At 38.1% G+C, this 60,948-nt stretch overlaps 2 protein-coding genes across 9 annotated transcripts in view; both read right to left on the bottom strand.

Moving 5' to 3' along the window:
- Window positions 1-937: 937 nt before the first annotated feature.
- On the bottom strand, window positions 938-52,558 carry ARID4A (AT-rich interaction domain 4A). Of its 8 annotated transcripts, XM_080617532.1 has the most exons (25): window positions 52,421-52,558; window positions 51,484-51,555; window positions 51,212-51,330; window positions 50,117-50,227; window positions 47,595-47,660; window positions 46,555-46,645; window positions 35,683-35,762; window positions 35,483-35,577; window positions 34,745-34,877; window positions 32,741-32,820; window positions 30,506-30,582; window positions 28,467-28,636; window positions 19,746-19,818; window positions 17,188-17,282; window positions 16,928-17,025; window positions 15,229-15,457; window positions 12,889-13,139; window positions 10,865-11,062; window positions 9,596-9,695; window positions 9,234-9,435; window positions 6,827-7,954; window positions 6,534-6,638; window positions 4,749-4,964; window positions 3,246-3,392; window positions 939-2,758 (listed from the first exon to the last, which is right to left on the bottom strand). In XM_080617532.1, exons 6-25 carry the CDS (start codon window positions 46,634-46,636, stop codon window positions 2,655-2,657), a joined length of 3,663 nt encoding a protein of 1,220 aa, XP_080473658.1. In that variant the 5' UTR covers window positions 46,637-46,645; window positions 47,595-47,660; window positions 50,117-50,227; window positions 51,212-51,330; window positions 51,484-51,555; window positions 52,421-52,558; the 3' UTR covers window positions 939-2,654. The 8 variants fall into 8 exon arrangements, with proteins under 8 accessions (XP_080473655.1, XP_080473656.1, XP_080473659.1 ...); XM_080617529.1 differs by lacking the exon at window positions 51,212-51,330 and having other exon boundaries at window positions 938-2,758; window positions 9,303-9,435; XM_080617530.1 differs by lacking the exon at window positions 51,212-51,330 and having other exon boundaries at window positions 938-2,758; window positions 9,303-9,435; window positions 9,611-9,695.
- A 2,264-nt stretch (window positions 52,559-54,822) lies between these two features.
- Window positions 54,823-60,948, bottom strand: part of PSMA3 (proteasome 20S subunit alpha 3) — a 21,973-nt gene continuing 15,847 nt past the window's right edge. The window contains exon 12 of the mRNA XM_080617536.1: window positions 54,823-58,508. The gene's annotated coding sequence lies outside the window, so the exon portion shown is untranslated. The remainder of the gene's footprint in view (window positions 58,509-60,948) is intronic.

Raw genomic sequence — 60,948 nt, 5'->3', positions numbered from 1 at the left:
CCTTATATCCAATCTAAACTTCCCCATAATTACTGTGTCCTCAATAGCATTAACTTCCATTCAAGGCACTGGAAGACACTTTGGAATTTATGTCAGCAAAGCAGAAATAAGGGGATTACAGTAAAGTTATAAATAAAAGACCTGATTAGGGTTTCCTGTTGATTTCTCTTTCTGTACAGAATAGTTAATCTTCCTTTCTCTATGGTACTTTTACATGTCATAAGAAACTACTTTAAACATCTGCTGAATAATCTGGCTAACTGATACACTTCTTGCCAGAAGGATAAAACAAGGAAATCAGTAACATGGTAGAGGCTTTGCCAGTGGCTTGGCAGAAAGTCCACCTTTCCTTGCATGTTTAGTGTTCTGCCAGAATAATAACGTTAGATGTTACTGGGGTGGGGTGTAGGAGGTGTGGGTGTCTGTCTGTCCATCTGTCTGTGAGTAAGCAGGTGGAAAGAGGAGTGAGGAAGCAAGTTCTCTATGTATAACCATACCATCAGCCTTCCATGCAGTAGTTTAAACATTCCTGAGAGGCACGGAGAAGCAGTCAGCATACACATCTGTGCCAAAGTACAGATGGTCAAGAGCTCATCCACTACCTGTGCATGCTGAACAAGTGGATGTGCCTCTAAGATCTCACTCAGTTTGCAGACAGAGGTTAGATACCTGCATAAGATATAATTAATCCTGTTATTTCACTGAATTTAAAATTGACTTCTGCAATTGTTAAACGTGGAGGATAATCTGAGAAAATGTGACCCATGTTATTTCCTTTCAAATGTGTATTGCTTTTTATTCATAGCTATTATAAGATTAACATTAAAAGTTACCTCTGAAAAAAAGTCTTTACAACAGTTTATGAAGATTAATTTTCCTATTTAGGTAAGTCCAGACATTTACAAGAACAATCACTTAAATAAAAATAGAATATAAAGCCTATGTTTAAAACATGGCCTTTATTAATGCTGTCTAGCGAGCTCCATATTTATCTTACATAGAAATAGTTCTGCTTTGCTTAAGAAAAGACAGAAAAAGTGCATTTACAAGAGTACTTTTTCTTTAATTTTCTGTGAAAATGGAAGAAATTGGAATCACAAGTTGACAAATGTTGTAAAATGAAATTTCAAGAAACATCAATTTTAGTAATGCTACGCCATCACTAGTGTTTCGTTCTGACCTCCTGCCATGTGAACCAGAATATCCCGATATACAGTCTAGAGCATCTATGTTATTACTCTACAGCATATTTAACACAGAAAAAGGGGTTAAGAACCCCTTTTAATGTACAAACATGAATAAAAAAATTGATAAAAAAATCACTTTTATACATAATGTATATGCAAACTGTTTTAAATACATGAGTTTGGAAGAGTTATTTACAAACTTTCTGTCCGTGGGACAATCCACAGACAAAGCATACACAGTTGCTTTACTTTATTGTTGCATCTCAACTTTGGGAGATGCAAATCCATTCGGCAGTACAGCAAACATAAGAACTTGTGACAAAGTATCTTAAGGGCAACCCAATAAATTTTGTTCCTCAAAACAATGTAAGTACTAGGACTGCCAAAGTTTCCAAATAAAGCCATAGTTTTACCCAGATGCCTGCAGACAAGATCTATGTTGTGGAGGCTACATCGACAGACCCATTTGAAATACAGGCATGGCTACTGGATAAAACATCCTTAAAAGCCGTAACTGATACGTGTGTTCTACTGAAAGAGTGAAGTAACCTAGATTTTTTTTTCCAATTTTATTAATATTTTAAAAAATACATAAAAATACAACATCCAATGTCTGAATAAATATATTTAACAAGTTGCAAGATACCTTATTTTACACAAAAATTTCAGCTTTAGAAATCTTGTTAAATAACTTCACTGTTGTTATATATTTCATTTTTCGTCTTTTTGTAACAAAATAAAAACTCTGAAATTACATAGAAAAAAGACAAAATATTTTTGTCAAGGGATAAGATAGTCCACTGAAAACCTATTCACAATTCCACTGTAAACATTAATAAACATTAAAATATTTGCATAATTGTGTGCTCAAAAATCCTATAAAAAGTGGAAGACTTATTACAACTGTAGTTTTCAGTCAACTACACTTCCTTTCACAATTTATTTTGTCCCATTTACACCTTTAAAACTGGGCACATTTCTGAACACGTACTTTGGCAGTTCTGTATAGCAAGTGCTTCCACAAAAAGGAACTACTCACCAAGAGTGAACGTACAGCTTGGCGAAAGTGCAGCAGTTACTCAGTTCTTTTTGATAATACTCTGATGTCTGCTTGGTGCACTTGCTTTTCTAAGAGCTCCCTAGAACACCTGAATGCTTCATTGGACATAACTTTTCAACTTTGATAAGTGCCCTTTCTCTGCATTAATAAAAACAAAACAAAACCAAACACAATGACAAGCATGTCACATTGTGCCTACAAACCTTCAGTTACCAATGAGCTTAATTTCTCTGAACAGTAAATTAAACAAAAGAAGAGGGTAGGAGGGGAGAACAGGTACAGTCCCAGCAGTGGAAGTGTGTACAGAATATACTTGGCAATGTCAAAGCAGTTGAGTGCTTTCTGTGGTTGTATTTCAGGATTTATGTCCATGGCAGCAAGATGCTGGCAAGGCAGAGAAACGTGCATCACCTGCATTCTACAGCAAGCACGTTCTGTGGAGGAGAAGATGATGATGGACTCATTCCAGTGTCTGACGAAGCAGATGACATGGATGCTCCTGTATGTGACACTGAATATACAGAACAACAGATCAGTATCAAGGTTATCAAAGTACAGATCAGAATGAAGGTTTCTTTGCTTATCAGGTTGTTTAAGAGATCTCAAAGTAGTAGCATGATCACAGGAAACTGATACAGATTTTTTTTGTCAAGTGCTTTCACTGATAAATTCACGTAAACTGGATGAGTAACCGTACCCTTGCTGCATCACCAGCCAATTGAAAAGATGAATCAGATGAGTCATTACAGTGACTGAAAACTCAGACCTAGCTTGCACTAGGAAATCCAAGTTTCTAATACACTGTTATAAAATAATCAGGGAATGCTCATTAGGTTCAAGTTCTGAAGAGCCATAAATATTTTCTAAACATACATACAAACAGATGATAACTTTTTTTCCCCAAGAGATACTCCCAATTAAACTCAAGTTGTTTTGAGTTACGTATTTTCAAGAAAATTAACTTCTCATGGGAATCATAAAGCAAATCTGAAAGTTACCTTCTCTGTCCTTCTTTTTTAATCGTTTTCTTCTCCTGTCTATGGTTGCTACTTCTGACTTCAAGGACATGTAGTATTTCCGTATTTCCTGTAGTTTTTCTTGTAAGAAGGAGATCCTTTCAGTGCTGCTCATATTGTCTAGTTCATCTTAAAAGTGGGAAGAACAAACAGGTTCATCAAGGTGATTTTACACAAATTAATACAATCGTGATAGCAGACCTTATAACAGCCTTCCAGTGCTTAAAGGGACTGACAACAAACCAGGAAAGGGACTTTTTGTGAGCAAGCAGTGATAGGATGAGGGGGAATGGCTTTAAACTGAGAAAGGGGAGATACAGATTAGATGTAAGGAAGAAGTTCTTTACCATGACAGTGGTGAGATAATGGAACTGGTTGCCCAGGGAAGCTGTGGCTGCCCCATTCCTAGCAGTGTTCAAGGCCAGGTTGGACAGGGCTTTAAGCAATCGGGTCTAGTGAAAGGTGTCCCTGCCTTTGGCAGGGGGGCTGGATCTAGATGGTCTTTAAGGGCCCTTCCAACCCAAACTATTCTAGGATTCTATGATGAATATTAAGGAGCTACAAAATGCAGCTTAAAATCTAACATACTTCCATAACCAGGCCATAAAAGTCCTGTACCTAATTTGGAGCCCCACATTTTAATTTCAGAACAAATTTTCTTATAAATTCCCTCTAATCAAGTCACAGTATCACAGTATGCTAGAGATTGTAAGGGACCTCAAAAGATCATCTAGTCCAATGCCCCTGCCGGAGCAGGAATACCTAGATAAGGTTACACAGGAATGTGTCCAGGCAGGTTTTGAATGTCTCCAGAGAAGGAGACTCCACAACCCCCCTGGGCAGCCTGTTCCAGTGTTCCGTCACCCTCACTGAGAAGAAGTTTCTTCTCAAGTTTAAGTGGAACCTCTTGTGTTCCAGTTTATACTCATTACCCCTTGTCCTATCATTGTTTGCCATTGAGAAGAGCCTGGCTCCATCCTCGTGACACTCCCCCTTTATATATTTATATACACTAATAAGGTCACCCCTCAGTCTCCTCTTCTCCAAACTATAGAGACCCAGCTCCCTCAGCCTTTCCTCATAAGGGAGATGCTCCACTCCCTTAATCATCTTAGTTGCCCTGCGCTGGACTCTCTCCAGCAGGTCCCTGTCCTTCTTGAACTGAGGGGCCCAGAACTGGACTGAATATTCCAGATGCGGTCTCACCAGGTCAGAGTAGAGGGGAAGGAGGACCTCTCTCGACCTACTGACCACCCCCCTTCTAATACACCCCAGGATGCCATTGGCCTTCTTGGCCACAAGGGCACAGTGCTGGGCTCATGGTCATCCTGCCATCCACTAGGACCCCCAGGTCCCTCTCCCCTACACTGCTCTCTAACAGGTCATTCCCCAACCTATACTGGAACCTGGGGTTGTTCCTGCCCAGATGCAGGACTCTATACTTTCCCTTGTTATATTTCATCAAGTCACTTAAAGAATTCTTACTGAGCTGAAAACTCCATTTGTATACTCTAGATGAAGCATTCTGGTGGTGGTGTTTTTCTCTGTGTTTATCCTTCTCTCCATCTTTGATGTGAGGCGAAATGACTCTTGCAGGTGATCGGGAAATCTTCTGTGGTTTGGATGCACTTATGTGTTTTACAGGAGTACATTTACTTGAACTGTCCAGTACAGAAAGGTCTTCACTGTCACTACTTTGTCCTGCAGTAAGAGAAATGTACTTGGATTTAAAAGAACCCTTACGAACAACTTACCATTTTAGAACTGTAGTTATAGTCAGAAAAAATGAGTAAGAAAAACACTGCTCCTTCTGGCTTAGGAGATCCCAGAATGCACAAAAGGAAAAATCATATGAGATTGAATGTATAACCTTTTAAGACACAAAAGGCACTGAACTATCAAGTGTACCAATCCTTAATGCAGGAGCAGGTAAGGGCTGACCAGGCCTTTAGTTAAAGAGCAATAGTCTAAATTTTTACAGAAGTAAAGCAGCAGCTTATTAAAATAAGAATATTAGAGCACTGATAAACTATGTTTAAGCCACATATTTTGGTGTTATAATACTAGAATCCCCTTTCAAAGATCAAAACTGTATTAATATAAGTAGGTAGCCCATGACTATATATGTCTACCAAATTGCTTTGCACATCTAAAGGAACAGTTCTGAAACATGACTAAAAGCATAAATGCTTTAATATGTAACAGAAAATTTTAAGCTAATGTATGCAAATGTTTTGGACTGCCACAGTAATTTCAAAGTTTTACACAGGCATCTCAAATATATCTGAATATTGTATGTCAGAATTCAGATTTCAGTCTGATATTTAAAAATTGTAACAATACTGCCACAGGGCCTAAATATATTGACTCACTCAATACAATCATCACCAGAAATGTGTTACAGAAATGGAAAAATCAAAATTTCTATAGTAAATTAAAAAAGAAGCCACATAATTGAGATAAACACACACAAGATTGTTTTTGCTGAAAAGTTATTCTTTAGCATCAAGCATTTTTTCTGTACTTCATAGATGCATTTTTTTCCCCATGAGAAACACCTACTGTAATACTTTGAAGGAGATGTTCCTACTCAGAACAAGATCCCCTCTCACAAATTCATAACCAACCCAATTATTGCAGCCTTTCAGTACTTAAAAGGTGCCTATAAGAAATATATAGAGATACCTTTTAGAGGGCCTCATGTGACAGGACATGGGGTAATGGTTTTAAACTAGAACAGATGAGATTCAGGCTGGATGAGAGTTAAAAATCGTTTAGAATGAAGGTGGTAAAATACTGGCACAGGCTGCCCAGAGGGGTGGTAGATGTCACCATCCCTGGAGACACTCAAGACCAGGCTTGATGTGAGCTATCTGATCTAGTTGAGAATGTCACTGCTCATTGCAGGGGGGTTGGACTAGATGACCTTTGAAGGTCCCTTCCATCCAAAACTATTTGATGATTCTATATAAAAATGATCATAATGGTAAATACTTAGTAGCTGCTAATATATGCTGTTATTAAAAGCTTCTCCTAAGAAGTAATTAAAAATAACCAAGAGATCTCCAAGGAACACTGCTACTGCAGAGCTGCTAAGTTCTTTACAGTTAACAGCCAATAATCATGCACCTTAATAATATTAAAATCATGAATAATAATGAAAAACCCTGACAAGGAAGTCCCACCCAATAGAAATAATGGATAACAGTGAGATCAGTGTGCCCTTATGCATGTTGATAGGGCAGCATAACCTCCCGCCCTCAAATGTACCTGTTCCATTCTTTTCGTTTTTGGCTGCAGCACTTGTTCGCTTTGGGGTACGCTTTTGTTTTTTTGCCAGTGTTCCACTATTGCTATCACTGGGTCTTTTTTGACCTAAATGAAAAAATAAAGGAAGACAAGACACCTCAAATATCTCTGCTACTTGTAAACTCTTTTTGTATAAGCAACAAATAAATTTAAAACCAGAAGACAAAACAAACAGCCAACTTTCAGTAAAACCAGTCTTAAAATGACTTCAGAAATCATTAGAGCAGAGAATGACTGTTGACAGGAGCGCTCACCTTTCTCTCCAATCTCTCTTTCTTGCACAGGTAGACTACAGGTGCTTGATGTAGTACTGGCTTCAAATCCATTAGCAGACTCGCTTTCACAGAGACCTTCTTGAGACTCTTCCGCCACACTGTCGACTTCAATCGTCATGTCACTTTCGCTCTTGATACTGCGCGATTCATCCTGGCTAAGCGCAAGAGGCGAGATCACTGAAAAGCTCGACTGGACAGCAGTGGGTAAGGCAGATAGATTTGGATTTGAAGCAGTAGGATCTGGCTTTTCTGATAGGATGTCTTCACTACTGCTCTTCTCCTTTTCATCCAAGTCATCCAAGTCTACTTCATGGCACAGCAGTGTTTCAGGACCAATCTGAGGCATTGCATCATCCTCATCTTTTAAGGGAACATTCTCATTTTCTTCAGGATGCTCAGAAATCTCATTTCTGAGCTCTTGAGTGCGCTGAACCGATTCTGCCACGAGGGATGGCATTTCCTCATTCTCTGTTCTGAGGGACTCTTCAGCATTCAGCCCTCTACATTCTTCTGCTCCAGTACATTCATTGGTCCTCTCTTCAGATACAATATTTGGCACTTCCATCTCACTCTGTCGTCGATTTCTCTTTTCAGGTGATGCCTGTTCTAAAGTTTTCCTTTTCAAAAGCTTCTTATCTTTTGTAGAAGGTTCTGTTTCACTTTCAGTAGTGCTGGAAGTTTCTTTACAGTCCAAGGAAGACATGTCTAATCTTTCAGGTTCTGCAAGAGATTCATTTGCAACCTCTTCTTGGCTTCCTGGTGAAATCTTGGCATTCTCTAAAGAAGGATCTTTTGTCTTGCTCCTTCTCCCTTTACCTTTAGGTGATTTTTCAGCCTCTCTTTTGATTTCTTCTATTTGCTCTGTTTTATTTCCGAAAGTCTGACCAATTTGTTCACTTTCTTCGACTTCCAGTTTCAGTGTTTCTAGTGGCTGTACTTGAGTCCTGTCATTTTCTTTCAATGCATGAGGAATCTTTGGGTTTTCTTCATCTAGCTTCTCATCATGTAGCTTTTCACTTTTATCCAGTTCTGAAGTTTCTGGAGAAAATTCTTCATTCAAATTCTTTTCAGATGACTCATCTGCTTCACTGTCAGAAGAGCCAGAGTCTACAAATTTTAAAAAAGAAGGAATCAGCACCTTAAATCATCAATTACAACACAATTTCCTTTTTCAACCACACAAAAACTTTCTTCCCAGTAATTTGCCACATTAACATCAATTTAGAATACACATTTTCAAACTTAACATCCTGCATAATTCAATGCACTTATTACAGTTCTTATTTTTACTCAAAATTTCCATGAAACTACAATAGTAGCGGTGCTATCTGTGTTCAAGATGCATCTGGATGACACTCTCAGTTTCAGGTAGTCCTGCAAGGAGTAGGGAGTTGGATTTGATTATGAGTCCCTTCCAGCTTGAGGTATTTTGTGGTTCTTCTGCTATTTCCCCAAGGCGAGCTGGTATAAACAAATTACAGTTTATGGTAGAAAAAACACATTCCCATAATCTAGTATCTTTCTGTGGAAATTGCCTGCCCCACCTGGCATTACAAAGCAAAAAAACCAACACTTCTCCCCTCCATGCACCCCCAAACAGTAAAAAAAACCAAACCCTCCTACACCACAATATGGACATTTCATTGTTAAACTATTGTACAAATCTATTGTATGCACCATATGTGGAGCAAGCATATTTACATTACCGGATTATTCAGGGATCTGTGCTGAAAGCAGACAGTGGTTTCACTTCAGTTCTTTTTCACAGAGACTTAGAAATACCAAAAATATTGCTGCCTTTTGTATATAATTAACAACTTAGGGTGCATGATTTAGTACTGGGGTTGAGGACTTAATTACCACAATGAAGACTATCATTATACTACTAGAGTTGGTCTGCTCATGATTAGGACTGAAAGGCTCTGACTAAAGAATACGGAATTACTTGCACAGTCATTTCCATGCCATAGCTCTTCTGTGAGCAAACTGTACTCCTCAGCAGTGTCAGCTCAACTATTTCCACAAAATTCACAGGGAGGAAAAAAATCAACAGCAAAAAGGTAAAGATAAAACTTCTCTTCAAAAAAGTACTGAAAAACCTCAAAAGCCTAAGCGCTCACTGTTTGAGCCTCCACCAGAATCAAACACTCCTGAGCTACACCTCATCTGCCTGTGAGGTGTTGCTAAAAATCAGAAGTATTCATTTTTATAGAGTAAAACCTGCGCCAAAAATTTTTTCCATTCTGTTGCTTGTACACTGACTGGATAAGTAGGACTTTAAAGCTGCTGACAGAACTGTGTTCTCTGAAGTTGTCATATTAATGCACTGCATTACATCACTCTTTACATGCACTTCCATGCCAGAACATGAGTGCACCAGATGTACCTTCTGTTCCATTTGGTAATGGTGAGGAATCTGACAAGTTGTTCCGTGCACTTCTGGCTCCTGATTTACCTTCACTAGTAGGCGTTTTGGATAAACTGCAGGACGTGTTGGATGGAAGAGTAGATTTCAGAGGGGGTCGCCCACGCTTTGATTTTTGTTTCTCCTCATCCTTCTTCTCATCCTTCTCACTGTCTTCTTTATTCTGAGGGGAAAACAATGACTGTTTATTAACGTTTCACTGCTGATCATCAAAACCTTTTGCTCTACACTTCTATTAAAAAAATAGTTTGTGGACTGAATAACTTTTTTGAAAAATAAGGAATTGTGATAGTCATTAAGCACTGTACTACAAAAAAACTTACTGAAATAACTATTACTTTTGTTTTTTTCTTCTGTTTTCTCTTTGGTCCTCCTTTGTCCACAGGCCAGATAATCCGATCAGCTTTCACCCATTCATCGTATCTAAATGTGAGTAACAACATACTGTTATTATCACTAAACAATAAAAATTTGTTTGCAATATGGGGATTAAAAAGACTGAGTTACAGAAAATATTTATTAAAGAGAGCTAGGAAAGTAGAGCATATATTTACAAACACACGCAGTATCTGGAATTACAAAGATGAATTACATTTCTAGCCCACAAAAGATTTATGGGATGGGGGAATGCAGATGCAAACTTCCGTCTTTTGCTAGCAAAGCACTGGAACCCAGGGGACTGCGTCAGCTATAGTTTTGTCAATTATTTCACATCATATATAAAAAGCAGTTTTCACCTCAACAGAAAAATGTCTTTTTTTTTTTTTTTTTTTTTTTTTTTAGGTAAAATTTTTAAATTATAGCAACAAACTGGATGAGATTCTGAAAAGCACAAATACACTGCTAGCTCTCCTCAGAATCTCCTGAGTTATTAAAAAGGTAAATGGACACATGTAAGTATATCCCCACGCACATAAACTTTGTGTTGCCACATAAAGAAATTTGCTTAGTTTAATTAGAAATGTATGGATTTGGAACATCTCAAGTTATATACCAGAAGTGTTCTAGTTTCAAAAATTCATTTTGTGATATTTTTGTCTATATACTAAACAATGCTCTTAAGAACAAGAGCAAAAAAGCCATTTCTGCAGCAGTACTGAATATAAAGCATGGCTGGCAAGAGAAGCATTTTACGATTCTGTAGCTCTTTGTAACAACCATTCTTTATAAGCACAGTTAACATTCAATACAAGATTAAATTGTGTTACCAAAATTTCAGTGCTTGATACACTTAATTGTAGAGGTCTTCATCATAATCAATGACTCCCTTGAAGTCCAATAGTGCTAACAGTAGCTAACACAGGAAATTACAGGGATGCTCCTGTGAGGAGTGAGGATTACTCACTTTAAGCCAGATGAAAACTTTGAAATCTCAGAATATACTTCCTTGTACGTTTCTGTGTTGTAGTGTCATACCATGAACAAAATTACTAACACAAACGTGTAATACAGTCAGATCCTGTCACCGTGTTGATAGTTCCATTCGGAGCCAAGTCACTGATCATCTTTCTCCTTTTGTTCTTAGAACAAAAATTCTTTTGTAAATAATCCATTTAATAAATAAAGAAATGAAAGGCAATTGTTATTCTCACCTTACATTCCAACCATAATAGTGAACTAAATATAAAACTTCTCCGTCATCAATTTCTGTGCTTTTAATACTGGCTTCATAGATTTTTTGAGTCTTTCCACGTCCATATTTTACTTTCACTTTGGTTCCAGTCAAGCAGGGTTCTGCATCCTCCTCATCCTCTTCACCTTCTGATTCTCCTTTGTTCTCAATTTCCTCCCTGCAGTAAAGTGTATTTAAAATGCCCACTAATTAGAGACAATCAATGTTTCAACATTTAACTAGCGTAGCCAAGCTACTACAAAAGAAAAAGGCTGCAAGAAAAAATGTTTTCATCTTCTCTATCCTGCACTGCCTCTGAAGCTAGCTTGGACACAGCTTCTCACATCAAGAACAGGACTTTGAGAAAACAGAAGTGCCAAAAATATCCAGAAAAAATATATCATAAACACAATTTATTATGTGTACAACTACCTCAGAACTTAAAAAGTATTTTTTAAATGAGTATTTTGATAATGCAGAAAGAGGAGTAAGTTAACTCAGTGTTTGACTCCTAAGTAAGACAGGAAGAACTGATTTTAGCATGTTATTTAAAAAGAAAAATTCTTTCTCCTACAGTTTGCTTAATAGGTTACAGTTTATTAACAGTGTGCATAAGCGTGAATCGCCATCATAGTGATCCCCTCACAGATGCAAACACCATTCCAATGAGAAAAGTTGATTGTAACAATGTTTAATAAAGATTAAAAGTGTCTACACACCTCTTATTAGCTACGTCTACCTCTTATTATAGCTGTATCTGATATTTAAACACTCTACCTAAACATACTTTCAAGAATCACAATCTATCCTATTTTTACCTATACTTCTCTCCTTTTTTTAGGGTGAATTTAGCATAATGTAAAACTGCAAAACTGCAAAAAAAATCACCAAAAAAGAAAATAGTGAAAAATACTATAGGTTTGCTTTTGATGAAATATATTCATTAGCCTTCAACAGCAACTATCTTGCTGTGGCAAACAATTAAAAGGACAAGCACCATCCACACCGCTTAAAGAAAAAACTCTCTGATGCCCATGTCACTTGATATCCATCCCCCTGTGACCTCATGCACACCCAACACTGCACCTTCATTTGAGGCATTTCCACATGCTATGGGGCACTGCCAGATCATCTTTTTTTGGACTACACAGGGACACTTTCTTTAAAATAACTGTGTGTTTTTCCTACTCCTCAAAGCTCTTTAGAAGAAAACATACAATATCCCTATCAAGCTTCATTCAGCGTTAACTTGTGTCCAAACCATTTAGCCACATGGACAAGAAAAACAAGGTAGGAAAGCCAGTTTAAGCTGGTAAGACACAGCCCTTGACCACAGCCAAAGTTAGCTAAGAGGTCTACTCTGGTAATGAATTACTCACCTGGTCACACTCATTTGTAACCAGGACTAGATATCCAATTCAACTTGTCAAGCTTAGGCTGTGGATGCTATTTTTCATTTGCCCTTCCATGTCTCTCCATTCTCCTTTTCAGCCTACCTGTGTGTTTCATACAAACTCCCTCTTTCCTTTTCCCTTATTAGTTGATCCCCTGCTTGCCTGCCTACAATATATCAAATAACAAAAACAAGCACCCTGGAGGTTCACCAGCCATCACTAAACACTTCAACAAAAGCATGGGAGAAGAGGGTCTTCTCTTTTCCATTTGCATTTCAACTGCCCAGACAAGTCTGCCCAGACAGTTGCTATAGCACCTGACAGACACAGCCTGGTCTACTCTGTGTCTGTACATACAACTGTGACAAAACACTAACACATCCTTAGCAAGACCTTCAAGAAAATGGAAGTCTGCTGCCTACCAGAAAAAGATGCTTCCGTAAAGTACAGCACATTTACAAGCTTGAAATAAAATTTTCCCTTTCCTGTCTGGCTGCTTAGTGAATAGGTCCCAAATTTCCACATTTTAGTTGTGTATACTCCTGCTTGAGGTATGGCTCAATCACAACACAGACATATACGTAAGAAGGTGACACAAATTAATGTTTACCTCTCCCTCTGCCTCTCTTCCTCTTCATCTGACTCTTTGTCAGAATCCTCCTGTTTTTTAATTTTTTTCTCTTTTTGCTTTGGTGTACTTTTTCTCCCTAGTGGAGTTTCATTTTCTTTCTTCTCTGCATTCTCAGGCATTTCCTCTATATCTTTATTTTCCTTGTTACTGTCTTTTAATTTGTCTTGTGTTTTATCCTCTTCACTATCTTTTTTAGCTGGGGTTGCATCACGGGTAAGTCTTCTTCGTCCCTAGAACAGAAATAAGAACAGTTTAATGACTTTTGTCAACTGTTCTCTGTATAGTCCAAACCACAGTGAAGAGGGAAATAATATTCCTGTATGGAAGAAGAGCTGGAGGTAACAGCAAAAAGCAAAATACTCTAAAATCTTAAGATAATAGCTTGAAGTCTTGTTACTTGGGGGTGAGGGAACAATGAAAAAAAAACCCGAAAAACAAAAAAACCCCACAACAAACCAAACAAAAAAACCCCACAAACAGCAAGCCAAACCCAAACACCTCCCCCCCAAAAAACAACAACAACAACAAAGAAAAACAAACCACAAAACCCAAAAAAACACCACCCCACAAACAAAACCAAACTAAAAGCACCCAAAAATAAAGCCATTCTGCTTCATTTAGAATAAAGAGGATGAACTTCTGATTACCTTCTAGAAGATTTCAAGACATTTGTAAGGTCTGTTGCCCTGATAGAAAGGGCCAAAATGCCTTGCTCAACTACAGCAACAGCATTAATGCTTGTAGAGGACTTGATGATGCTTGAGATGCTTGATAGGCATCTTCATTCCTGACAGCGAACTGTTACAATTGCTGTCTGGGGCTATCTGCAACTGCCTCTTGTGGATCTAGTACAGGATTGTCATTTTGGAATTGAAAGTCTCTTGCTAGGGTCATTGCTTTGTAATAAGAACATTTAAAATACATTATGAATGCAAAATTAATTATCTTGAGGCTATCCAAAGACAACAGTAATGGAGGTACTGGGATAATTAAAATTCACAGTAGCATAATGGCAAATACTTCAAATACTTTGGAAAAATAATAATTCATAAATAGATAGCTGGTGACTGGATTAATGAAGTAATAAGATACATGACCAATATTTATTTAGCAACAAATTAACACCAATAAGCCAGCCAATGATAAAAAAGACAAAAAAATTCTTCTACTTTATCCTCTCACCAGTTTTCTTCCCCTTTAAAAAAAAAAAACAACAAAAAAAACCAAAAAAAAAACACTGCACAAAAAAAAACCAAAAAACCCCTCAAAAACCCCCAAAAAACCAACCCATCCTAAAACCCAAACAACAAAAACTAACAACAAAAATAATGTCATGCCAGGAGGTTCATTAAGGCTGACACAGCTTGGAAACACCACTTGCAGTTAGATAGAAATGTAAAACATAATACATAGTGTAAATACAAGTTTAGATTTGTCTTTTCATCTATTAAAAGGCCATAAACTTGCTTGAAAAGCTGGTTTGCCAGAAGTATTTTAATCAAATTACACTTCAGTTGAACAGAATCCTTACAACTTGAACAATTTAAAAAGTAGCAATTCCTGTCCTTCAGCAATCACGCTCTGTTAAAGAACATAAAATGTCCTTTTAACAGAATTAACAGGAGTGCTACAGCATCATATTCGAATACCTCAAAAGTACTCTTGTATTCCCCATAAGGCTCAGTATCCGCTAGCTGATGGGTCACTTATCTTATATATGTAACTACTATTATCACCCTCACATCTACAGCACTCAGGGATGAAGGAAGACAAAATGTAAGCGCTCCTCCCTCTACTTTGCCTGCATACTGTAAAATTGTAGTGTTTATTAAAAAAAGAGATACTGTGATAAAAACCAACTCGGAGAAATGGGTCTTCCTTTGATTCTTAAAGCTGTAGTAGTCCCTTAATATTCCTGCTCCTTGCTGGAAAGCTCCAGATTCCATGTGCCTGTAGAAATTCCCACCCACAACCAAGACTGTCCTGCTGAGTTTCACAGGCTGATATTCTGACGATATCCAGCCCTCAGTAGCTCTTCAAGCCATCCCTGAATTGAAACATGTCTGACATTCAATGCAGTCTGAGCAAATCCCAGGGATGGCTTAGAGTATGAAGAAATAAACAAAACTGATCTATTCACAGGCAGAACATAATTAACCATTAACACCAACTCTGTTCACAGAACCCTGTCCTATGCCTGTACAAGTATGCCAATTCAAACCTATAATCACTCCACAAGGGAAAACTCATTATGTAAACTGTTCACTATACAAAGGTATTTTGTTAAGTACTAAGTAGAAACCAGTTCAAGCCACTTACCCTTGGAGATCTTAGTTCTGGTTCTTCTTTTTCACTTTCACTGCTGGAATAATTTTCTTCTGCTTCTTTTTTAACATCTGTCGGGGGCATTTTTTGTTCCTCCTTCACACTTTCCTCCATTGGTTCCATACGTTTCTGTATGTCTTCTACTACTTTCGGTTCATTGTGATGGATGGTCCTAAACTGAATGTTTGCAGAACGGCAGTACTCTTCAAAACCATAAAGATACCTATATATGCAAATAAAGTTTCATTTATCTTTCTCTTTATTTAAGTGCATAAAAGCTATTTTCCTGCTCAGAGAAAAGCAAAAGCAGTATCTTGGGGGGGGGGGGGGGGAGGAGTTAATAGTGAGGAGGACAGAACAATCCCAACAAAACCAGGCAACCCAACAAAAACAACAAAAAAACTCAAGCCCAAATAAACAAAATAAAAAGCCAGAGAAGATTTTGAAAAGAAACTATTATGCACACAAGTCAAATGGTGAGAAAGAATCCACACAGGTGCTTCCCAGAAATTTAATTTCATCCCCATCCAATTAAGAGTTCATGACAGTAAAGCCTAAGAACACGTACGCTGTTCCGCAAATGCATAATGACAGCTAAAATCAGCCTAGTATTCGAATATGGGCATACAAACAAGTTACCACATGGTAACAAACTGCCATGCATCAGCTTGTTTTCTGGTAACTGCCTGTGTGCACACTCTAATCCAGTTATAGGTGAGAGAAATAGGAATTAGCTTATTCCTGAAGGAATAAATATGCAAGTTACAACACACTATTATGTGTCCATACAACATAAGTATTTCTACTGTAACAGCAACCCAGTACATATTTGCCAATTACTCTTTTTATGATATTCTTCTCTCTAAAATACAGACCTTAAATACGTGCCCAGTTCAAATCCCACTGCAGATAGTCTGAATATTTTCATCTTCATCAACTTTAACATGAGTTATTAGTCATCCCTATTCAATCAGCCAAATATCTATAGGTTCGAGTCAAGAGAACCTCATTCTTTCCTTTTACTCAAAAAGCCCAATTGTTTCTTGTCAAACTTCCAGGAGGATAAATAATAAAAATAATTTTTACTTAGGAAAGGTTTCCATTTCAAAAGTTAATACAACTGAAAACCAAGGGCCAGAATAAAAGAATGTATGCATTTACTCATGACAAGCACTGATTTTACTACTTCATCCTGTCACATCCACCACAGCAATGTAAACTAAATTGCCCTAAAGCCATTATTCTACAGATCCCACAAAGATGGTATTTAAATATGCAATCTGAAGCATGTCTATCAATGTTTTTCAGGAAGTTAAAGAAACTGACATAAGTCTCATTGCATGCAGCATCTTCAAAATTTGAATTTGCCAAAGCTTTTTTTTTTATAATTTCATTGTTATACTCTGAAATAACATCATCACATGCTGAAAGTGAATGCTTCTTGATAGGGAAATTAGCAGAATTCTAATGTATTAGAGCAACAGGAAGTTATGCAGCCCTGAGTACGTACTCCTGTCCTCCACCGTTTTAATCCTCAGTACTGGTAAATGCTCAGAACTGTTAACTGAAGAATGACAACTACTATTTCACTAACCTATCACAAATTGCTTGAATATTGCACATGCTACAAAAAAAACCCAAACCAAACCACCCAGGAAAATTGTTTTCACCATCATACAATATGAGAACTTACTTTCTATAAGCAGTTTTTACATTGTAGGAAGCAGCTGAATTCAAAATAGGAATGCCAAGGTCCATATAAATTTGCTTCCATACAGCACCACTCTCAATCTTGGGGAGGGAAAAAAAAAAAAAAAAAAAGGGAAGAAAAAAAAATGAAGTTTTCAGGTTTTCTTAACCGAGAACATTAAGGAATGACATCTAACACAGCCACAAGCCACAGCCCTTAAGAATTAACAGAGATACATAGTTCAGGAAACATTTAACACTTACATTGTCACACCCACCCTGCTGATATACCAGTCTAAAAAGTTGAAAGAGATTAAGGTCCTTGTAGCCCAGAACAGGTGGTTTATTGATAGGAGTACCTAAATAAAACAAAACCAGAAACAAGAATTTACCACAAAGAACAACAAACCGCTTCTTCCATTCCTTTAGAACCCATTTGATTACTAATATCTTTCTACATTTTAAAATCTGTATTTAATAATTTTTCCAGTCAGGAATTAAGGCTTCACCTTCTTTTGAATGCATCACTTATTTCTAGGTCATTGATTAGCACACTGGCACCAGCTGCCTGCTAACTGTGATTTCTGGACCTCCCTTCAGATTTGTGCCATCAAACTGGCTGCATCCCACTATCCCTCTCCTGAACAGGGAAAACAGCCAGAACTGCAGCAAGCTCTGCAGAACACCTGATGAACGCTGTTATAGAGCAATGTGTGAAGAGATTAACTTAAAACACTGTGGTCTGAAAGGAATGGGAAAGCAGCAGTGATGCTGGATTAGGAAAAAATATACATAGGCAAATTGTCAGATTGTGTAAAAGCACAAAGCCCTAACAGGATGTGACTATTTGGGACAGCTCTGGCAAAGAACGAACGAGCTCAAATCAGATGAGTGGCAATGATGTAAAGAACAATAATTAACTGCAATAGGAGAAACCAAAAGTGACTTGGGGCAAGTGGCTGCGTACAAAGACAGTATTCCTCCCAGCAAGGAAGGATATCAAACCTCACACCCTGCTGCTTCTCGTCTTCATGCAATTATATTTGGAATCATTAAAATAATGTTATAGGACTTTGAGAACATTGTCATGATCACACAAATCAAAACATTCATACTGAGAGAACAGAATGTAGAACAAATCCTGTGGGAAAAGAAATCTTCCTATGAGGGGAATAAAAAAAAAAAAAAAAAGAAAAGAAATTAGTGTACACAGGCAGGGGGAAAGACCCATCATGCTCTATCAACATACTAGCTTAAACAATAGCGTCTGGGCTGAGCCCTCAAATTTTGCACACAAATGCTTTTTTCTTCTGTCTTTTTAAGTGCCTGTATGTGCCACATGATCCCTACATGGTTTATACTCTGAGATTGCTTAAGAAAGGGAGTGAGGGAGGAGGAAAACAGAAAAGGGGGAAGAATGGAAGAATCATGCTACAAGAAAGAAAACTGTGGATTAGTCCAGCAGCATAGGAGTATTTTTTTTCCAACCTGACATAGACTCTTACTTCCCTAAAGTTATTCTCTAGGAACACTGGTTATACACAGGGTCCCTCAAAATTATATTGGATGAACTCCAGTATATTTTCATATAATACATGATTAATTTCTAAACCTGTGGTAAGAACTGGCAATAGTGAATAGACTTGAAACTGTTCTTTTACGATTCTGTGGGCTAGAACACACCTCACTCATAGGGATGCAGAGCCTCTTTTACAGAGGTAACTTGATTTCTCCCCCAGATTTTAAAATGCAAGAAGGAAACTGGGGGAGGAGTGGGGAAAAATATTTATGCAGTACATGCACTGTACACTTTACTCTTAGCTTTGGTTACTTCAAATTCAAGTACATCAACATTTGCTGTACTATATGCTGCTACAAAAATATGATTCAGATAACTTTTGTCAAGGAAAAAAAAAGAAAAATAGAGTAAAAAGGCAATAGTTGCACTTGTAATCAACCTCCACCAGTGTTATTGCTGGATTAACACACTATTCAAATTGTAATAGCAAGTGCATGAGTGAAATGAACAAATATACTGTAAAAGATAAAACTCCAGGCTTCTTTCTTTTTTTTTTTTAAAGAGGCAGGGGTGTGCAGGCAAGGAACAGAAAACCTTCCATTTTAGTGTCAGCCTCATCAGAACTTCAGATGTAAATGGCTTATGCAACAACAGTTCTCCCAAGTCAGCAGGTATATCCTGCTCTCTATACACAGCACATGCACTTCCAGTGTATATCTTAGGACTATTCCAGTACAGTCTCACCTAATTCTGTAAAGACAGATATATAAAATATGCTATTTTCTTGCTCTAGCTACAGGACGAAGTAACAATCTCTTAAGTTGTCTCCTCAGGCAAATATCACTGCACATGATTGAGACAGTTCTGCAAGGAGACTAAGAGATGGCATATCTCTCATTCCGTGCTGGCTGAATTTCACCATCCATGAACAGCCTCCTCAGGTTCCAGCCTCAGATTAACAGCAGCAAAGTTCCCAGCCATGGCTGTCACAACAAGCAATCAACCAAGCACTTATTTAACATGGATTGTCAGCATGAAAAAAGGTTTTGTGAAACAAAACAAAACCAAAACACCTCTGGAGGGATTTGTGTTTCCTCTGTGTGCTGTGCTTCAAAGTACTAGAAGTAGACCAGCCACACGTGAAAATGAGTGAAATCTCCTTGCACCAGACTAGCTGTTATCTTTTTCACTGACATGACAAATACACTCATAATAATATCCATTACATTTAAAAGCTATTTTTAAAAGCCATTAAAGTAGGCTACAGATTAAATTATAAATAAGTAAATACAGTAATTGTTACCTCTGTCTTCCATAAACTTGTAAAGCTGTTGGAGGAAGTTGTCCCTCTCTTCAGGATCAAGCTCTTCCTCAGGCTGTGAAAACAAATGCAATCATAATGAAAACATAAAATAAACGAAATAACAATTTACTTGTAGAAAAGAGTGAGAACTAAACCCAGACCACTTCCCATTTGGCCCTGCACCCATATATAATGGTGAAATATGCAGAAAGCAAAATTTACTCCAGAGACTGAAGTGTGTACCCCAGGAAGAGAAAAAGAAAATGCACATCAGGGAAAGCCTCAATCCATGACATAAAGAATGTAAGTATGACCCTCAAAATGAAAACACTAATACACTTTCCATACAGTTCTAAGCAGAACTTTTATGCATAAGACTGAAGCAGTTCACAGGAACTCTAGGGGTTTTGTTTGTTTGGGGTTTTCTTGTTTAATGCGCCCTCTTTACCCCAGCTCTAGCTAAGGTTGCAGAACACTTCTTTCTCCAGCCATTCCTGGTTCTGATGCTCCAGACAGTAATTTTACTTTTTGTGATTTAGATTCCAGTGCTTGATTTCAGCTCATATTTGGAAACACTTTTAGTGCTGCTTCTGTGATTTATTATTATAAATTCCTTAGTTTTACCTTTCCAACCTAAAAGTCTTAAAGAGATGAGCACTTATGAACTTTATGGGAAGCAGTCCACCATGTGAAATATTTTTTTTCTATTCAGATGGAAACCATGAAAACACAGTACATTTATTAGGGGGTGGGGATGGGGAAAGAGAGATATAATGTCTACATACACTCCATGGATTTTTAAGATTCTAGCAGAGAGAGAGAGAGAAAAAAAAAAAAATCCCTGCAACACTTTACACATGCCACTTTCTTCCTGCCAGCCTGGCAATCATAGGGACTGCTGGTAAGGCAGTTTGCGCAAGGACTGCAGCTGTCTTGAAGGAAAGATGTAACGTGTCAAAAAAATCTTACCATTCCATTATTAAAAATAACAGAAAAGTCACAAGCAGTTCCAGAAGGAAACCAGAATAGCAATTGCAATTTCAGTCATCTCTGCATTCTGTAAACTTTAAGCTTCAAGGCAGGAAGACAGGCAGTGAAATGTAAATGTATATGCTACTGCCTTGTTAACCAGAAAGCAATCTGCCCAGCCTCAGAATGAATTTCAGCCCTGCCTGCTTCAGTGAATGCTGAGCTTCAAAGCCCAGCAGGGTTCACCTGCAATCAGGTAGAAACAATACCTGTTTCCTATTTTCCTATTTTTTTCTTGGGAAATAATTGGAGAAAATTGAATCATCACAACATTATACATCATCAGTAACCATTTGCTCATACTGCATTATAGGGATTATATAAAGAGAAACAGTTATCTATAAAATTAGTATAGCCTCCCAGGTTAAGAAGTTAATTATTGCTATACAAACCACTTCTTTCTTCTAACTACACTGCGAACCAACTTCAGGATAGAGAAGTTTCTACCATCTACTCTAATGTTTACTGGTTAAAGGCAATACAATTCGAACTATGCAAACTAAATATATCTAAATAACAATAAATATCCTGAAATACTTCTGAATAGTTGAATTCAAACCGTTTCTTTCATATAGGCATAATGCCAAACCAGAACTGTAGGTCAGAACTGCAGAAATGTAGGTTAGAAACAGCACTCTTGCAGAGTGTTAACAGAATGTTAACTGTTTCACTGATAACAAGTATTTTCAGCTGAAGAAAAGTAAAAAAGAAAGATTAAAAGCTTTTTTATATACTTACATGACAATGGCATAAAGCCCAACTGCAATATTTATCCACTATGTGAGACATCCTGAGTCCTGCACCTGCTTCTCTATCGATGGTGTATGAGTTAGGTTGCCACCCCTTGACAGAGCCTGAACAGTGCCTGTCACCAATATCGGAGTAAATACCAAATCCTTCAAAGAGGTGATTTGAGTAAGACCTGAAAGTCTGACCATGGAATAAATCACAATTCAGCTATTTCAAAGTCTTTTTTTGCTACTGGCCAAAATGAGAAAGTCCAACCCTTCACTGATAACGCTTATCACAACATTAAGATACATAGACTTTTATAAGTGGTCATTTTTTAATCCAGGTTATCTATTCATAACTGGACATAACGAATTCCTAGGAGTGTCTACTGCTCCAAGTTAGAGCTTTATTTTAAATACATCAAACATCACCTAAGATGCTGTATCAGCAACCTTAAATCTGCACCTGAAATCAAGAAAACTTGACCCCACAACCTGTGATCACCAGCAGTGGGTGACTGGAGAACTAAAATTCCCAATATCTGTTTCCAGCAGGCACTGAGGCAACAGTGCTAGCTGCCAGAACTCACTTTTATCCAGACACTTACGTACGTTTTAGGTTGGGCGTAAGTTAAGTTCACAGTGACAATTGTGCAGAATCAGTTTCTTAAGAGTTCTGTCTCTCCGTTTCATTTTGTTCTTATATAAATGGTGCAAAAAAGGGAAACTGTAGTCAAAGATAAGTCCGACTGCAAGGCAAAACAATATGCATTTTTAAGCGGAAGGAGTTCAAAATGGAGACCTTCCTGTTCTTCATCCAATACCCATAAGTAATACAAGATGAGAAAATCTTTTTTGTCTCAGGGTGAGAGGCTGAACAAGAATCTCCAATATGCCCTTTTTTGCCCATAATTAAAAAGTTGAAACATTGTGGGTTTGAGATTTTTTGCTCTTGACTAGCAGGTCACACCAATTAGAGAATACTGTAAGGAGTAAACCAGTGAATTCAACAGCTACACAGGATCCCTGTATAAGGGAAATACTTCTTTCCCAATGCTATTTCTTATTGCTTTCCAAGTAATACTGTGTTCAAGTAATTTTGTAAAATTATTTTAAGAATAAGAACCAGCAAATAAGCACAACATGAAACACACAGAAACTTGCAGAAAACTTGTCACTGGTTTTGCTTCATTTTGTTTCAAGCCACTTCATTTACTTTTTCTTCTTTCTGTCTTCAGCACTATTTCAAAGAGTATAGCTCTGTTATCCTGACTCATCCTTTACAGAAAGATGTTAAAGCTTCTGTGGATGCTCACCTGTAGTGCCGAGTGGGAGCACAAAGGATGAAACAATTTCTTCTACAAAACAAAGAATGAATCTCTACTTAGAAGCACGTCCACCATATACTCAAAATCAATACGGGGCAAAAGTACCAGGGATCTTTCTTTTACGTTATTAATAGACCATCAATACCATAAACTCTTCTGTGAAATAAATACAAGCTAGAAGGAAGAACAATTTGTACAGGATTTGGAGTTCAGAAGAGTATATGATCAAGACAAGCTGCCACAATTAGAGTTAATGTAATTTTGTTGCTTCAGAGTACTTAAATGTGTTTTCATCACTTGCACATTTGCTTTCTATTGCTTTCTGATGCCAAGTTTGAACACTAATTAAGGAAATGAAAAGAATTAAACCGATTGCAACAAGTTAACAGCTTTACACCATGTGGAGATTTAGAGTGATCTTAAAAGTGTTAATTTCTACCAACCAGGAATTCAACCATCTTCAACAATGACTCACTCTAGAGCTGTGCCTCAGTTTGCAAGTTCTTCACTTCTTTTTGAGGAATATTCTGAGAATGACTAGATAGCATAAAATTGTGCACAAGAATGTCTTTGTGAAGAACATTTGTGCATGGTACGATGCAGGTTATAGTTCACAGTAGCCAAAACGACTCCAAATGCATGTACGCATGAGAAGGATGATTAGCTAATCAATATTTAGCTAGGGTTTTTTTAAAGTTATTCTGCGTATTACACATCACAGATGCTTGGGGTTTGTTTTTGTTTTTTGTTTGTTTTTTTTTTTTTTTTTTTTTTTTAATTTATGTAAATAAACCACTTGTTTCTGCATACCATGCTTCATTAACTTTGAAATTACTGTATTCCTGTATTAAACTTTTAGAGTCAGCTTTTCCAATGTTATCTTAAAATACAGAGAGGTTACAAGAGAAATGGACAATTTGGGTATCATTTTATGTGGGCTCCATATAAGTCACTTAGAGAAACAAGAAAAACATGGGAAAAACATGGAAACAAGAACTACTTTGAAACAAAATGTAAATATTTGAATAGATGACTCCTGATCATTTGGATGAATCTGCAGCTCCTAAAACACATAATGGATTTCATCCTCATGGACTCATCCCTCTTTTATGAGCTTAGTGCAAATAAAATATACAGTAATGACTTATTGCGAGAATCAAAATCCATGCTTATCTGCAGAATAGGTACACTGGAAAATGCTTCTGGCACTCTCCCTGCTCAACAACGTAAAGCAACTGTGTCCAGCGTTTCTTTATGATGCTGTGGTGCAAGAATCCTAAAAACTTTAAACGAATGCACACTATTAAACATACTACACATACATCCTTCAGGTGACTGCCAAAATGAAGACTAAGAAAATTCCTCTAAGCATACACCTTGAGGTGCTAGAGCTCCTTTTACAATGAGAGGCATCCCTAGCTAGCTGGATATTTTCCATGAACGTTTTTTGCATGTTTGATTAAGGGAGGGAAAAGTGAAAGAACAAGGAACTGTAATTAAAGTGACACAGATAAACTGGAAGAGTCTCTCAAAAACAGTGTTATAACTAATTCTATAGGTAAGACAGAAATTCCTTTTTGATATTATAAAATGATACAATATTGAAACTTGCAAAATTCAAACTCTAAAGAACAAATGCCTTACTTTTATCTTACGTGAATGTATCTATTAAGAACACATACTGAAGATGTATCTCAAATAACTGCATGTTAGATCTTGATTCTTTTGGAATCAGAATGGCCTAGAGGGAGACTGAGAGGCAAAACCAAATGTTGCCTCCGTGTTCCCTGGTAAAACTGGGAGTATTCGACTACGTAATCAAGAGAAACAAATAGGTATGATTTCTTCCCTAACAGAACAACTTACATACAAGCAAATACAGTAGTACATACAATCTGATTTTTCATAAAAATCAGGTAATGTTCCGAAAGCTTCTATTTTTATGTGGAGATACTGCAGATGAGATTTTCTCTTTCCTTTTAGCTGCAGTGCATTCTTTGACTGCCAAATGTGCCCTCAAAACACAGTTAATTCTCTTGTTCTGACATGTTGAAAACTGGCTAAGAACCAAAAGCAATATCCAATTTTTTATCCGGATTCAAACCCATTGAGTAATTCTTTAAATTTTCATTTGATAAAGAATTTTTTCTATAGTGCCTCCAGATTTTTTCACTTTTCATGATGCAAGCAATATCTATTCTGTTACTCAAACCTCACATTGTGAATGAAAAGTAATCCTGAGTTGCCCCATGTACTGCAATTACTGTCAAAAATCCAACAGTTTGACCATGCTGAGCAACTAGGTGTAATACAATTCCCATTAACGTCAATGACAAGGAATTTCCACAGTGTCCTCCTCTGTAGTCAACTTTGGACCATATGAGTCCATTACCACCAATGAAGAGGATTAGCATCTCACCACCACCACCATACTGGTTCCACTGCTTAGCTTATAAAAACCATACAAGAACAGTTACATAAAACCTGGAAACCCTGTTGTACCAATTCTACTGTACTCTTTTAAGATGTCACAAAAGGCAGCAGAATTAGAAAGTCTATGTTTGAATCAAGTTACGGATTTTAACCCAGATACTGGAAAAATGGCAGGATGTATAGTAGATCTCTTTGCTCCATAATCATTATTAAAGATCCTACTTCAGAAAAATAGGATCCTTTCCACTCCCAGAATTAGATTTTTCTGACTGATTTTATCTTCTCATTATATATTAAGTAGTCTGTGTCCATTCGATTGATTTAATGAAGGCCTATCATGGCTGGCCAGCAGCTGGGCAGGTCTTGACAGCAAAGCTGCTGTGCACTTCAGAAGATGGGGGAAAAGATGATGTTTAAAATCTCTCTCCCATCTCTCGTAATAGAACAATTTGCAGTTCTAAAACAAAAGGCCCACTGAGAATATTCTGGGAGAGGATGGACAGAAGCTATTTTTGTCCTTGATTAATAAAGGAGAAACGCTACAAAATGTAAATGCAAAATTTGAGTGATTCAACATCTGTAGTCAAATAAAGGCAAAAAATATCCACTTGTCGATTCTCTCTGCAACTAGCGTTACTGCCTTTATAAGGGAAAAGAAAAAAGAAATTGAAAAATTCCCTAAATGCTGTCTAATTGCAACGCAGTATCTAGCATAGCCCACAATTAAAATAAGATGATGTATTGTAACACCTGAATCAGAAATTTGATGGGCCAGCATGACAGTTCTGCTCTGAAATAATCTACAAAGATTAACATCTCTCCTCTACTACATAGCTTCAGTATGAAGATGCTCACCTTATTTTTACATGCCTACTTGTCACCTGGAAATAATGGATTCTACACCTTCTCCTACCAGCATATCTACCTGTCTGGAATCCTTTGCTTTAAATACTCTATATTTAGCTTATTCTTCTAAAATAACCTCTATTTCTTTGACAAGAATACCTTTTTTTTTTCTTTAAAAAAAAAAAAAAAAAAGCAATCACCAAGCTCCCCCCTCCCCCTTCTTTGTTTGAAACACACAGCACTTTTATGCAATAGCCATGAAAAATATTAAAAATGGATACTAGAAAACTACTATAGCAATCCTTGATTTTTGGTGACCGATACTCTGCAATTTGAACCAATGTTAATACAAACAGACCAACACAGACTGCAACAGTTCACACCCTGCAAAATGTGGCCTATTCAGTCCTTTTCACTGCAAACAGGGAAAAACCCAGAGGATTTTATATTCTGCAGACATTTATCCTTATATTTATCTAATCACAGCATTATTCTCATACAGACATCTACCCCATTATCCAGAACACTGTTATCAAGGCATACAATTAACACCTAAAAATAGATTCTTATTGTCTTTTTTACCTGGAAAGCTCTACCCTGGTTGCATGCTCCACCAGACAGTTCTCAGATCACAAATCTAAGTCAAATCCGCATTCTTAACAACCATGTTACCATTACAGATTAAAACACAGAATTCCTTACCTAGGAGCTGCATTCTTTCAAATGTAAAATGGTTTTACTTCCTCTCTATCTAATCTGCCTATTGCCTGGATATATTTCAGCCTGACTTCCATATATTTGATCGCTTTCTCTCTCCTTGCACGGCACCCGCAGTTATACGGCATTACTTACATTCTCTTCCATATAAAAAAAAAAACTAAAAAATAAAATAAATAATAATAAACCCCCAGACATTACATGGAAGGCAAAGCAAAGAGACAGCCCATTTCAGAGCATCTGGCAAACCTCCCCCTGGCCGCCGGCCAAGCCTCCGCTCCAGCGGCCTCCCCCCGCCAGCTTCCCGCTCTCTGCGCATGCGCACTGCCAGCCAACACTCGGTTGCCGTGGCAACGCTGTAGGCCGCCTCCAACTATGAACGGCCATTCTGTGCTGGGGCTGACAAGGCCGCACGCTGCAGGGCGAGTGAGAGGGAAACGGGGCGGGACCGCCCTCAGGAGGCAGAATTCACCGCATTTTTCTATAGAAACGCATGTTTCCGAGCGTCCTGTGAAAATCGCACAACGAGGGGAAAGAAACAAATCCAATAGCCAAGCACACCTCCTACTTCTAAAAACTGGCAGCAGAAATAAACGGAAATTCTGTACACAGCTTTGATGACAAGAAGAAACTGGATAACTTTGTGGAAAAGGAACCACTCAAACCAGTCCAATGCAGAAAAACATTATACTGTAACTATTAGACAGCAAGTCCACCCCCATCATGGCTGATTCACGACCTGTGCTACTGGTGTTAAAAACTCTACTGTATTATTCCTGAACAGTGTCTTAGGCACCAAAGAGCTTTTAACAGGCACTGTGCCTTAGCTTATACTTTCAGTCTACTGCTTTTCCTTCAACACAGAATCATAGAACAGTTAGAGTTGGAAAGGACCTTAAGATCATCTAGTTCCAAACCCCTGCCATGGGCAGGGACACCTCACACTAAACCATGTCACCCAAGGCCTCATCCAACCTGGCCTTGAACACAGCCAGGGATGGAGCATTCACAACCTTCCTGGGCAACCCATTCCAGTGCCTCACCACCCTTACAGTAAAGAATTTCTTCCTTAGATCCAATCTATACTTCCCCAGCTTAAGTTTTAACCTGTTACCCCTTGTCCTGTCACTACAGTCCCTAACGAAGAGTCCCTCTCCAGCATCCTTGTAGGCCCCCTTCAGATACTGGAAAGCTGCTATGAGGTTTTCAAGCCTCAAAGTTCCTCTTTTTTCTTTTAATCAAACTACTGTTTTCAGAAACAAGTTACATTTTATACAACCTATACATGAAGTACAAAAGAAAATACAAAGTTACCTTTATTTAGGGTTAGATTACTACTACCAGGCTCAGCACCAATTTTTTGCTTATGTCTCTCTCCTGACCCAGATTCTTTCCATCACTCTTCTCTGCCTTGCAATCTTAAATTCTAAGATTCGACTAATTTCTGCACTGGATAACAGGAGGCAATTGCCACTCACAAACCCCAATAAAAACAACTACAGCAAAGGAAAGATGAACAGGTCTGGAAAGATCATGACGCAATTATGCTATGTCTGAGAGTATTGGAAAGTGCAGGATTTCAGAAAGGCAAGTTATTACATTATCTTTGAAGAATTAGTAAAATTGGCCAGACTTACCACTACTTCCTCTTCAGTTCTCTCTTCCCTTTTTAATTCCTCTTCATCAGTTCCTGCAGCAGCTCCATCTTCCTCATCACTGCTCGAGGACTCTAGGATTTCACTTATATCCATTTTCCAGTTCCGAGGAACAACCTTAGTGCTGAGAAACGTGCTTGCCTCCTGTAGCCCTATAGAAGAAGGGGCCCTGGTTTTACCTCATCCACAGTATTCATAGTCACAAAGTATTTTTAATTTCCTTTTCCCATTCTTGTAAATCACAATTATGACTTAACCCAAAATTGGAATTAAGTAATAAAATACAAAATTCAGCTTTAAACACTCAAGTTTACAAACTTTACATTTTGAGACTGTCAAATTTTAAAAATCAATTGTCAGCAACTCAGGGAGTTTAGAGTTGAACATAAATGTTGAGAATATACATCTGTGGGATGTATCCAGTCGTTTTCTAGGCATAGGTCCCCATGAACACTACTATGATTTACACCTAATTATATGAATGGTACAAAGATAGGCATCCTATACTCTTCCACATATAATCCATCCAAATGTAAACCATTCTGTTTCCTAAGGGATAAATACTGTAATAAAGCTATTTAAAAAACATAAACCCATCACAGTTAGATCAACTACTATGACTTACTTTGTTCTTTTCAAAATACCTTCATGTCTTAAAGTTGAGACTGTACAAAAAAATGCAAATATTTTCTCGAAGAGCACTGCCTAAAGAGATGCTACATTAATGTTTGGAACAGAGGAAAAATACAGTAGTGAATGAAGGAGTGACGGGACACGGAGAAGTCACACTTGTGTAACAGGAATACCTCAAATTCTTTTCCTTGAAGATGTGCTCCAACGGGACAAAACAACAAAGCAAAACAGACCCAGATAACCCCAAAATATGCCTGCCAGTCATAACAGAAGACTTTAATAAAGATGAATCAGAAGAATACCCAAAATAGGGACATACAACAATGACCAACTCAAGATCAACTACTATGACTTACTTTGTTCTTTTCAAAATATAAAAAAAGACAAGGCAACAGGTTTTAATAGCTGCCGATTAACCTCCAGAAATCTGTCTAAACTTATTTGTAAATCCATGAGTACCTTTGGTTCCACAATATTCACTCATAGCAATGAATGTCACAGCCCAATTATAATTACAATCAGCACAGTAAAAAAATCCCTTTCTTCCGTTTATCTTAAAACTGGCATCTGATCTTTTTTTGGTTTAAAGTTCTTGTACTGCAAAACACTTACGAAGAAGAAAAGTAGAACTCATTAAAACCACCTCTAGCTCTCATTTTTAAGTATCGTGTTAAATCTTTACTTACTAAGAAGCTGTTCCATACCTTTACTCAAACCAAAGGAACTATTATTGAGTGGGAATATTTGTTGCTAGGTGGTTTTTTTTCTTAGTTATTAATAAATACGTTTTAAATATTTCTTCTTAACAAATTTCATGGTTTGGGGTCTAAAAATAACACTAAAAGTTTACGAATTGTTTACAATTTTTTACAATTTTTTTACAATTTTGCTTACTAAAACCAAGGATTATTGTAGTCACGCCATTCATCCATCCATAAATAAAATTCAGTAGTTAGACTTTTCAATCAAATATTAATCACACGCAGGCTGTTCTAATAAAGTTTACAGCTTGCTGTCTGGGTATTTTTAATGTGAAATCTAAGTGTTTTGAGCAATAGCACAACACTCTGGTGTTAGAAGATGTAACTGTATATTTCATTGTTCAATGACATTTCAAATACACTATCTTGAAAATATTCTATATCCTTTCCACAAATTTGGAGAGGATCAAAATAAGGAAATAAAAACCAAATAAACAAGACTTCTAGGGGCTATTTTAATACGGCAGCTACATCCAAAGTTTCTCTAATTTATCACATTAAGAATTGTTTGCAAAATATCCAAGAGCAATTATCAGAAATCAACAGGCCATCATTTATCTGCAAAAGTTAAAAGTACTACTTCATGAGATTTCCTTTTTTGAACGCTTAAAATTTATTCTAATTTACCTTTTTTAGGAGAGGACTCAGATTTTGGTAAGTTTTGAACATCCAGTTCTTTAATGTCTTTTCTTGCTACTGAGTAACTGAAAAAGAACAAGGTTCTGTTACAACTTCTAAATCACAGTAAAGTAAGCATTTGCCTTAGAAGAACAGCGATGTCTAAAATTGGCAAGATTTATCATTCACTTTCAAGACCTTTTATAAAAACTGAATGCATAAAACTTTTATTATTGCAGGTTCTAATACAAAATTCAAACGCAGAATAAATTTCCAGTCTTTCTTTGAAATTCAGACACTAAAAGAGTCCTTGTGATTAAATAATTGAGAAGTTTGTAAAGCTTCTATATTTTAAATGTTTAACCTGCAAAAATTGCAAACACAAAATACTCTGCATAGGGTAAAAAAGAACCTAAATAAATAAAATATTGCTGTGAAAACATTTACATCAATCAACAGCTGCTACCCAAATAGCATTCTAGCTAAGATGAAAGAAATATTTATGCATTTCCACTAGCACAGAACAACAGTAAAGCCAAATTCAAACAACTGCATTGATAAACAGTTTTTAGTTTTAAATTGCAAAACTCTTCTCATAGCAAAATATATGGAAGTTGTTATGTTCTGTTATAGTCAATATTCAGTTACTGAACTACTACAACAGAAATGCTAAGCAACCTGTAAGGAAAGCCTTACAAGTGAGTTATTATAAAAGATTATTTTTCTTCTTTCATTATTTCAGAAAAACTGGAGTAAAACCTCAGGAATTGGAGGCCATCACTTTCTGAAGTTAAAGCCATAATACTATGGGGAAAAGAAAAGTAAACAGCAGGTCTGCATGCTTTTCCAGTAACATCCTACCTTCAGTATATAAAGAACCACTTATCTAGAAGGCTGATGATACATAGAATCATAGACTAGTTATGATTGGAAAGGACCTTAAGATCATCTAGTTCCAACCCCCCTGACATGGGCAGGGACATCTCACACTAAACCATGTCACCCAAGGCTTCATCCAGCCTGGCCTTGAACACCGCCAGGGATGGAGCATTCACAACCTCCCTGGGTAACCCATTCCAGTGCCTCACCACCCTAACAGTAAAGAATTTCCTCCTTATATCCAATCTAAACTTCCCTTGTTTAAGTTTGAACCTGTTACCCCTTGTCCTGTCACTACAAAGTCCCTAATGAATAGTCCATCTCCAGCATCCCTATAACCTCCCTTCAGATACTGGAAGGCTGCTATGAGGTCTCCACGCAGCCTTCTCTTCTCCAGGCTGAACAGCCCTAACTTTCTCAGTTAGGTACATGTTAGTTAGTTACATGTCTACATTAAGAGGCCAAACTGAATTAAGTCTTGAGTTATTTGAAATACATTTCAGTAATCAAGTACTCACACCCTACTTAAAATCAGAGTTATTAAAAATCACAAATTCTTCACTTTGAATAAAGAGGGAAAGAGGTGTCACAGCTGGCCTTTGGCAAGGAAGTTTTTAGTTACAGTCCATTGAGACAGATGCATTAGAAGTAAGGATGAAGAGAAATAAAGGTAACTAGCTTTAAAAAAGCAGGCTTTATACTCTTGAATATATTACTCCTTAAGCAGGACAGACATCTCTTCCACTCTCCCCCCTCCTCCCCATGTTGGGGGTGGTGGTGGTGCGTATGTGTGTGTGGACTAATAGGACCAATCTTCCTTTTTGCAAGAATCTTTGTTCAGATTCTGTAAAAAATTTAATGAAAGTTACATTTACATTCACTTTTTTATTAAAAAAATAAATTAAACACTTTCAGACTTTGCTATTTGAACAGCCACGGACATCCGGGCACTGAAGGCAATGAGTCAGACACCCAAACTACAACAACAGACACCCATAAAGGCATAATAATTAAGACATTAAGGGAACTAATTAGAACCGAAACTCACACTTCAAAGAACAGGAGTCATCTAAAGTGTTAACACTTGGGTTTTTTTGAAGTTGTTGATTTTTGGTTTTTTTAATAAAGAAACATCAGAAACTTCAGTAATCCAATGAACTCTTACCAGACCTCACAATGTAAAGTGGGCAAGTAAGCATAGCAGCAGTTAACTTGAAATGGATTATGAACGACAAATGCATACAACCAACTTTAGACAAAATTGTACCCTGTCCTTAAGGAAGAAATAAGACCTTCAGAAGCAATGTGTAATTAGTTTTGCATTTTCCTCCCATATACATCTAATGAAAGTAAGCTATTACTTACAATTTGGAATCTGCAAAGGATCGAATTAAACACTGGTCCTTTTTCACTGTGACGTCATCATTACAGCTGGGAGATACAACCTGAAGTTTCAAAAAAACCACTTTTTTTAAGCAAATAATAAATAAATAAATTTAAAAAAAAAAAAAAAAAGCTGATCCTGAAAGGAAAGAAAGATGGACAGCAGGAAAACTGCTGTTTTCCTGTTTCTTCTATGATAATTTCCAGTTCTGAGAAAAGAAACCTATTCCAATTTGTATTACTAAGGCCAACAATGACAAATTTCAAGAAGCAGTTCACCTCAGACTATGAACTTTACTTATTATGAACAAGCCACAAGAGTTTGCAGATTCATTTGTAAACTCAAAACTCATCTACTGGATGACATCATGGGTTCCTGTTTATTCATTCTGCTTTTTTTCCTTTCTTGTTCACACAAAACCTGTTTAAAGCATCTGTTTAAAAAGTCACAGACCCACTTATTTGACACCAGCTTTCAAACTGAGAGGAAAGTAGTACAGTTCTTTTTTCTGAGGTGTGTCTAATATAAGACAGCATGGAACCCAGTGCATCCTTCCACAGCAGTATCATCTCTAAGTCTAAAAAGGTAATATAAATGCATTTGCAGTTATTTGTATTACCTCAAACAGAACAAGTTTCCATTTTGTTCTAGACCACATACACATACAAAGTGTCAAAAGCAGACAAACTTCTGGGTCTACAAGGACACAGTGGGAACTGTGCCACCCCAGTCAGAAGTTTTACCCCAAAAATCAAGATAAGACATTCCTGGTTTTCAGCAGAGAACAGTACAGATGCATGTTCTCCAGTAACTTAATCCCCTAGTTGGAACCACGGTAAATTAAAATCTGTCATTAGTAAAGGGATATACAACAATCACAGCACATACAACAATGACAGAATTCACATTTTAAACTGAGATATATACAGCTGGGTAAACCAGTGCCAACTATTCACCCTGCATTACACTATAATGTTCTTTCAAGGAAGAGAAAATAACTGGCTGTGTAGTTAGCTGCCTCTTGATCCTGGATTCATGAAGGGAAATAAAATCTTAAACTAAGTCAGGACATTCTAACAGCTGAACTAATCCTGAAGACTCAAAATAAAGGACTTTAGAATATGCAATTAAGTAAATAAAATACGCAAAGATTAGTGAACCAAATCTGACCAATGATCTACATAAAAACAAAAAAACAAAGAAAAAAAAATCCACACAGACAAAAAAACAACAAATCCCAAAACATCTCTGATGGATGACAGAAAATGTGTATTGAGCTTGTCTGACAATACCAGAAAGATTACTAACGAAAGCAACTTTTAATATGCAACTGTAAATTCTTCTGTGTGATGAAACTGCAAAGTGTTTACCTCTGCAGTACAAGTCCATTTGTACTTGAATTTATTTAATATATATTTATTATTAGCAATGGCAATAAACAGCTGTATCCTATATTGACAGTAAAATAAAAACAATAACCAACATCTACTGCTACAGTAACTGGCCATTTATGTAAATGCAAGCATGAAAGCAACTAGTATTTCATAAAATTGAAAGTTTAAGGAAAAAGGCAATCATTAAATACAAAAAGAGAAAAATTCCACTGCAATTAAAATTCATAAATCCAGTTGGTCTTAAATAGCCCTGGAGTGCAATTCCTAATGTATCTTATTTTTAGAAGAAAAATATCATTACATATCAATCATTATATGTGCAGTATTGAAAGACTTAAGAGGTTATACATAAATGTTAATCTTTGTTTTCAAACTCTTCAAAGATACTGTAGAAAATTTGTAGTTTTTGCAAATATGTGCAGCAGAGCATAGCCTGAGTACATCTGCAACTGCTGGAAAAGTTGTGAAGTGTACAAATCACTCTATCCAGGAAAACCACTACACAAACACTGTAGCAAGTCAGATGACACTCTTGTCTAAAAAGATAGTTATACTACCATACTAGAGATGTCAACATTTCAGGCAACTTACCAAAGCCGGATACCAGTCCGCCTTCTCAGAACTACAAGTCACTCTCACAACTTTGCCAAGCAATTCATCATTTAGACGCCTTTTATCTTCATCCTCTTCTTCACTGCTTTCTTCTTCCTTTTCATCTTCAGTACTAAATTATTAAAACACACACTATTTTAAAGTTTTTGTCTGAAGTTAATATTTGAAAGCAAATACAGCTTACAACCAGATCTTTCTTCCTGTTCTGCACAGCTTCAAAAACAAAATGGTAATTTTAAAAGCTGAAATCGCTTGAAATACACTTAAATATTACATGCACTTACTTAGTAAGAGGAATTTTGTAGAAATTCTTTCCAAGTAGTAGTATTTTACAACAGCATCATGTTGGAATTGGAGGCATGAATCAGGATTTGATTGTGCACAGACATGAAACAAAGAAAAATAGTATCTACCCCAGAAATTTAAAACCACTTTTTTCCTACTTTGCCCAGTATAAAGGTTAAAAATCCTCCATTTTCTGACATGAGTTCCTACTATATGAAAGAAGCACAAGCAAATTTAAGGCTACTACAAGCAAAACTCCATCAATTTCATAATACTGCTAACATACAAATATGCCTGCATGAACTGAGCTACTTAAGTCCATAAGCTGTGCATTCAACTCACATGATAAGAGTACTCAGACCATTCAGTGGCATTACTTCAGTTTCAGCAAAGCACACTAAAGGAAAGCAACAGAGCACTAGCAAAACTCACACAGGAAGAGAAGATCTTCTTCCTCTATTAGACTTTTTCCCAATAACTGGAGTTCCAAAGTGCTCTGGGTTGGTCAGTGGCAGTTGATCAAGTGTCTACATAGAAAAACAGGAAACAAAATTAGTTTGCAGTATATTCTTATTATAAAAAAAATATAAATTAACCACTTAGTTTCTACTGCATATCCATCATCGTCTTACCTCACTTTCTGCGAAGTGCCTTTCTCCCTTCAAGCATAACGAAGTTCGTCTCAAGGTCCTCTCATCACCGTCATCAAAAACTAGTATGAAGGCAAGGAAAAAAATTGGTACAAGATGATCAGATCTCTTTCCCAAGCTGACAAAACAAGTTTACTATTCATATCACAATCCAGAATATTCTCTGAAATGTGACTTCACAAGCAAAATTAAGGGTCGTATTCAAGATTCAGTTTCACAACAGGTAACATTTTCAGATGGAGATTCAAGCCAGTATAAAGTAAGGATATTGGATGCAACAGTTCAGTCTAATCTAGACAACCTTCTTATCAATACATTGCACACTTCAAACCATAGCTACTGTCTGCATACCAGTTACAATTTTTGAGGTTTGTTGGGTTTTTTACCCTGTCCATTTCTTCCTTACTTGTGCTACCTTTTAATCCTCCCTCTTGCTACAATAAGCACCCAAAAAAAACCACTAAGTGGAAAGAAAAAAAGCTTTGCAGAAGTTTTTGCTACACCATCAGTGCTGTGCTACCAAAAGACTGGGAGTGCTGAACAGGCCCCTTTCAAAGAGCACAGACAAGGTGGCTGCAGTCTGGCATTCCAGTAAGGTAGAAGTTTATTTGTATGAGGTCAAAGTGCAGAGTACTACTCTATATTTAAACAACTTGAAATGTGCTTTGTCCACTAATGACCTTTGGGGGGGGGGGGGGGGGGGGAAGGAAGGAGTTTCAAGTGTTCTGCATATCAGCATGACGATTTTGACACACTTTTATTAAGAGATCTCTTGAGCTAGCATGAGTATCAAATATATGTTTATTGTTAGGTTTCAGCAACTGGTTGCAGCAAGAAAAGCACTTTTATTTTTCAAATAACTAAACAGAACAGTCACATTTTCATAGTCTTAGATTAGAACCACAGACTGCAATAGTAACTATACAGAAAGGTACAAACAAAAACTTTATTAAGCTTGATAAGATAAGCTTTAACATTCCTCCATCTTCAGAGTAGATACTGCTGCGGTATGGTTCACGACTGAGTTATCTTAACAGCTTATTTTATAATACTTGCACACACAAAGCAACTAACTTTTCCCCCTGTCCACCAAAAGCCTAATATTTTAAGAATGGCAGATACAAATATGCCTGATTAGCTATACTAGTTAACAGTATTTTCAAAACTTTTAAAATATCAATACCAGTAAGACCCATCAACCTCAACATCAGTATGTTAGTCTCAAAATCTAGCTGGCTTACAGCTCATAAAGCCACTGCTGCGACACTTCACACTAATGGGAAAACAAAGTATGAGCTCTTCCCCTCTGCATTACTAATTCAGCATTGGCACCCATTCTTTGGTGGTGCAAACACCAGAGCGCTCAAAAGAATTATGAAGTTCAACTCTGTTATAGGTTTTCATTAACGAAAACCACGTCTCTGAAGGTAAAGTTCCATTACGCACTCCAAACCTGTCACTCAGCAGCTCTCTGCAAACTTTGATAACAATATTTCAGGGGCATATTTTTAAGCTTTAGGGTGACTGGGCTGGTTGGTTGTGTTTTCTGGTTTGAGGGGATTTTTAAGTGGTCTGTGCACCCTACAGTGTGTGCCATTTCTCATTGCTCTCAAGAAACTTAAAAGCAGATTTACCACCATTGTCTTTTAACAAACACATTCAGAACTAAAGTCAAAATACTAATTTTCACAAATAATCATTATAGGAGACAAACGGCTGCTGATTTTCAACAGGTAACTTTACGGAAAAGAGCAAACAGAACACGATACTTGACAGCAAGTAAATAAATTTAAAAAATTAGTCTAGTTTATCTCCAATATTGGAAGCTCTATTTCATTAAAACCACTATAGTACAGGAGGAAAAAAAAAAAAAAAAAAATCAAACAAACCATTCATAAGCCAGCTGACACAGACCATTTTTTCATCCCTAAAAGATAAATCTTATATTTAGTGTTAAGTAAAACACAAAGTGAAACACACTAAACTCTACTTCAATTAGGATAAATAAGGAAATTATTACAATTAAGAACTGCATGAGATATTCTGCTTCCCTCAGTTACAAACATGCAAGTTAATTTAGAACTTTGAAAGTCACAAAATTAGATATTTGCAACCAATATGAGGAAACTATAGACTGAAAATGTAACTGCAATTGCAGAAGTCAACTTCATAAATTTATAGTTCACTTTGATGGACAAAACAATGTGGAAGAAAAAATACATAAAGCTGGGTAATTAAGTTTTCATTGTCACTCCCCAGACCCAGAGACAATGAAAGTGTGAGTATGCTTTCAGAGCTGGCACTCACGCTTTCAGTCCTATTCCCAGTCTCATACATGAAGACAGATCTACTCCATACCTCAAAAGCAGCCCTCTTCCTACAAGCCTTTTCCTGCCATGTCTCTCAGTTTTCTCTAGGTGAAGGTAGAGAACTGGCCTGTTCTACAAAAGCTGCTTGTGCCTTGATGTACAGGGAAAAAGTGCTAGGCCACTCTACAATTTCCAGAACTAAAACAGGTGGACTACGAAAAAAAAGAAAACAAACACCAACCCCAAAACCCCTTCTGAAACCCCTCTTCCTGCTCCTTAAAGAAAGCCACTCTTTCCGAGAGAATGGAGTACTTTCTCTCGTACAAGAAGCAGCTATCACCCAACTTCAGGAACAGTCTACAGCAGAAATTCTATAGGTTGTATTCCATAATAAAGAATTTACTGGACAGTACCAGTTGTGTGAAAGGAAGGAAAACAGGAAGAGAAGACAGAGATATATCTCCCCATAAACATGTAATGTAGTCATCAAAGGATGAATTTACAGTGCCACAATATTTACATCAGAAGAGAAACTTACAACACTGTCCTTCCAAAGAAACAAGTATGAAAAAGCAGAAGGCCTTTAAGTACCGCCATTGCCTCATCCTGTAGTAGGCATGTACTTGTGGGGAAACAGGGTGTGCCAGCTGACTACTTCAGTAAATACTTCTGGAAAGAAAATGATACCTACTAGCCAAAAACCTACACACTACTATTTAACAGTCAATATAAAGAAGTAGGAAAGACAAAGAAAAGCAACATTTCTACTGGCCACAGGCCTTTCTTCCAAATATGTTGCTGAATGATGCAGAGAAGGCTGCGTGGAGACTTCATAGCAGCCTTCCAGTATCTGAAGAAGGCCTACAAGGATGCTGGGGATGGACTCTTCATCAGGGACTGTAGTGACAGGACAAGGGGTAATGGGTTCAAACTTAAACAGGGGAAGTTTAGATTGGATATAAGGAAGAAATTCTTTACTGAGAGGGTGGTGAGGCACTGGAATGGGTTGCCCAGGGAGGTTGTGAGTGCTCCATCTCTGGCGGTGTTCAAGGCCAGGTTGGATGAGGCCTTGGGTGACATGGTTTAGAGTGAGGTGTCCGTGCCCATGGCAGGGGGGTTGGAACTAGATGATCTTAAGGTCCTTTCCAACCCTAACTATTCTATGATTCTATGAACACCGACAGAAGGGGAAAAAAGATGACTAAGCAGCACAACCTGGAGAAGTGTCTCCATCACAATGCTTGTTCTAGTCCCGAGAATGGAGTTCAATATGCTCTGTATGGAACATATTTAAACAGTGATAACAGAAATTCTAATAATTTTGCTGCATCCCATCTTGTCAACATCAACAGGAAAAAAACAGAATTGATTCCCCCTTCCCCCGTCTGTGGAAGCCTTAGCAAGCCCAAGCTATGACAGAAAAACAAAGCTTCCCAGTGAGAATCAATGCAATACCTTCGCAAAGTTAGAAAAAAATTCCCAAGATGAAAAGTTGAGTACCATAAAAATGCATTAAGCAGTGCAACTTTCAACTCACTACTGATTAGCAGGTATTTTCCACTCCCTGACTGTAGCAGGCCCTTATATGCTTTTAACAAAAATAATACTAACCCTGCCCTCATAGAAATGCTATCTCAACATCAGTTCTCATTTATATAACAAATATTAACAAGTCCACAAATCAAAACCGTTTCTAAAAACCGTGAAGAAACTCATCAGAAAATACTGCAGATCAGTTTAACTATAACTTGTTTATAAATACCTTAAGATTAAAATGAAGTTAAAAAAAAAAAAAAAAAAAAAGAGAGAGAACACAGCAGGACACTACTGATAACATCCTCATAATACTTATGTATTACTTCTACACAGAGCAATTAACACACATGTAAGTTTATGTAATAATATGTAATATATAAGTATAATATAAAACAAGGCAGTCCTGTAAGGGACAAGTGAATAGGGAAAACAACCCTAAGGGCTGTTTATTTTTTTCCTCATTCCCCATCCCATTCAGAAACTTTTAAATCTACCAAGACAAAAAAAAGTATGTATCAAGCAGTAAAAACTGCCCCAGTGTCACTATGCGCACTCAATTATTTTCACCAGCTGCCTGACAAAGTAGCTGCTTGCGAACTACCAGAGATGCTATCTATGAATACATAGATAAACGTGTGCAAGTTCTGTAGATTTGTGGGTTTCAGCTGTGGAAACAATACAGAAAGTACCAAGAGTCATGCAATACTTGCTGAATAACCTTGTTGACAAGAACTGTACTAACTACTAATTCACCACTGTTAAGAGGGCTCAAGAACAAGATACTGCAGCATATTGTGATATTGGAGAGACTGCAGAACTCAGTTTAACAAAAAAAAGGAAATAATCTTAAATAAGCTTCAGTTCTGCTAGAAAGTTTGCATGAAATATTCCTGAAAACGCAGAAGTGCAACCTTTGAGTTTACTCACAGAAGACTATCCTATCTCCCTACAAACAAAACCCTACTGCCTGAAACTTCTGAAATGCCACAGTAATATACTATTGTACATATAAGGACATTAGAGAAAAACATTCTACCTCCTTGCCTTTCCTACAGTGTTGTTTGTATGCAGTTTACTATTGTTTTTAACACTCAGACAACATTGCAATAAAGGTGGTTTTATAACCAAAAGCTCTATCCAGTTGATTGGTAACAAGGTTCAGTTAATAAACTTTTTCACCATCACATCTACTCCTCTACCTGCATGTCACCTGGCACATAAGCACAAAATGTGGTGCTATTCTCTTTTTTTACATTCGCTCGAAAGCAACCAACACAGCTCTTGCAGTTTCTACATGCCATAGGTGCACCTGAACAACAGTAACTACATGGAAGGACTTCATGTACAAGGACTCCAAATACAGGGTTTTCCTTAAAGTTCAGCCAAGCAACATTTTAGAGACAAAAAGAATAAATTTATGGTGGGTGAGGGTGGTACAAAGCACTAGTGAAGTGTAGGCAACTGGACCATTCCCCTGCCAGACTTGTGGTTTTGGATTCCTGAATGACACATGCACAGCCTGAAGATGAAGTGCTGGGATGCTTCTCGGATGCAGAACTCAACAGGATGCTGGTAAGAACCGGTTGAACAAGCCACACAAACATGACTAGTGCCTTGCACATACTACAATGTCCATGCTCTTCAAGTTATGAAAAGACAACTCTCTGGCATTGATGAAATCACATCACCACAACTGACTGGTGGGAGGTGATAGCTTTTATCATGCTTCACGCAGGAATAAAGACATGTTAGGAGCTTACAGTTGTAGTGGAGCCAGAATCACGTCAATTTTTCCTGTTAGAATAGGTATCTTCACAAGGCATCAGAAGAGGAAAACTTCTTAAAAATACAAAAAGATGACTATAAATAGCTCCTGTTTGCAACCCTGCTCCTGAAAGTCTTAGGACATAACTGTTGGTTCATTTTCTGATAAATATTCTCAGAATTATGAACTGGGATTTTCAAAATCCACACAACTTGAAGGAAGACCAGAACCAAAGAACAGATACCTTTCATTTCTGTCATCTGCCCTCCTAAGCCCAGTACCTCAGAGTGATGCAACTGGTGGCTGAGACTATACTTCATTTCCAGAACAACTCAAACAGACTACCCAAAACTTTCTCAAGGATGAGCACTTGGATATCTTAACTCCTCTCAGCACACACTCACTTAGCATTCCCTGGAAACTGCCACAGTGACTATATGAGAGGAGAAGTTACCACCACATGAGAATCACTGAACAGTTAGGGTTGGAAAGGACCTTAAGATCATTTAGTTCCAACCCCCCTGTCATAGGCAGGGACACCACATACTAAACCATGTCACCCAAAACTCCATCCAACCTGGCCTTGACCACTTCTAGGGAGGGAGCATTCACAACTTCCTTGGGCTGAAGATAGTACAAGCAAAGGTATGTTACTCAGAGAGTTGTTTCAGACGCAGTGTTTGGCTTACAGCACAGCCAAGGTTGGGCCATGTTGATGTATAACACGGTGCTAGAGCCAAAAAGGAAGAGCTCCTTTTTGATCCAAAAGATTTGGCTTTGCAGGCTCATGCAGTGTAAAAAGCAATGAGAAAAATAATTTCTTTACTACTCTGCTATTCCATTAACTTAGAGGGAAAAAAGACACGTCTTCTCTTACATAAAACTACTGGGTGAAGCCTGAAAGCCATAACACTCAAAAAGTGAGGAATCATGTTTGCTTTCACTCTAAACAGTATATGGAGCCCTACTGTTCACAGCAAAGTCTGCTAGAAACTGCAAATGCCTCTTGTTCTTCCCCTCCTCCGTACTTCCTATCCATTTCAAGGGAAAATTACCAAAAGTTAATACATGTTTTCTCTTTTGAAAAACTTTTTCATGACAGTAGGACATGACAAGGCACGAAGATCGATGTATCTGATCTGTTGGTTTGTTGAGGGTTTTTTTGTTTAAAGTTGTAGATACGGTTAAATCACATATACTTAATGAGATCTAAGCACATACAGATTATTGACCCGAGCTTTGTGACAAGACAGATGTCACTTTCCTTTTGATGAGGCAACGAAAAAGGCAGTTCCAACAGCAAGTCTTCAGATGCTTGCTCAACTGAAATACCATTTCTCACTTTCATAATTACATCACTTTTAGTTCTCTACAGAACTGATACAAAAGTGTTTCCTTAAAGAAAACATGCATAAGGATTTCTGTTTTCAGAAATTCTGGTAATGCTTGTAAGATTCCAGAGAGAATGTGAAAAAAGGAAAATATAACTATGCTCTCTGCAAGGTGTGGGCTGTGGTTTCCTTTTGCTTTTTCAAGTTTTTTCAGACATTATTTCAGTATTTACCTGAACCATCTACAAGTTAACAGAGAATCACATGGATGGTATGCTAAGTATGTCGTAATTCAAACGTGGCTCAGCTGAAAGCAGATCTAATGCCATGCAATTATCACCTAACAATATATTCAGCACTTCAAAAGCATCAAGGCAGCACTTTAAAAATTGTAAATTGAACTAATTCAGTTTAAGTAATTGCATTTTAAAGATTAAAATATCATAGCATCACAGAATCATTTAGGTTGGAAAAGACCTTTAAGATCATGGAGTCCATCTGAGCCATTTGTTATCCAAATAACTTAAACCACTATTACTGTCATCCCACTTAATATTCAATTGAGCAGACGAGAGGGCTGACTGGTGCAATGGCATCTTCCAGACACTGTTAAACTTTCACTCCAAACAGCTTTTGTTTCTTCACCTACTTATATTGAAAAGCTGAATTTCAAAAGTATTGCCAAATCACAGCTGAAAATGTCAATACAAGTAAATGGGTACAGCAACATCATTACTGTGTAAAAACAGGTAAAAAAGTGACTTCATGGCAGCTACAATAAAAATAAATCCTTGTTTATTTTGGCCACATGAACACTACGAATAGACAGGAGATACTGTTACAACAGACTACCTGATCATCACTGTGACTCTTTTTATTATGTTGGTGGCAAGTAGCCTACTACAACAAACTCAACACAGCATTCTACCGGTCACCCTATCGAACAAATCAGAACTGCTTCAGCTGACTTTTTTTCTTCTTTAGATACCTATCTGAAACAGAGAATCTAATTTATAAAAATAAACATTATTACTTTTCACTAGACATACATGCAGGTCATTTTGGTGGATTTTTTAGGTAATTGTACTTAATAGTTTGAAAATATTTGTCTACATATATTCCTGGTTTCCCTATCCGTATCAGTCTACTTCCAAATCACAGAAAAAAAAATCCAAAATCACAGAAAAAGAAAAATAGGACAGGAAAAGCACATACTAACAAAACACAAGCTTTCCCTTGTGCTTTCCATCTTGAGCCTAACCACATTCAGGAAGACATTCTAGAAACCTGAAGGCTGTTTAATCCACTTCCCTCTCAGCTCTTTGGCTTTGACTGAACTGCTGAGTAGCATGGGCCACCACCTATATAAAAGGAACCAATTCAACTCTGCTTCACAGCAGCATAAACATACACCTAATATACATCCCAAACTTTCTAAGATACAATGGAAGTAGCAGGCAAAAAATAAGGCTTATTTTTCACACCTCAATGTTTCTGTACTCAACCTTGAATATTTCCCCAATTTAAGAGCAAAATAACCATTTTAATGACACAAGCTTCATGATCTGCTTACTCTGGCCAACGCTACTTGCATTTTCAACACCAGTCAGCACATCACCACATACAACTCACAAAAAAAGCTTGTAAAATCTAAACGTAATTCCAATGTGTTACAATTGTATTTTCATAATCATAGGTATATATACTTCATGTGCCATATTACAGCCCTGCATGTTAACTTACGGTAAGAGTACTTAAATCCCACAATCTTAGTACATTTGCATATGGAAAACATAAGTTTATTTTACCTATTCCACCTATCAAAAATATTTTTAGGGGAAAGAAAACGACAGTAATAACTTAATCCATTGGTTCAAGGTTTTGCCAAACTATAAAGTAAAAATCATGGTATGCATGATTTCTCTTTTACATTACTGGGGAGAGCTCAACAACTTGTTAAACCTAAAGAACAATCCACTAATACAGGGCAGAACTTGTATTCACCATTCAAGTAAAGATTTTTAGATGTGCACTGCTCAAAAGAAAAGGGGGAGGGCAGGAAGGGGGAGAAACACCAGACAAAATTCATTCCCCAAAATTAAGGATTTAAAGTTCATCTGTCAAATATAAGGTGAAAAATATGTTTGTTTTATCAATTAATAACTGAAAGCTTTTTCTATCACTAAAGGAGGAATATGTAGTGTTGGTTTACTGATGTAAATCTTCTGGTCCAAATTCAAACATAATCAGCTAAAAATGCTACTTTAAAACTAAAATATGTGAGTTTTATAATGAAATACTAAATCATAAATCATGGCATTATTACTACAAGACTGTGTTTCTTATCTCTTCTGTATCAGAAAGGTGAACCTCTAAGTCACCATTGGAGACTCATGCAGTATAAAAAAAACAATGCTGAAGGTCCAGTTCTCTTCACTGAGTATGTCACATCACAGCACTAAACCACATAGATCTTAAATCTTCTGCACTCCAAAATAATCCTGCCTTTTCTCCCTGACCTGATATATGCTATAACTTTACAGCTAAATTTACAATTTTACAGCAATGTTGTAATCTTGAAGTGAGCTTTGTCAACGGGCTTATATTTAAAGCATGCAGTAACAATGATAATCAAAAAGTGATAAATCCTTCCAAATTATCTGCAGCAAGAGCCTTATCCTGATCCCACCACAGATGACATAACCTCATCTACTATAATGGAAACATTAGATTACTGAAAATATCTTCTTTATAACTTAAAAATGGGTTAATGAACCAAAATAATTGGTACTTTGTGTGAGAGAGGACTACTCAAGAGTGTTTGGAAGAACACAAAGTACAGCTGAACACATTCAGTATAAAAGGCAGCCAGTAAGAAACACACAGTTTAAATTTATAAGTACTAATCTCAAAAGCAATGTTGAAGAGTAACATGTACAGGACAATTAAGAGGAGGATGTTCCCTCTATGCTACTATTAGTGAACATAATGCTCCACTGCTGTAAGTTGTGCAAAAAAAAAAATAAAAGACAGGTGCTTGCAAAGCTCTGATTCAAATACTGTAGTTTTTTATTTGCTTATATGGTTATTACTTGAATGTTGCTCGATTTTGTTACTGTACTATTAAAGCTCTTTCAGAAAAATCACAGAGATCAGAATGAGTAATTCTAATAATTCAAAATAAAGAGATTTATCTTGCAATGAGTTTGCATTCAACATAGAAATTTTGTTGACCCTGCATTCTGAGGTTTCAATTTGAATAAGTGAAAAAGCACATGACCCTCAAACATAACAAGCAAAGTTAACTTTCTATTTCACTTTAGATATAACCAGTTTGAAAACTATTTTAAAGCAAAAAGTAATTCATGTTATAAATTAATGCTCCCTTTGTAAGGTGTGATGTGCCAATTCTTTTCTTGAACAAGAACAGATCTCATATTCCATTGCTTCATATAAAACACAAACCTCAACCAAAAAAGGAGTGGCTTCAGACTGCATAGTGGTACTACCAATGCCTTTTTGCGTACAAGATTCCATTTAGCAAAAGAAAGCTAGCATTTCAGTCATTCATTACATGCCACAGGATTTCAGCTGGAAGTACAATTACAAGGCTTAAGTCTTAAAATCTGCAAAAATTATTCTGAGTTACAGTGAATGAAACTGACATCAGTTGTGCAAATAAAACTCCAGTGTTCAGCTCTGCAATTACCTGTGCAACAGCATCCTTGAACATCACGTAATTATTATTCTGTTTTAAATGGAAAAGGAAAGAAGATCTGGAAGACTTAAAAAAGACCTCTCCAAAAAATCTATCTCAGGTCTTACAAGACAAGATGTAATTAGTTACATTACTTGTAATTAGAAAGACTGTTCAAAGGTTACAGATCATAAATGAAAGCATGTGGCTACTCACCTACAGTATACCAACTAGCATCTGTCAACTTGCTGATAACAGCTTCTTGAAAGGATCCATCAGGCATTTTGGTTTCAACCATTGCACCAACCTGCAAAAACGAGAATCTCAAGGTTACATGTAATCCCAATCTCATAATGAAGAAAACCCATGGAGGCATTAATTCTTCCAGCAAGCCAGCCTTCTTTTTTTTTTTTTTTTTAAGACTCATTTTAGCTAAATGTTGCTTTGTAAAATTTAGTTACTTAGCTGCTAAGAACAAAGGTCCTTAAGTACGCAGACTGAACTGGAAATAGAGGGTAAAGCAGTAAGAAACTCATATAATCTAAACATGATTTACATCATCTCAAGAAATAACATGAAGGCTAGTTAGAAATAAATATGCAAACATTCAAAGTAATTATTACTTTATTACTGACATGCATGCAATTCTTCCTATGTCCCACAATTTAACCACTGCTATATATATCGCTATGTCAGAACTTCAGTAGCAGCCTACAACATGCATTAGTGTTCTTGCAGTAGCTACAGAGAAAAGACAAATACAGAAAAACTGATCTCCTCAAAAGAGCTCTATTTGCATTTGGTGTTTTATAACTCAGCTATGTATTTCAGTAGACAACAATTACATATCACAGAAATACATATCAACACACATTTCTATATAAAATACATCAACTACTTAAAAATGCAGTTAGAGCAAACTAACTTCAATTTACTATTGTCTAGCAAGCTTGAACTTCATAATCAAGTTCTCAATTACTTACAAGAAGTTTCAAAGTTTCATTACTTATGAGAAGTTTAATAACTTGTAACAAGCTACAAAAATCGTGTATGCAAAACTGTGTGTGAAGTATACCACATGGAGAAGCATAAACAGCCTCTAAAAGCTGCAAGAGTTAAGACTACTCAGAATTCAACTGAATTAAAGCGATGAGCCTCCTTCTATTGATTCAAATTCTGTAGAACAGCACTAAAATTAGTAATTTTACAAATTATGTGAGCACAGGTAAAAAAAAAAAAGCATGCAATATACATACTCTTAGAGGTCCTTTCACTTGGTCATCTTGCACCAAGTGAGTTGAGTTATCCCCCTTCAGGATCACCTGAAAGATATTTGTGAACTTTTTTATATGTATCTTATTTTTGATAGCATACAAAAAGTGTATGAAACTGCATTAATAATAACAATTTGGAAAATAAAATATTTATTAATCAAACGGACCCAAACATTATTAAACACAAAACACTTGTTTTACTGATAGGGAGCCCCAAGTATCACTCTTAATATTTGATATCAAACATCATACTTAGAGAGAGCAAATCAAACATCAGCTATTCCAAAGCAAAACAAACACATTTTGATGTCAGTGTGGATACTGATTCAGTCCAGGTCACATTTGGAACTGGGCTTCCAGATCAGGAAATTAAGCAGCCTTTTTTTTCTCTCTCTACTTCAACTGTAGCACTTTACTGACAACACACTGAGTACTAAACTACAAGCAAAATAAAAAGGTTTTTTTATCTAATATGTATCAAAAAAATCATGTAACTGACCACTATTTGTGCTACCTTGAGCCAGAGAAAAGTTTTTATGGCAAAGATGTGAATCATTATAAGGGTAATGAAAGTAAGGATCAGTTACAGCATCAGTAAACTACACTTCTCCCTTTAAAATCCTACATTTGAGAAGTTAACACTGTAGAGTGAATGTAAGCCTAAGCAATTTGAATCCCTGAGTCTGCAGACTCAATTTAGAAACATAAAAGATGAATATTTAGATGTCAACACTCTTAACAGGTTTTGTTATCACAAAAGCACCTATGGTGTTTAAATAAAAAATTAATCCAAAATTCCTGTTTCTTTTCAGGAATCAAAAGGTCCAGGAGCTTCCTTTCCACTTCTGAAGATGTCCAGTTTTCTGGCTCCTTCAATTATCCCCCAACCATAGTCTACACTGTAGCTGTATTTATAAATGTTAATACACATTCAAGTTAATAACACACTTCATGCAAATTTTATTTAACATTTTCTATTGCACTGAAATGGATGCAGGTTGTCCTACTGCTCAGAAAGACACTACTAGAGCTTCTGGACTGTGCACTTTTGGCAAGTGTGCCGGGGGGTGCCTACATACTCTTAATTACAGTATCAGGCTTACCTTGTTAAAACTTCAAATGTTATAATATTATTGAGATACAGTGACAAGAATTTCCACCAAGTCACAGCAACCTCATATACTTCCACATCTTACCATGGAGTCATAAAGCATATGGTTCTAACGAGAAAAAGAAACTCACACCTCTTACAGTTCAAATTATCAGACCAAAGATACAGATACAAAATCAAGGACATCAGACCAGGAAGGGCAGCACCCTGCTTCCTATAGAGCTTCTTATTAACACAGGTTTCTAAGAACATCACAGATTTCTACAAGTGCTCATTAAGAACAGGACAAAAGACTCCAGTATCTGAATTGTTTGGGGTTTTTTTCCTATTTGTGTAAAGCACTCTAATGAAATGATATGAGCTATAGGTGTAATTGAAGAGGCTGATAGCTTGTTCTACTTGATCTAAGCATTAAAGCACATGAAAACTTAGATGTGTAGTTATTAAAAGAAGATTTCATCTATGTTAAGGGGTTTTGAGTCACTAATGACTTATTTACCTATTTTGGACAGTAGAGGAGAGTAGGAAATGGAAAGATTTTGGCAAAACAAAGTAGTACAACAATTTCTATATTTACTTTGAATGTGTAACTTTCATTTAACTGTATTTTATCCTTGTATTCCCATGGTAGTGCTTACAACAGTACTGCAACACCAAAATAATGACTTTCATTTTTCTGTTGTTTTGGTGTGACACCTGTAAATGGGAATGAATGTTATGTGTCAGTATTATGCATAGGTAGAAACTCAGCTACAGCCACAGCATGCTGGTTTAGAAGCAGCAGCAAGATACTCAAAACTTAAGAGATGTTATCCTGGACATTTCTAAAACCTGGTCTAAGAAACTAATTGTTACCCTCTTTTTTTTTTTTTTTTTCTGTTATGTTGATTTATTATTTATTTTGGCCTTGCCTCTTAAGTTCTAAGCTAACAAACTGAGAACGTCAATAGGAATGAAATGGAATTTCTGCTTCAGAAGAGGTTGCTCTTATTACTCATGTAAAGCTATAATCCTCTATTTGTAAAATCAAAACTGATTGCTGTGAAACTGATGCATTGACAAACAGAAGACAACTGTGATCAGGAAAGTAGAAAGGATAGGTAATGTGAAAGCTCATTCTTGCTGCAGCCTACTCCCACAAAAATAAGAAGGAAACAAACCTACCCCCCAAAAAAACCCCAAAACCAACAAACAAACAAAACCCCACAAAAAAACCCAACAAAAAACCCCATCCCAAACCCAACACCAAAATATGAAAAACACGCTAGCGTTTTTTAAAATTCCTATAGCGAGGTGATGAACATTTCCAAATCTTCAGGACTAGGATCATCTTCTCTGACAGTCTTTTCAACACAAGGCTTTAATAAAATCAGCAACAACCACAGTCTAGTACCTTGACTTTCACAAGCCTTTTCACCGTCTTAATCTTTGCCTCACAGAAGGCACCACGGTACTTGGCACTGACATCAGTTCCCACTGTCAGGTAGGCAGGCTCATCTGCTGCCTATTAAGAAGAAAATAAGAACAAGTTTAGTTCTTTTCTTTCTTTTCAGCCGCATCATTATATATTTAATTTTACACCTAAGCTTTCAGATCTATTGACTTTTACATGAGTAACAATGTCTGTACTTGGAATTGCAATCACACTGTTCTTTAAAAGGAAAAAAAAAAAAGAAAATGAAACTAACAAACAAGTTACAGGAAGTTTTGTTTTAACAGTGATGATGACACTTCCCACAATTTTGCCAGCCTAATTACTCTCCCAGAAATATCTTTGAGGGTATTAAACTGATATTTCAAACATATCCATTATAAAAAGGGTAATAATGTACAGGAACGACTATTAAGTCAAGTCATTCCTACACAGCACATAAAAGGAGAGTATTTCAGCTGCAAAAAGACAACACAAAACATAGTTGCACTTTTCTCAGCTAACAGCAATGCAGTGACACAGATTATTTAAAATGTTTGAAACTGCTATCATCCCAATACTTACAATTAAGTCTATAACATTCTACATATAAGATTTTTTTTTCCCTGACAACTAAAAGGAGACTCTAGAGAAATTTGTTGTAATCTTACAAACAGCTGTTAACTAGTATTTTTGTTTCCTGAAATGCCTTATAAAAGCTTAACTGTTTACGCATTTTAAGAGAGAGAAGTATTTCTCATCGTATTTTTCTTCAGTCTGGACTTTCATTACTCAACATTTCACTTTATTGTGCTTGTAGCAATTGATAAACAAGGGTAAAATGACCACATTGAAAATGTCTATCAAGGCATCAAGGAAATCACAGCATATAAAATAGCTGCTTTTCTGTTCCTACTTAGTGTTTCAACTACTTTTTTAAAATTACTTTTATTTCTTCGACCCTGAAGGCAAAAAAAGTTTTCTCTTTTCTAAGTTGCACTGCAATTGTTAAGCCTCTATTGAAAAAGAAAAGGGAACAGCTAAGGCAGGACAAAAGCTGTGGTACTGCAAACTTACAAACAGTGCCTGCTGATACACGAAGCAGTTAGGAGCCCCAAGGACAGCAACTTAAAGACGTTGCGAATTTTCAGACTACTCCTGCAAGATGGTAAGAGCTTCGCTCACCCACACCTCAGCTAGAGAGCAGAAACAGGATACAGAGCATGCACCGAAACCCCAGACAGCGTTATCCTACTGTTGCTCATCGAAACCGGCGATTAAAAATGAAATGGCCAGAGCAGCTTGCGAAGAGAGGAAGGGAGCCGTTCCCTATTCCGGAGTCAGCCTACCTTCATCTTTAAAGGTTATGTGAGCGATTCCAGCTCAAAGACTTCTCCTCCCCGGGAGCACACGGGAAAACACTGCAAAACAAGAGGGAGGGGGGAGGGAGCGCCTGAGGGCTCACCCGTGTGAGCGTGGGTCTCCCTCTCTGTGAGGAGAGGCCGGGCTAAGAGGGGACACCGGCGCTGGCGGGCGGGAACCGCTGTCCGTCCATCCTAGCCCCGCCGGGTCGCGGAGGGAACGGGGCCGCAGCCTTCGCCCGCCGCTTCCCGCCCGGCGGCCCCTCGGTGTGTCACGTCGCCATTGCTCCCGCTCCGCGCCTCAGGGCGGAGGGACCGGGGAACGCGTTCGGCCCGGGAGGGGAAACCGCCACCCCGTACAGGCAGCTCGTCGCCGTGGGGGCCCGCCGCCGTCTTCCCCGCCCCTCGCAACTTTCTGCGGCCCGCGGAGGGAAGCGCCGCCGAGCCCCTCCTCCCTACCCCCTCCCCGCCGGCTGGCCGCACTTCTGGCTCCCGCCCCCTGCACACCCGCCGCGGCCAGCCGCGCTGCCAGCCGCCGGGACTCCGCGGCCCCCGGCCTGGGGTGGGAGCGGGGGGAGGTGTGCGGCGGGGGCGGGCCGGCGCCGTGCGGCTGAGTGGCTGCGGATGGAGGGCGGGCGGGCGGTCCCCGCCGCCAAGCGCCGGGGCAGCTCCAAGAACGGTGGGGGGCAGGCGGCCGGAGAGCTCGGAGCGGGCACGGGGGGAAGTTCCGTAGGGAAAGGAGTCCCCGTCAGAAAGGGAGCGACGGGCGTCCGCGCTCCCTCACACAGTGCAAAGGCGTACTGGTGGTCGGTGGTGGGGGGGAAGGATAAGGGGAAGAACTCCCAGGGCCGCTCCGCGCCCCCTCCCCCGGGACAGCGACAGAGTTGCGGCTGCCGAGGTGCCCCCCGCCCTCGCTGCCTCCTACCTGGAAACTCGGAGCGAAGTGGACAGCCCCGCACTGCCCGGCCTGGTCCCGGCGCCGCGGCCCCCTCCGAGACGACGACAGCCCCGTAAGCAGCGGCGGCGGCTGAGCACAGCCCCGCTCCACCCCCCAGCCCGGGCTAGCACCGAATCACCAGCGACGAGCCCAATAACAAGCTGTTGAGCAGAATCGGTCCTGCCTGAGCTCCCATTGGTCCTCTCGTGACGCCCTGGGAGCTCTGCCCCGCCCGGATTGGGCATCACGGACAGCACCCCCATTGGTCACAGGGCGGCTGGCAGAGGGCATTGGCCAGCCGTCGAAGCAGGTAGGGCCACAGAGACTTTTGATTGGCGATCCTTCGGAACGCTAGCTGATTGGTGGAAGTTGAAGTGAAGTCAGCATCCTTCCACAGATGATTGGTAGGCGCTGGATCCGGATGTGGCTCTGTGCGCGGTGACTGGCCGCGAGCAGGAGACAGGAAGAACAAGGGCGCGATGTGATTGGTAACGGCCTTCTTTTAGAGACGCGGTGGGGCGGGGACAACAGAGGGGGAATGGACGCGGTGTTCTGCGGCGGCGGCCCGCGGCAGGCAGCGCGCATGCGCCGCGGCCAGTCTCCCGGCGCCATTTTGTGCGGGCCTCTTTCCCATTTTAGGCCGCGGGAAGAAGAGAACACGAGTGGCGGGCGCTGCTCCTGGGGGGTGGGAGAGCTGCGGACAGAGGCGGCGGGCCTGGCGGGAAGCCCGCTCGCGCTCTCCGGAGAGGCTGCGACTTGTTTCTTCCCAGCTGCCCGCTCCTGTGTTGGACTGCAGCGGCTGCGTCCCTCTCCACCCCGTCGTCCAGCTCGGCGGTAATGGCGTAGGAGCGGACCCGGAAGTGAAGCGGTGGCGGCATCTCTGGCGGCGGAAATGCCTGCCGGGAAAACGCCGAGGAGCTGGTCTGCCGAGCTGCCTGGTGAGGCACGGAGCTGCTAGCTGACGTCCGTTCGCTGTTCTCTCCGCTGGAGCCAAGCAGTGGTACCAGTAGGGGCCCGTCCGCTGCGGTCCCTGCCGAGTGCCCCAGCAGAAATAACTCCGAGCATGCAGGTAGGGGCTGCAGGCGCTGTCCGTGCCTCTTTCCCTGGCGCCGGTCCGTCAGCCGGTGCGGGCGGGACACGGGTGGCCGCGTTTCCCTCGCAGGATGGCGTCGCTCAGTCGCTGTTAACCGCCCCGTGATGCGTTTGCGGTAAAGCCCGAGGAAGGGGGTCAGCTGTCTATTGTTGCCTGGTTGCTTCTGCACATAGTGCTGCTGGTTGTAGTGACCGCCTGGCCTGCTGCTAGGTGCCTGAAGTCATCTTGTCACAGGAAGATGCGGTAAGGGCATGGAAAGACCAGTGCTGATGGGACTAACTGCATTTCGGGGTGTTTGGAGGGGACTGTAGTCTTGTCCAGTCCTTCCATAACGGTGAGGATGCTCTCTAAAGGCACAGTCTTACAAGGCAGGATACTGCAAGGCACCTGTGAAATGTCCTCTAAGAGGATTTGGACTTGGAGGCAAGCTTTGATACTACTAAATACGAACTACTAACTGAAGCCTATCATGAAGTATATTTTTAACGTTAGTGCTACATTTTTACTTATATAAAACTTGCTTAATGGTTGACAGTGATGCAGATCCATTCTTTTTCCACAAAGTAATGAGTATCTGTTTGACAGTGCTCACTCTTAGCTACAAGACATACCTTAGGTTTATTTAAATCAACTTGTCAGTCTAGTTCAGGAATCCTTTGTGGTAATTTGACAGCCATGGATTGTTAGTTTAGGTGTAGTTTCCATGTAAGTTCTGGCTTGAAGGTGTGTTTTTGTTTTGTATTTTGTAAATGATGCTTTGGAAAGCAGCAAGCAAAAGCGCACCTTTTGAAGGAGTTCAGTCAGCAGTGGTGTATGGTAACAGTAAGCTCTGAAGGTTTAGTAAGGCATAATATACTCAAAGCATGTTTAGAGTTGACTGCAGGAGATGCCTAATATGGGGGAAGGGTAGCTCCAGACTTCTGGTGTTTGGATCTGGGTTGTAAATATGAAGACGCTCAATGTCGTATATGAAGTGTGTAAAGGTTTGAGGCATTTAGTGCTGAGGAAACTTTGGTTCTGTGCTATAGTTACACTGTATACAGTAGATAAACCGATGAGCAAATTAATGTTTAGAACATACTAAATCTACCCCAAATGTTAACAAAGCTTTTAAGAACTCACTTTGATTGTGCACTTTTAATCTCCCTGTGGAATGTATTGGCCAAACCATGACTTTGAGCTTTAAGGCACAATTTGTATCTCTGTACTAAGTATAGTACCATTCAATAAATAACAGTTAGTAACAAAACTCATCAGTCTTGTTTCTGATTTCTAGCAGAACAATCCTGTCCACCTGGATGTATCTGTTGCAGCTGGCATGCTTAGGAGGTTTGTGGCACATCATTCATTTAGTAGTTGTGAGCAAAAGGACTCTTTCTGTATAGCCAGTCAGCAGATGTGACTTATTCTTTTATGGTTTTTAGAGCACCTAAGAATGCCTAGCTAAGCAGCTCAACAAAGAGCATAAACATTCTCACACAACTTGGGGATGATGTATTAATATAATGGAACAAAAACACTGTGCTTTTGGCAAGCAGGGAAGGGGTCTAATTTTGTTTTAAAGTAACTTCTCATCAGAATATGAGCTTCAGGAATAAGTTATACCATGATATTGAGATTTTGTATCCTGAATGTATGTCAGCATTAACTAGCCCTGACACTGCCTTGACTATACTAGATCCCTGCAGCTCTGCACCATCCCTCAGTGTGATCCCTTATAGGGAAAATAGTTGGAATGAGTGGAAGAAATGAGCAGCAGGCTTTTCTGTTCTGAGCCACTCTTTTAACTTCATAAAGTTAACACTTTGTAAGCTCTAGAATGATACAGTCATAGTCCTTTTTCTATCTGATGTCTCTAAACAGACATGCTATATGAGGTAGAAGAGTTTTTAACATCACTGTTGAAAGCAGCAGCACTTGTATTATGTTTAAGTACCATTATGTGTTAAGTACCAACTGTCTTGTAGATGCAGTACACTAGACTCATCTGGGGATATGCATCTTGGTCTTAGCTTGTGCAAATTAGCACAATGCTGCTTAATTTAAAAACAGTTAACACAAAAGCATCAAGGCACTCTAAGCATGGCACTGGTCTTTCGTCTGGTAATTTGAGAGCTTAGGTGATGGCTGGAAAGAAATCAGGAAAAAAAATATACTTTACAAGGTCTTTGGTGCATTAGTTGCAGAATACACAGAATTTTTGCCCAAAGTCTTCCATATATGTGGCACTTGGTTCGAAAAGGAAAGTATAGGAATGTCTGTATCTTAACAGTATTCTTCATAAGAATAGCAGCCAAATAAAACTGTTCAGTGTGTCATGTGGCTTCCTTGAGAAAAGAGACAAAATAATGAGAAGAGAGATTTCTAGGCTAAGTACAATATTTTAATTCTGTTCAGTAGTCACATATTGCTCTTGAAATACTGCATTTACACCTATAATCACAGCCAAAATATTGTAGAAATATTAAAGATACAGATTCTTGTTCTAACACTTTGTATGTAAGAAAATACTATGCCTCTGACAGACTTTGCAAATGTTTAGATTTTTTGCTTCTTTTATTTTCATTGCAAATGTTTGGTTTTTTTTTTCTTTTTTATTTTTTTCTTTTAAATGTTCTTCCCCTTGGTATTTCTCTTCTGTAAGTAAACAGGCAATATTTTTCCAGTGTTGGTTGAGCAAACATCTTTCTTGTGGTGCAGAACCTCGGTCTGTGTGGAACTGCTACATTTCTGCACAAATCAAAGTCAGATGTATGCTTCCCACAAAGCTTTATTATTCAAGTGATTGCAAACTGCTCAGGTAAGAGTATAGTAAGAAGTTGTGAAGTACTTAGTGAGCATGTATAAAGCAAAAAAAAGTGAAGTAGAAGTGAAGTTAACACAAGTTTGGTCAGTAATAGCTGGCTTGTAAAAAGGAAAGGTCAAACCTTCTTTCCTAGCCCTGGAGAAAATTGTGGTTTACTGTTAACTATCAGCAATAAGTTCCTTTATTATATTGTGTGAGAGAGAACAAAGAAAAAAAGGAAACACAAAAAGTACCTGCTAATGCTAAATCCTTATGTACCATTTTCCCAGCTCTGGCACATTCCTGTCACCATGTTCATAAAAATGGATATTTAGTTATTCAGACATAACTGTGCATGCTGTTGTTCGTATCTGAGACAAAGACACAAAGTTTAGCAATCCTTAGGAAGCCTGAACTAGTACATTATGTCTAGTGAAGTTCAGTACTAGTTTCTTAAATCTGGTATGGGCATGTTTTGCAGCGGTATCTCTGGTACGAATAACCATGAAAATATTTGACAGCGTTTGCTGCCATAAATATTTGTGTGAGGGGGGAAGAAAAATACCTCGGAATTGGTTTTCCTGTCAGCTCTGCAGCTAACAATAGTATTTGCTTTGTAGTTGCTTCTTCCAGTAACACTAGTAAAATGATGTTATGTGCTCAGCTTGTCAGAGTAGCTCATTAGCGGCTTCAGAGGTGTCCAGGGAGAAGCAATCCAATTTTTACTGAATAAACTTATGTCCAGACTTTGTTGTGTTTTGTGGCTGCAGATTGTAACTGTAATCCCACACATTATAAAATGTATATAGGAATCAGTGATGCATTAACTGGTGTGTGTTATTAGGAGCCTAGCACTAAGATAAAAGCTTAGAATTCTCAACTGATGTAACTGGTGCTTCCATCCTAGCCTGTTAGCAGGTGTGTGTGCCTTCACATGTGTCCTGCAATCTCTTAATTCTAAACATAAAGTGCTCCCTTTTTTTTTAAGACTGATTTGGTAATTCTGTGTTTGGACAGAATAAGAGCTGTGTTGTAAGAGACCATTTTTACTTTCTGGTATGTAATTTTCTATTGTGATAATATACAAATGTAAGTAAAACATTTAAACATGCATCTGAATCTCCAAATAGCCTGTGTTCTTCCCAACAGAGTCAAATCTTATTTATAAATACTACTGCTTGAGTAACCTCCTATTTAATCAAACATACAAAGTAAAACTTGATGCAAACCCATGTGTTTTTTCTGCTATCTAGTGTGGAGCAACAGTGTGGTCACTTTCTCAGCCTCCTGTAATACCAAACTGGGAGTAAATCTATACTGAAGAGGTGTGTAATGCTCTTCATATCTAAGATGTACTACGTTACACTTTGGTAAAGAGAACTAACTCTGGTTGGATTAATTTCTCAATACCTGTGTTAAGTAGATTCAGGGTCATGGCCTAGCTGAAGTAAGAAACTTCCTTGCTTATGCCACCAGTTGCTAGTTTGTATCTTGGAAGGCTTTCCCCACTCCTGATAAGACTTCGTGCTGCTGAAGTAGCCATGTTAGGAAGTATAAAAAGGAAATTAAAAAAAAAAAAAAAAGCCAATGTGTGTGCCACTATTAGTACACAGCCTAGCACAAAGCAGGAGGCACTACTTCTGCAGGTCATGTGTTGCTCAGCAAAAGAAAATTTGTGAAGGCGGTGGTTACACAGCCTTTCTTCTAGTGCTTTTGCTTGTCCAGATTACTCTAATCACTTAGGGTTAGCTTACTTTTCAGCTTCAGCTAACAAGACTGCAGTGGTCAGGATTGATTCTTTTTTAAAAGTATTCAAAAGATAAATGCCCTCTATCTTTTGAATTACGTGGTTTTGGCTGTAAGTAGCTGCTGTTAATGTGAATTTACAGTTTTGCCAGTGATTAAATTTTTAGCTGCCTTTTTCAAAAGATACTTTTTATTTGTCTGTATTGTTTGGAGGATATTATTACACGTAGCTAATTTACAGGTGGCCATGGAGTTAGCTGAAAAATTGACACTGCGTGAATGCATGCTTAACCTGTGATTAATTACAAGACTATTGTTTGCAGGAGGTTTGAGTCTTCAGGGATATGCTTTCCCCTGCAGTGCTCCTCTGTCATCTGTCACCCCATTAGTTACACCAGTACAGTTGTAAACAGAACCATTGAAATGAGCTGTGTTGTGTGACATCCAGAATGCTGAAAGAACAAAATACACGTATTTTTTTTAGATTTATAATTATTCTGGCTCAATAAAAGATATTTTAGGGTGGGAGCAGTCTTGCCCTTGCAAGCAGCACAGCAGGGAACTAACTACTGTAAATGGAGAAACAAGCATTTGGCTGGGGGAAGTAGTTGGCTGCTTGTTAAACTGACTGACAGGAAGCAGGTTAAGCTACATTTTGATTCTGCCCTTCTAAAACAGTATTTCATATTTGTTTCTATTCCTGATGAAGAAAAATGGTTGGGAAAAGCAGCCTCTCTGGTGGTGTGCTCTGTGGAAGTGCCTAGAATTAAGAGCTGAAATTGAGCTTTATGTAAGCATTCTGTTAAAGTCATCTAGCACTTCCTTTGCTGCTCTTGACACCTGTTAATATAGTCTACTGAAATAGGTCTCTGTCCTTCCCCAAAATAATGAAATTAGCAGATTTCCTGCTTTTCTAAAATCCCTGAAAATTAGAAATTTCATTTCCAAAACACTTAGGTATCACTTGCATTGGGTTTTTGGTTTTTGTGTGTTTGTATTGGAATGTATCAAATCTGTAATTGAACCTACTGTTAATCTGCTGAAATGGGAATCTTAACAAATGTATTTTGGATATTTAGACAATACATATACTAGATAGATATCTAACTTTATGCAGCAATAAGGCATCCCTTGTTCTTTCAAAACTCTTACTTTGCTGCTCATACCAAATCACTTAAAATGGTATTTTCAGTGGGTAGTTTTTATACTGTCTTTAGGGGACACTTCAGGGGATTGTTTTTTTCCTGAATCCGATTATACACACGTGTTTAAACTGTGATGCTGCTGCCTGCTTTATTCTATTGTCCATCTTTGGTCAGCACAGCAACTCACAAGAACTGTTTTTAAACAACCATTTCAGAGTCTTCTTCTGTCCTTCCCCAAAATAATGAAATTAGCAGATTTCCTGCTTTTCTAAAATCCCTGAAAATTAGAAATTTCATTTCCAAAACACTTAGGTATCACTTGCATTGGGTTTTTGGGTTTTGTGTGTTTGTATTGGAATGTATCAAATCTGTAATTGAACCTACTGTTAATCTGCTGAAATGGGAATCTTAACAAATGTATTTTGGATATTTAGACAATACATATACTAGATAGATATCTAACTTTATGCAGCAATAAGGCATCCCTTGTTCTTTCAAAACTCTTACTTTGCTGCTCATACCAAATCACTTAAAATGGTATTTTCAGTGGGTAGTTTTTATACTGTCTTTAGGGGACACTTCAGGGGATTGTTTTTTTCCTGAATCCGATTATACACACGTGTTTAAACTGTGATGCTGCTGCCTGCTTTATTCTATTGTCCATCTTTGGTCAGCACAGCAACTCACAAGAACTGTTTTTAAACAACCATTTCAGAGTCCTTTAATAGCAACATACTGAAGATGAAAGGGCACGGCATGGTGGCTGCTTAGTCCACATGGAAATAGGAAGCCTTGGTTTGAGCTTGGTTGTAGATCCCATGTTCTCAAATACTAGAATGTATTTACTGGACAACCAATCCGGCCACATATACTCTTACCTCTTCAACCTCCTGTTTTCTGTAAATCTGTATAATTAGACATAATAGGTAGCAAGACCTATGATGGAAAGTTAACAAGCAGTTGGTGTCTCAGAATAGCTCTCAATTCTTAAGTAAAAGTAACTTCCTTGCTGCGTGTAACTTGAAAGGGTGGAGGAAAAGCTAGTCCTTTTCTTACAGGCATAAGCAACTGAAGGAAGAAAATGAGAGGGAGAGGACAGTCTCTGTATTGTATTTTTGGTGCTATTACAGTCTCAAAATTGTCATGACAACCAATACTATTTTCCTTTTTAGAATCTTGAAAACTGCACTTTAAGGTCATGATTATTTTCCAGCTGATACATGCTTAAGATGCATTGCTGAATTCACTATTTTGTGCTCCCTTCTATGGTTATGGCTTTATCTGAAGGAAGCGACTTGCGAAACAGCATAATGTAGTTATTTTGAGTCTCCTTCCTTAACAGTGACTCACTCTGTGTATCCAGATAGCATCCCAAGCAGCATTGCACCCATATGGACAGTCACACTTTCAGCATGTAGGGCTTTTAACCTCAGGCCATCAAGCTATTTTTGGTGATGAGAAGGAAGTAAAAAATGACCCGACACTTGGCATACTTCAGATCTGCCCGAGAGAACAAATTCTGTTTGAAATGTTTCCCTTCTGAGAGTCAGCACTGCATAGAGATTAGTAGTATTTTCTCTGGAGATAACTCTTATGTGTATCTGCCACACAGGAAATTTTACATACGGGTTACTTCTGTGAGCAGAACGGTTCAATCTCACTCTAACTTCATCAGAGGTACTAGTCACTTGTAATGCAGATATTATCCAAACCAGTAATTTTTATGGCCATGTAAAAGCAGTAAAAC

The sequence above is a fragment of the Psittacula echo genome (genome assembly GCF_963264785.1).
Source record: "Psittacula echo genome assembly, chromosome: 5".
Lineage (NCBI taxonomy): Eukaryota > Metazoa > Chordata > Aves > Psittaciformes > Psittacidae > Psittacula > Psittacula echo.
Note: the sequence above shows the minus strand (reverse complement) of the source record. Positions and strands in the feature narration are given on the sequence as shown.

Excerpts from the sequence above, each read along its gene's own strand:
- ARID4A (XM_080617527.1), bottom strand. Across the intron at positions 35,578-35,682 it reads GGCACTTCGCAGAAAGTGAG|ACACTTGATCAACTGCCACT; the intron begins GTAAGACGATGA and ends TTTTCTATGTAG. Across the intron at positions 7,955-9,233 it reads ATTACCAAATGGAACAGAAG|ACTCTGGCTCTTCTGACAGT; the intron begins GTACATCTGGTG and ends TAAAATTTGTAG.